General features: G+C 29.2%; 4 protein-coding genes and 2 long non-coding RNA genes across 7 annotated transcripts; 4 read left to right on the forward strand and 2 right to left on the reverse strand.

The window, feature by feature from the left end:
* Window positions 1-6847: 6847 nt before the first annotated feature.
* Window positions 6848-7551, forward strand: LOC114382065 (ethylene-responsive transcription factor ERF096-like). The gene has a single exon (XM_028341298.1). It carries the CDS (start codon window positions 6879-6881, stop codon window positions 7293-7295), a length of 417 nt encoding a protein of 138 aa, XP_028197099.1. The 5' UTR covers window positions 6848-6878; the 3' UTR covers window positions 7296-7551.
* An 8800-nt stretch (window positions 7552-16351) lies between these two features.
* On the forward strand, window positions 16352-17728 carry LOC114380803 (ethylene-responsive transcription factor 1B-like). Of its 2 annotated transcripts, XM_028339855.1 has the most exons (2): window positions 16352-16422; window positions 16971-17728. In XM_028339855.1, the coding sequence occupies exon 2, from the start codon at window positions 16986-16988 to the stop codon at window positions 17580-17582; it is 597 nt and encodes a 198-aa protein (XP_028195656.1). In that variant the 5' UTR covers window positions 16352-16422; window positions 16971-16985; the 3' UTR covers window positions 17583-17728. The 2 variants fall into 2 exon arrangements, with proteins under 2 accessions (XP_028195656.1, XP_028195655.1); XM_028339854.1 differs by lacking the exon at window positions 16352-16422 and having other exon boundaries at window positions 16905-17728.
* Window positions 17729-29597: 11869 nt separating this feature from the next.
* On the forward strand, window positions 29598-30268 carry LOC114381719 (ethylene-responsive transcription factor 1B-like). The gene has a single exon (XM_028340947.1). The coding sequence runs from the start codon at window positions 29598-29600 to the stop codon at window positions 30258-30260; it is 663 nt and encodes a 220-aa protein (XP_028196748.1). The 3' UTR covers window positions 30261-30268.
* Window positions 30269-40524: 10256 nt separating this feature from the next.
* Window positions 40525-41073, reverse strand: LOC114382028. The gene is made up of 2 exons (XR_003660145.1): window positions 40876-41073; window positions 40525-40775 (listed from the first exon to the last, which is right to left on the reverse strand). It is a non-coding gene; the product is annotated as an uncharacterized LOC114382028 (long non-coding RNA).
* Window positions 41074-42822: 1749 nt separating this feature from the next.
* Window positions 42823-52763, reverse strand: LOC114381802. Its single transcript, XR_003660076.1, has 6 exons — window positions 52627-52763; window positions 52418-52533; window positions 49502-49535; window positions 47307-47394; window positions 44907-45047; window positions 42823-43344 (listed from the first exon to the last, which is right to left on the reverse strand). It is a non-coding gene; the product is annotated as an uncharacterized LOC114381802 (long non-coding RNA).
* LOC114381801 (ethylene-responsive transcription factor 1B-like) lies at window positions 43642-44441 on the forward strand. Its single transcript, XM_028341020.1, has one exon. It carries the CDS (start codon window positions 43644-43646, stop codon window positions 44292-44294), a length of 651 nt encoding a protein of 216 aa, XP_028196821.1. The 5' UTR covers window positions 43642-43643; the 3' UTR covers window positions 44295-44441.
* Window positions 52764-72089: the final 19326 nt, after the last annotated feature.

Below are 72089 nucleotides of genomic sequence, written 5' to 3' on the forward strand. Positions count from 1 at the left end.
ATATATTGCTCTTCAACTTCAACATCAAGACCCCAATCCATTTTTGCCTTTAGTGTCACTAGTGAAGAAGCAGAGTCAAGCTACTAAAATCAGATGGATAAACTTCTTTCAAACGGGTTCGATGTCGGATCTCTCCCTGAAGACTACATATTCCCACCAGAAGACCTCAATGTCCCCTTCAGCACCAACATCCCAGTGATTGATCTCACTGAAGCACAAAATGTGGTGATAGAACTTACACAATTCAGAAAATTATCAAGGCTGCCGAGGAGTTTGGATTCTTTCAGGCTCACACTAAGTAGCTTTCGTGTATGGACTCACTGTTTGGAAAACTTTCGATACAAGTGATAACTGTAAAATTTTGGTTTAATTGATAGTTAATTTTGATTAAGAATGAATAGAATTTCATTATTTTATTATTGTTTTTAATGAAATAATGAGAAATTTAATATCATGTTAATTTTTACCAACAAGATTTAAAAGAAAAAAATTACAAGTGTTTTGGAGGAAAAATTAATGCAAAAACTTGAAAATAAAGTCTCAAAGAAAAATATGAACATTAAGAGAACTCGCTTAGCGCACAAGACAGACCAACCGCGTCGTCTCGCTCAGTTGTCAGAGCAAACTTAGTGCAAAGAAGGCACACGAAGAAGCCCCAAGGTGTACTTAACATGAATCTCGCACTAAGCGCATGATTACCATCATACCCGCTAAGCCCAAAAGGTCCGCTAAGTGCGAGGTTGTGTGAATTTTAAGCTACCTTAGGTTTATAAAAGAAGTAAGAAGCAAAAAAGAAATACACACCGACCTCTCTAATGATCATTCTTCTTCCTTATTCATCCATTTTCTTCTTCTATCCACATTAACCCCTAAAGTGTAAAGTTTCTCGTGGTAATGAGAGGCTAAATCCCATTGTTGAGAACCTGATAGACCAACTCTTGTAATTTAATTTTGTCCTATTATATATTTAATTCTGGATGTCCTCACGGAACAAATCCAAGAGATAGCGCCGAGATGCATGCTTTTTGCAGATGACATAGTCCTCCTTGGAGAGTCGAGGGAGGAGTTGAATGAGAGGTTGGAAACTTGGAGACGAGCTCTAGAAACACATGACTTTCGCCTAAGCAGAAGCAAATCGGAGTATATGGAATGTAAGTTCAACAAAAGAAGGAGGGTTTCTAACTCAGAGGTGAAAATAGGAGACCATATTATCCCTCAAGTCACACGGTTTAAATATATTGGGTCTGTAATACAGGATGATGGGGAAATTGAAGGGGATGTGAATCATCGCATTCAAGCAGGATGGATGAAATGGAGAAAAGCATCGGGGGTGTTATGTGATGCAAAGGTACCGATCAAGCTAAAGGGAAAGTTTTATCGGACTGCGGTAAGACCGGCGATTTTGTACGGAACAGAATGTTGGGCGGTCAAGAGCCAACATAAGAATAAAGTAGGTGTAGCGGAGATGAGGATGTTGCGGTGGATGTGTGGTAAGACTCGACAGGATAAAATCAGAAACGAAGCTATTAGAGAGAGGGTTGGAGTAGCGCCTATTGTAGAGAAGATGGTGGAAAATAGACTTAGGTGGTTTGGGCATGTAGAGAGAAGACCGATAGACTCTGTAGTGAGGAGAGTAGACCAGATGGAGAGAAAACAAACTATTCGAGGCAGAGGAAGACCCAAAAAGACTATAAGAGAGGTTATCAAAAAGGATCTCGAACTTAATGATTTGGATAGAAGTATGGTGCTTGATAGAACATTATGGCGGAAGTTGATCCATGTAGCCGACCCCACCTAGTGGGATAAGGCGTTGTTGTTGTTGTTGTTGTTGTTGTTGTATATATTTAATGCAATCCAATTTCTATTATTGCTTTTTTCTATGCTTATTTGTTTATTGAATATGGTTTGATCACCCATGCTCATATAGTGTTTAGGGGGAAAATGGTTATTTTCTAGAAACTGGAAAAGAGCATCTAAATGAAATCATTGTTAGAAATAGAGTGATATTTGTTTAGCCTATTTTATGCATACTTAATCTTAATGCAATTTCGTGCTCTTATCTTTGCAAAGAAATTTGAAAAAAAAATAGATAAATTAAGCTCTTCATGTGGGAAATCAAAGATAGAGTGTCATAGTAAATGTGGGTGGAAGCTAGAATAACATTGAATAGAAAAAAATATTAACATTGCATAACAAGTAGTTTTGGCATGTTAGACCCCAATATATTTTCATTATGAATTCATCTTTTGCATTCAAACTATTTTTCTTGTTTTCTTCTCTTCTACCTTTACCTTACCCTTAAATTTCACACTTACAATTCTTTATCTCTCTCACTCTTTCTAATTGCTTAAAAATTGAGTTTGCACTAATCTAAATACTAATAAAATTTTTGTGAATTCGACACTAAGACATTCGAATAACTTTACTACTTGTGACAATTTAATGTACTTGTCAATGAATTAACAACAAAAAATCCCATCGTCAGAGTCGATCACCAATTTAAACTATCGGTCCTGATACCAATTATTGTAAAATAAAAGGGGATAAATACTAAGGAGATTTTCATTGGACATTCAAGAGATTTTCCCAACAATGTCAAACATGTCTCCACTCCTTCGCAATGATCCCCAAGTTACCTTGACCCTCAATATTACAATTTTAAATTTCTTAAAATTAAACAACTTTTTCCCTTGGGTTGTGTTTGAACAATAAAATTTTAGATTTTAAAAAATTTGAAATGCTTAAAATTTAATTTTTTAATATAATTTTTCTTTCTTTTTCAATACTTCATTTAGATAAATCAATTCAAAATTCTTAAATTTCAAATTATTAATTTGGGTAGAGCAATTCATTTTCTATCATACGAAATTTTCATTTTTAAATATATTTAAAAATTGAATTTTTTTATTAAATTTAACTGAAAATAAGAATTAACAATTTTAAATGTTTAATAATAAAAAATAAAAATATTTATAAATTTATGTTAATATCAAATGAGATGGGAAGAGAGAGAAAGAGATAAGAGATAGCATAAACAACAAGAGAAATCCGTGGAGAAGAGGAGCCAAAGAAGAAAGAGAGAAATGTGAACACGGAGAATTTTAAATTCTTATTTTTTCTAATGGAATTTAAAATTGTATAATTTTAGGTAAGCAAATTGGAGACTTGATAGTTTTTTTTTATATATAAACTATTGATTAATTTTATTTTATAATTGAAAAATAAAAAAGAATAGAAAATGAATATACCGAGGTTAATATAGGTTTTGACAGGAAGTGCTTATTTTGTTTTAGTTGGCATAGCAAAAATAATATTGATGGATTGATAGATTTTTCAAAATTATCACTCTTCGAATTTAATATATCAAAATATTATTAATCATTGGGTTCTTGTTCCTACGCTAATTTTTTTTTAGTCTTTATATTTAAAATTTTACATTTTAGTCTCTATGAGCTTTTTTATGTTAAAGTCTCTGTTGTTAGTTTTCTAGCAAATGTAAAACCGTCATGGATATATGAGGACTAAAATGAAAAATTAAAACGAATATATAAAAACTAAATATTAGTTAAACCTATATATAAAAAATGTAAAAGAGGGAAAAGAGATAAGATCAAGTGAAGTTGCTTTAGATTTAAAAGTACTGTAGTTGTTATTTGTTAATATAACATTATCTGCACCAAGCAGAGTTTTCTAGGATATAGTTATTGCTTAACAACAACTACCTTGGCGTATGTGTTGTACTTAGACTAAAAATGAGTTGAACATTCCCAACTTCCAATTTTTTATTTCTTGTTTAGGTGCAGTGACAGAATTACTAGTAATTCTTGAGCAAGACAATCCCTTAATACATAAATTAAAACTTAAGTTTATATACAACTAAATTATAATATGGATTTTGTTGTTTTTTATTACTTTAACCCATATTGTGTTTTAGACTGATTAATTATACCTCTAAGTACTATGTCCATAAAAGGAATTGCTTTTGAATCTTACTTGGAAATATGGAAATATAAAGATAATCAACGAGGATTGATTCAATCAATAAGTATGATCATACTCATATTTCCCAAGAATTCAAATTCTACTTCAATGCGAAGACCTTAAACTTTAAGATATATTTTAACTTTGATAACACTCAAGACTCAATTCACTTAAGTTTTGTTGTACCCGAAAAAAACTCACATATAAAGATAAAACTTAGATATAATTTTATATATACTTTTAGTTTGTTATTCAATAAAAATTAAAGTTTTATATTAGTAATTTATTTATATTGAATATATTCTTTATTACACATATTATCAAAATGAAACTTTAGTTTTAATTAGAAAATAATACTAAAAGCACTCAACCAACTACATATAAGTTTTGTCCTACATATAATCATGTTTCCTCATAAGTTTCCTTGGGTTTGGATGATGAAATATTTAAAACTTCATTCAATAATTTTAATTTTTTAACAGAGTTTTCTATATTGTATGCCCATGGTATTATTTTAGGTCAAAAAATGTTTCTTTAAAAAAATATTATTGTATATAAGTATAAAATTATTTAATATATAAATTTCCAATTAATTTAAAATAGTTTTGCAGTAAAAAAAGTAATTTAAAAAATTTAATACAGGATATTTAATATTTTCATATTATATGCTTATGGATACACATTAAAGAAATTTCCTTTTTTTGACAAAATTAAAAAGTCCATATTTAAATTTTTTATATTATAAATATAATAACGATTTTTCATAGATTAAATGCTCTATATTTTCTAATAATTTTCCGTTTCTTTTTGAGCAATATCTGTGGCATACTTTGTCGGTCCAGTGGCTCTATAGTAGGCCTCTTTTGTTCCCGCTAGTGGGCCAGAAATGAGGGAAGAAGAAGCTTGAATTGTGTGGATAAAATTGCAAGGACCAAACCATGTACTTCTTCCGTAAATGGCCTAGCCTTTATCACACGAACCACCTTTATCTCATTCCTTAAATTTCTATTGTTTCAAGTTGCTTGGAGGGAACAAGAGAGTCTAACTTGATTAAGGTGTATGAATTATTATAAGATTTTTTATATTATCTTTAATTTTCATGAATAAATAAAAAATTACATACAGGCAGCTAGTTGACTTACAATGTTGACCCTCTATTCAATTAGGAAAATTTTGATTGAGATCAATCATGACTCATATTTCACTATCAAATTATTACTTTTTAACCACATTATAGATTAAGTAGTACGGTATGTTAATTAATTATATCGAGTTTGTGAGTTAAATATTCTTAGTTGTAAATTGTGCATGCGGCTTGTGGCGATCTTTGATTTTGCAGGAAAAATGTGATTAATGTGGCAGCAATTGCAGTACCGATGAATAAAAAAATATTTATATTGCGATCAGAATTGCCATTGCTATAAGATTATCTTTAATTACCAGCAGTTTTTGTATGGGTTCTTAAGTCAAGAAGTGATTCTTAACTTTTTTTTTTCTTCTGTTTGAGATTTTTGAAGTGGCATCCAGGTGTAGAGCTGGTTCATCTATAAGAACCAAGTCCTTGCCAAATTGCTCAGAAAATCAATAGAGAAGGAAGAAAATAAACAGATTTTAATTAAAAACAAAGTTAAAGAACTTTTACCATTGGAGTGAAAAATAACAAATATTTTAAAAATTGATGTGTCAAAACAGGGGCCCACTTAAGAGGAGTTAAGAACCCAAATGAAATTCTATGGTTGGAGATGCTCTAACCACAATTGTAAACCATTGTCACCTAGCTATAATTAAAGTCTTACACAGCTTGAATAGTTGATGATATCAGTAGTCTATAAAAAAAATAAAAAAATGATCCCTTTTCAAGACAAACCATATTTTGTTGCCCTTGCTGCGAATTGCTTAAAATTGAGTAGCAGTTTATTGTCATGGCATGTTCGAGTTAGAGACAGCAAAATATCTCAGGTGAAAGCTACCACCACGATCAGAACCGCTCCAGTTTCCACCCAAATCCAATGATGTAAGGCATGATGCTACAGCTACCGAAGTTCAATGCTTAACCTTAGAAATATTATCCACATGATAAGTGAAAGTTATTATTTTAATTTCATGGTCTCCGTCCAACCCCTCTACTTCACAATAATATAATCTGTTAATTTACCAAAAGCAAAACATATATATAATTAACAAGGTCAGCCAATCAGGACTACACAACAAAACTATCTCGGGACCGTTGGTTCGTCAATTCATTGCAACAAATTCTGGTGGAAAGAGGATGAATGAACCAAGAAATTCCTTAGCCTTCCGACCAAAGTCTAAGGTTCAATTCTTAGCTTAAACAGAAAATTGTAATTAAAGATATCACTTTATTTTACAAAATATATGGACCAGTAGAGAAGAATTAGTCGGATACCAACTAAAAATTTCAGACACCTTCTGATTACAAAAAATATCAATAAAAAAATGAATTAATATGGTTATTTTCTATTCCAATATGCATTTCTTTTAGTATTGCTAAGAGCGACTTGCGTGGCATAACCCCTTCTATCTAATATATCACTCTTATGACCTCACCTTCAATCTGGTTGAGAACCAGAATTCTAACATTCATTCATTATGAATAGTTCCAAACAAAATTGTTTGAGGTGACCCTCCGCAGGCCTTTTAGCCATCACCAAATTTTGTGATACATCCACATACGTTGAACTCTCTAAAACAATCTCAATCATGGGGTATTAGCATATTCATAAATTTCCCCGTCCATTGAACCTATGGTGAATTTGGCACTGCATCACTCACTAGCCAATTAAGATAATTAACTAACTAACTAGTTAGGTGCTCAATGTGTAGCAAGTATAAATAAATGGTAGAGAGGAGCAAAGGTTAATTAATTAAGGCACACAATGGAAGAGGAGTCAAAGGAGAAAAAGAAGGACACTAAGGAGGAACCACGTTATAGAGGAGTGCGGCGGCGGCCGTGGGGGAAGTTCGCGGCCGAGATTCGGGACCCGGCCCGGCACGGTGCCCGAGTGTGGCTGGGGACATTTCTCACGGCGGAGGAGGCTGCTAGGGCTTATGACCGAGCTGCCTATGAGATGAGGGGCGCTTTAGCCGTTCTCAATTTTCCAAATGAGTATCCTTCATGCTCTTCTATGAACTCATCTTCAACATTAGCACCTTCATCTTCTTCTTCAAATTCAATGCTTAAAAGTGATCATGGTAAACAAGTTATTGAGTTCGAGTGCTTGGATGACAAATTGTTAGAGGACCTTCTTGATTGTGATGACTATGCCTACGAGAAAGACTTGCCTAAGAACTGAACGGTTTGATCAAATTTGAATGTTAGATTGATTTCAAAGCATACCTATAGTAGGGTGAATGTCTTCATATATGATATGATTTCCTTTTAGGCAGCACTTTACTTTGGTGAGTATGGTTTATAACTTAAGAATGACTTTGTTGAACCATTTAGTTTGATCGATGTCTCCATATAAATAGGAATGAATGACTTGTTTATAAAAATATACAAGAAAAACTATCCATCCTTATGTTATATACTTCATCCTCCTTAATTTAGCATTAAATTTGTTTATACAGTACTTTTATCATAATTTATTTTAGGAAATTATGAGAGAGTGTACTATTACACTTTTTAATGACAATTTTTTTTATTTCTTAACTTGTACTTTTAGGGTATTTGATTAGCATTTTCCTTTATTTTATTACAATATATATAATAATGAAATGAAGAGTAAATTATATGGCACTGCCTAAAGTTTCATGTACAACCCCCTATTTTTTATATCCCTATACAAACATCTTTTAATTTTTTTTAAAAATTATATTATGTCCACTTACAAAAAAGGTTGACAAGAGGAAAGTTGGGTAAAAGTAACAAGAAGAATTGCTTAGATACCTATAAGCGAGAATTATTCGGGTTGTGATATAAATGTCATGACTAAATCAATATAAAATGTTAAAGGACATTCTTTCTAATATTCTTTGTTTAACATTCTAAGATTGATTAATAAATATTTATTAAAAATTATTAATTTTGATAGATTTCACATTAAAAAAAATTATTAAATAAAAAATAAGATCCATCAAAATTAATATTTTCTAATAAAATCAAGTTATTTATAAAAAGAATATTAAGAAAAAATGTTAAAGAAAATGTCACTCTCATGTTAAAAAGGAAAAAGAGCTTATACAATCTGACAAAACCTTAGTAGTCTTTGTCTAATTTATTCTGAAATGAAAGCTTAATCGGTGGATTTGAAATTAAATTATTATTAATCCCATCGGATTTGTAGTTCAATTAAAATGGATTCTTGCTTTTAATCCACTTGACAATTAAATATTCAATCATGTTGTTTATATATTACTATTTTAGACAATAAAACAAAAACTAAATATGAAAACTTTTTTTTTCCAATTAAAAAATATATAACTACTATAGTATTCAAATAACAAAGTCTACGACGTATAAAGGTATCTGTCAGTTTTCAATTGAGCCACCTGAGCAATCAGCATCATGCAGAAGTCAGCCAGATCAAACTATTCTATTAACTTTGTTCGACATGATATCAAATAATTCCGTTATTTCGTTTTCATTCTTTACTTTTCGGCCATTAGCTTTATATGGAAGGTAACAGTAAAAGTGCACGGACAGGCCAAGTCTTGTTCTTCCCTGCCCAAGAATGAAAAGGAATCAAAGTTTTGATATACATGAAAGATAAATAAAAATGTGATTATTTGATATACATGAAAGAGTTAAAAAAAGATAAAAGTTTTGAATTAAAATAATTAGATGGATAATAGTAAAAAATTAAAAAGTAAATAATAATTATGCATTTCAAATTTTACCCACTCAAAAAAATTGGAAAAGAAGAGGTGCCAGTAGTAAAAAGGGTGTGGTAATTGTAAAAGATAAAAAGGAAGATCCCTTTCTCTTCACCACCACCCAAATGACCAGAATCACAACAATGACACCTTAACTCGAGTTCAAAATATCAGCTTTAAACAATCATAACCACCGTGGGTTCAATGAGAAGCACGAGGGCAAGGGCAGAATGGGAACACTTCGATTTGCAACCAATTTACAGTAACTTTCACTCTCTTTCACCCTATTTTTTAGATGAAAGAGTATTCATGTGGGTCCCGAGAATTGTCACCGTGTTTCAGCTCATTTTCATCGCTTTTCGTCCGTTCCAAACGCAAGGGGTGAAATAGTTTCAGCGCATTTCATCGATGCAACACTTTGAGCGCATCACTTACGTTCAAAATTATTTTTTTTATTTATGTACAATTTGCTCCATTACATTAGTTTCAAAATATTTGTTTTATAATTTAAAATTTATAAATATCTATTACTTATATTAATTCTATTTTATAAAATAAAATATTTATTTTAGAATCTATTACGAAAAATTAAATTTTTTATCTTTTTAAGATTTTATTTTAATGTGTCAATGTATCTTGTTTATTTGTTTTGATATTGTTGTAAGTTATTTCTAATGGTGAGATTTTTGTTGTTTGTTGTATAAGGGAATTTATGCTTATATATTTTTTTCTCCTCTTCAAAAAATACATAGTCGAATAAATCATTTGTGTTTTCTTTCTCTTTGGATTTTATCTTTTCCTTATTTATAAAAATTTATTTTATTTTTTAGAGTAAGAGCATTAGTGTTAAGAAGATTAGGGGAATCTGTTCACTGCACACAATCGTCAGAATCAACGGGTGTACCTTGGAGAAGAGCGCAATCAGGTTTTTTTATGAGTGTAGTGAGCACGTTTTCTCTCTAAAGATAACGTTTGCGCGATTCAACTCATGCTAATTATTTCTTTTCCTAATTTATTTGTTCTTTGTACTTATTATATGATATAGTACTTGATTCATGTTCTGTCAATTAAAGTTATTTTGTTATTATTTTTGTTATTTAATGCAGACTTTGTATTTTCTTTTTATTTATTTATTTTATTTTAATTTTCTAACAGAAAATTATTATATAAAACATAATTTAAACAAAAAAAATCATCAACATGGTAAAAACGTGAGAAATGTGAATTCACAGAACATTAGAAGATTTCAAAAATCAAATATCAGATTTAGTTGGATTCTATATATTTTATGTAAGTAAGTATAATGACACAAGTTTAAGGAACAAGTTTGAGCGCATTTCATCGATGCAACACTTTGAGCGCATCACTTACGTTCAATTTTTTATTTATTTATTTATGTACAATTTGCTCCATTACATTCTTTTCGGAATATTTGTTTTATAATTTAAAATTTATAAATATATAATATTTATATTAATTCTATTTTATAAAATAAAATATTTCTTTTAGAATCCGTTAAGTAAAATTAAATTTTCTATTTTTTTAAAATTTTGTTTCAATGGGTCAATGTAACTTATTATGTTTCTTTTGATATTTGTAAGTTGTCTTCAAGGTGAAATTTTTGTTATTTGTTGTATAAAGGAATTTATGTTTATATATATCTCTTTTCTTTTTCCTAGAAAACACACCACAATTTGTGTTTCTTTCTATCTGGATTTTATCTTTTCCTTATTTAAAAAAAACTTATTTTTGAGAGCAAGATCATTAGTGTTCAGACGATTTGAGGATCCGTTCACTACACACAATCGGAACCAACCAACTGGTTGTCGTATCTTGAGAGATGAGCGCAATCAGATTTTTCTATGAGTGCAGTAGACAGATTTTCTCTCTAAGGATAACGTTTGCACGCTTCAATCCAGACTAATTATTTCTTCTCCTAATTTATTTTTTCTTTATGCTTATTATATAATATAATACATTGTTGATTCATGTTCTGTCAATTAAAGTTATTTTGTTATTTAATTCTGGCTTCACATTTTCTTCTTATTTATTTATTTTATTTTAATTTTCTAACAGAAAGTTATTATATAAACATAATTTAAACAAAAAACAATCATCAACATGGTAAAAACGTGTGAAATGTGAATTCATAGAACATTAGAAGATTTCAAAAATCAAATATCAGATTTAGTTGGATTCTATATATTTTATGTAAGTAAGTATAATGACACAAGTTTAAGGAACAAGTTTCAAGTGTTAAATTACTTTTAAAAAAAGTTTAAAATAGTATCCCAAAATAAAAAACTATCATTATTTTAAAAAATTATTTTGATTCAGTTTAAAAATAAAATAAAAAACTAAATTATACTTTTTAATAGATAATCTACTAAATTGAATATAATAAAAAAATAAAAAATAAAAATGTATTTTAATCCTTCTAAAAAAACTGTATTTTAGTCTAGGGGCATATCCATATATAAGTTAATAATAATAAATTATAAGTTTTGTGGATCAATTTAACATTTAGTTGTGCGTGAAAGCATACTTTTCATACTTTTTTACATATTTTGGGATTAAATTAGATTTTTTTTCCAGAAATTAAATTATTATCACCTTACACTTTTGGGGATAAAAATGATAATTTATCTTTTTATTTTATTTTTTATTGAGCTACATATCTTTGTTATTGCTTTTGTGATTATGTATGCTATGTTTGGGTAGTTTTGCATTTTTGGTTTTGAAATTTTTAAAAACTAAAACTAGTTTTAATTTTGAGTTTTTGATTTCAATTTTGTTGTTGTTAGTTTTAAAAATCTCTTGCAATTGAAGAAGGATAAAATAAAATGAATCATTTGTTCTACCTTATCATGTCCCACAATGAAATAATGCAATACAAAAATGACTCATAAAATAATTAAAAAAAAAAAAATAATTAAATCCATAACGATGACCGTGATAATAATGATAACAATTATATTGGTGAAGGTGTTGGTGGTGTGGTTGGGGCAAAATGGTGGTGGTGGGGGCTATAGTGGTGATGGAATGGTGACAGTGAAGATGAAGGTGATGATAGCAATGATTGTAACAACAGTGACAATGATGTTTGGTGGCGACGGTGATGATGGAATGGTTGTGATGGTGGAATGCTAGTTGTGGTAGCGATGATGTGCTTTTTAAAATTAAAAATTAAATTTACAAAATAAAAATTCATGGTTTAAAAAATGAATGCAAAAGTGTGTTGAAAATGAGTTAAAAATTCTTCAACTCCATTTTTACTAAAAATATTTTATTTTAAAAATTACATTTTAAAACCAAAAATAAAAAATACATTTTAGTTTTTGTGATTGCTTAAGTAGTTGGGTTGGACCAGGTAGGTTCATGAACAAAATCCAATGTGTGGGATTTTTCTTATGCAAATTGCTATTCCCAGCCCCAAGGTTGCTATTCAAATTCCCTGTGTGCTTTAATTTTGTTTTTTTAAATACTTTTTATGGAAAAATAATTTTGTTGATGATATACAGAATGTAATCTTGGTTCTGTTGTGTAAAATACATAATAAAATCATGATTCTTTTGCATACACTGATATGAAAATGTGATTTCTGTTGTGTATTTTGTTAAATGAAAATTGTTTCTATTGTGTTAATTTTTTTCAATTTTTTAATTATGTATAGATATAAGTTTTTTAAGTAATCAAATTAATGATGATATAAATTATTTCTTTAAAATTGAAAATAAATAAATAAAGATACAATTTAACTTTTTTCAATACTGATAAGAGTATCATGTAGATTAGGGACTAAAAGCATATAGTTTACCCATTATCTTTTTAATTAAAATTTAGGGAATAAAATAAAAAATATTAAAAAGTTTAGGGACTAAAATATAGTTTACCCATTATCTATTTAAGAACATCTCTAATGGGAGTACTTACATGAGGTACTTAACTTTAAGAATTGTTTAACTTTTTTTCCATTGAAGCATATGAAATGAAGTTGCTTATATAGTCACCATTGCTTATCAAACAATCGTTACTTAACAATTTTATACCATAATAACATATTTTCCAAGCATTCTAAAATTCACAAAATTAAATTAAACACTCATTTTAGCAACATGGACATTGAAATCAATTTTTATGTAGTGTTTAAATATACGTGAAATTATATGACCTATAAATCATCTAAACAATTATGTATTATAGATGCTCTAATTAAAATTAAAATATCTTGACAAAAGTTACCATTTATAAAAGTAATTGTATTAATTATTAAGTAAAATAGGCAATAGAAACGATATTGCCTATTTTATCAATGTAATTGTCTTTCCGTAACAAATGTATTTTTGAAAAAATACACGAGGATTGAAACAATGAAAAATCAGGTACTGCACAAAGCTTTTTCTTTCCTTTTCAATTTTTCAATTCTCGAACGGCGAAACAAGATGTCTTTAGAAAAGTATTTTCCAAAATATAAAATCTCTAAAAACAAATATTCCAAAAAGTAATTTCTGGAATATAACAAGTTCATTCCAGAAAGTAGTTTCTAGAGTTATTTTAGAGATTTCTACTCAGGAAATATAAAGTTCCAGAAACTACATTCTAGAATTTAAAAATAATCATGTTTTTGAAAAATCATTGTATTGGTTTATATTTTTAATCTACTTTCCTTCATAACTTTATTTGTTTTAATTTTTTTTTCTCCTGTTTATGTTAGTTAGATGTCTGACTTGGAGAAAAGGCACAATTGTGATGGGCAAGTCTAATAACCATAACATGTCATGTCATCAAAAGTGATAGTCATCTATCAATAGGCAAGTGGAAGGAGCTAGTCTCTCACTGCCACCACTCAGCAAATGCAGATAATAGATCTTTGTCCACCATTTGGTAGCTACAATCAAGAAGTGGTGCTAAGCCAGAGTTCTGTAACACTTTTGTATATGTTGATTCTTGATGTCAATTTTTTTTTTTTAGTTTTCGTCCATGATTGACAACCTTAAGTGCACCACGATCCTGTAACCAAATAAGTTTTGGGATTTGATATTGCAAGAATTATTTGAACATTAAATTTATAAATCAATCAATGACAATTAATTACTACCTCTTTGTTCCATAGGCGAGTAGCAACATGATTTGAAAAATGCCTAAGGACCGAAAAATCTTCAGGGCCTCCTGGAAAGCTCCCTAGTGCCTGAGAGTTTGCATAAGCATTTACTAGGACCTCTTGAGGTTCCTCGTGATCATTAACTACATGTGCTTGAGCATTTGCACGTTGTCTATGTCGTGCAACCTTTCCACCTCTTGTTTTTGCCATATCTGAATATTTAACAACCTACTTTTAAAGACTTGATATTTATTTCTAGCATGAAAAGTCTAACAACAAAAGCATTAATTTGTTGATAAAAAAATACCCTACTGTAAAAAAATTAAAAAACACCCTGCTATGTCAAAAATATTATATTTTTTTAAAAAAATACCTTGTTGTATAAAGACAAAGACATACATCTCAATACATATAGTTGTGCCTTCACAAACTACCAAACATAAAGATCTATGTACTTTTATATATATATATATATATATATATGTGTGTGTGTGTTTGCATATGCAGGTCAGCACCAAACCTATATGCATCAGACCCTAACCAAAATGAAAATCCCACGGGTGTACTAAGACACCAAACCTGCATCTCCCAAGCACATATCTATTGTCAAGAAACTTGTTACGTCAGATATACTTGCTAGTACATATATAAACAGCAAGGTACATATTAATTTAATAAACAAACTTGCTGATTCATAATTCAACTTCAATAATATTAAACTTGTTTACTTGAGTTATGTGGTGGTGTCTATATACTCAGTAAACAATTTTAAAACCAGAAATGAAAACCCAACATCTATTTCTAATAATTCAACAAAATTCAGTTCTCATAACAGTGACAGATACATGAGACAAACACCCAAAAAGCTCCATAAAACTCAAACAATAAATCGTATGAAATCCAAAGTCTAAGCACTAATACAAAGGGATAATCTTAAAAAAGAAGACTAACGCAAGTAGAATCCTCGCAATCGCAGGCGTAGCTGGTAGCAACACAGTCAACCATTTGGAACGATTGGAATGGTGACAGAGACACACACAAATAGAGTCACGAGAGACCAGAATCGCGAGAAAGGTGGAGGGCTCACGATGACGGAGAAGTACACAGGTAGAGTCGCTGGATGTTCATGGTGACGTCCCAGATAGGAATCCAAGGTGGAAGAAGCTATTCGTCTCGCTGAATTGACAAAAGCTTCGTTGGTTGGTTGTGGTTTCAAATTGAAACCCAACGTGCTAGGGTTTAAGAGGGCTTGCAGCATGCACATAACAGCATTACAAAGAAGGGGAATGTCTCTGCCATGAGAGAGCAAACAAATTTGGGGAAGAAGAATGGGATAAAAGAGAGAAAGGTCATTTACGTAATGTAACTTTTGACAAAAGGAAGGTGAGTGTACTCAGCAAGAAAGGGAATGAATATAGCAAATGCTTCTTTTTATTTGTAAGTGGATCAACATTAAATTTGTCTATGAGCTTGAAAAAAGATGGGCTTAGTGATTTAGTTGAGATCCTTTCTATTTGAACCCTTTTTTCTACACACTCTTTGCATTTTCGCATTTGTCGTTATTTAATATAACTATCATATTATTAATGTATTTTGTTCTCATATTAGTAAACATTGTGTTTCGTTGCAAATTTATTTCCTTCATTTTATATTTTTCATCAATACATAATATTTTTATTCATCAATTGGATTGTTTTTATTCATATAAATTTATGTTTATAATAAGAGTGATGTAATATCATCTTGTAAAATCCTTCTGTTTATACCTGTTGCAGTTTGGATAATTTATACATTCCCACAGAAACAGTTAACATCGTTTTGTTCATGGTTGTAAGTATAGTAGTACATCTCATACCATGGGATGAAGTTTTTTTTAGTTATATATATATACATATTTTTTTAAAAATAAAATTGAATAATTTATGCTTCGACATCTGAGAACACGCACAGGTGTAGGCACATGGTGCTTTGTTTGGATCTGAATTCTATTTTAGTCACATTTATGTAATTTTATGTAACACGCAAGCTTCAAGGCTGCACTATTATTTAATTTATTATTGCCAGAAACAGTACAATAAAAATAACTTTTCTGTTGCCCTATAAAATTTAATATAATTTTAGTCCATTTATTTATTATAAAGTAATAGGATTTTAGTTCTTTGTCAACAATTAAAAACAAATATTTGTTAATAAATATAAAAACTATATATATATAAATTTTTTACAGAGACTAAAATGAATATTTTGAAATATTTTTTGCTTTTATCCTAAAAATAATTTATGCAACGACATCTGGGAGCACGCACAGGTGTAGGCACATGATTATTTTGTCTTGATCTGAATTCTGTTTTAGTAGTCAACATTTATGTAACATGCAAGCTTCAAGGCCGTATATTATATATTGCTGAAAACAAGATTTAAAAACATTAGCCTATATGAATCATTGATTTCCGTTAAAAGTCGCTCTTGAGTACGATAATACTCATGACAGATATTTTTGGCAGGTATGCATCCTCCCTGAATTTATCTACAGATGTTTCTGGAATTTAATAAATAATTTTGCTTCTTTAATTTTATCTTTAGGGTACAGCTAGAGTACTTATGAAGTAAATTAATTTGTCTATAAACTCCAACGCTTAATTTTTTTATACTAAAATTATAATTCATTAAGTGAAGAACTTTTAAAGAATCTTTGTATGATGTGTTTTTAACGGGATAAACTTCATCTATCATTAAGCGCATAGATCAACTTAGAGGTTGTTTTAATTTAATTAGTAATATCAAATTTGAATCCCGACTGAAACACAATTGCTCCTAGATTTCATCTATCCAACATAAATTATTAATTATTTTAAACCCCAAGTGGTAAATCTTTCATAAATATCCCTGCAGATGCTCCTAAAAAATTAGCATTAAGATTCCTACATTAAATAACCCAAATTAATTAATACCGGAATTAGATACTGGGCTTTAAATTATAGCCGAGAGGGGGAAGAAGCAAGACAGAAAACAGCTGCCTAATATGCCTACTAATTCCCCTTTGTTTCATCAGAATCCAGATTGGAACATGTTGCAGGAGCCTTCAGAAATTTTGTTCGATTCATTCTCAAGCAATCCTGTTCGAGACACCGTCCACGATTTACTTTCCTTCGACATGGTTGACTTCTCCACGCCACCAACAGAAGGAAATCACAACAAGACAAAGCAATTGGTGGTGAAGTCTGAAGTGCAGAATAAGGAAAGGTCATACATAGGTGTGAGGAAAAGGCCTTGGGGAAAATTTGCAGCAGAGATCAGAGACACAACGAGGAATGGCACTAGGGTTTGGCTTGGAACCTTTGAGAGTGCAGAGGCTGCTGCATTGGCTTATGATCAAGCTGCATTTTCCATGAGAGGCCACGATGCTGTGCTCAATTTTCCGGTCAAAAGGGTCAAAGAGTCTTTGCTAGAGATTCAATATGGTTGCAGCAAAGGGTGTTCACCAGCTCTTGCTATCAAGGAGAGGCACTACATCAGACGAAAATTGTCATCAAAAGCTAGAAAGTGTAGAGAGAATAAACAGGAATCAGAGGCACCAACACCAAGTGTGGTTGTGTTAGAGGACTTGGGAGTTGAATATCTAGAGCAACTTCTAAGCATATCGGATCAAAGTGTAAGCTTATAATCTACCTTGAATAAGGGTTTATTTGGATGAGTAAATTTATGAAATATTTGTTCTAGCTATAAGCTTATTACATGAGAGCTATTATCAGAGGCTTGACTATTAAGCTTGCTGAAATAAGTTTTAAAAAAATATATTTTATTGATAAATTTTATTGTGAAATTTATTAAAGTAAATCAACAAGAGCTTAGAAGAAAGTGAATTTATTTTTCTTGTTTGCCTTTGGTTCTTTAATTTACACCACTAATATGTTCCTGAGAAAGCACTTGTATGCTGTTATTTCTTTGTAATAAGCCTTGTGCCATTTTCCTCTTAATTACAACATCGATGCCTGATGAATATTCAATAATAATTTTATATCTACATGTTGTATGAGAATAACATACTATAATTTTTTTATTGACAAATATTAATCGTTAGTATTATTAATTTTTGTTAGTAGAAAAAATTAAATTCATAATCCTTTTTCTCTTTTAACCACTCAACTCACATTATATTTCCTTAACACACCACAAAAATGATTAAGGAACCGCCTCAATAGGGAACAAATTATATTACCAAAGGTTTGGTACATTTCTTTGTTTTACATATCAAGTCTCGCTTCTCCTCTTCTTTCCCATCGGGCAGTCACTAGTAAATATATCACTTGTAAGCATTATTTTTTGTTGTCTCACATTGGACAAATAAAAACAAGTAAAAATGTATATATACATTGGATAGTTGAATTCAATTGATTTCAACTTTTTGAAGAATACACTTTTGATGCTTGATATAGATCCAGCCCAGTCCACACTCTTTCCTTATTGGGTTTGTGCAAAAATTATAACATGATATCAAAGCGCAATATTGCCCGCTAAAAAGAATGAAAAAAAGAGTTTTTTCGCTAAAAAGAATGAAAAAAATAGTTTTTTCGACTAACATGGTACACAATATCGATGCACAAATCATAATTGAGACAACAAAGCAACCAACCTAGTTAGACTTGAGGCTAGGGGAAGTTATCTAAACAAATACAATCCAATTCAATTCTCACAATCACATTGTCAATATCTTGCAATTATCAAATAAAGTATAACAAAAGTACCACATTTGGGTTGACTATATTATGCGCAAAACCATTAGGATGAGGAAAAATGGTCAACGAAATATCCATGTACATCTAGAAGCTTGTTAAACAAAAAACTACTCAGCACAACCCTTAAACACATACATATTGGATGATGAGTGTGAGTGTGAGTGATATGATGGTCACAATCTATTTTATTTGCTGAAAAACTCTATGTTAGAATCCAACCAATTAAGGGAGAAATGACACTCAAAAGTATAACAAATTAAAAAGAAAAATTTCCATCTTTGCCTTTGAACCAGGAATGCAACCAACAATCTCATAAATTAATTAAGAATCAATTGGATTTATACTAGGTCAGTCTTTGGGAGCACATCCTCTGCCCGAGACTTCTACCAGCCAAACACTATCCTAACATGTTCTGGTTAATGGGACGTCGGTGAGTAGCCTGATGAGCACAACTTTGTCGTAGACCACCTTGTCCCAAGGATTTCTATTTCTGTCCAAGTCATTTGAATGGCTTAGGGCACGATGTATGTAGCTTTTCAGAGAAACATGAATTTTCCCAACTCCTTTTCTGATGTCGTCCTTGTCAAAAAACCGAAGGATTCATTGTCATAACTGGAAGACAAAGGTCAAAATACTTGGGGTACATCAATGTGGCCTTGGCCACCTCTAACTCTAAGTCAGACCAACCACTCAACTTGCATCTCCACCCTCTGTGGCCATAAGCCCTACTTGAAAGCTCCTCATTTGTTTGTCAAATATCGAGATCTTAATCTTTGACCTGCTTGATTCACCTTAGTCTAGGGGATATGATGTCCTCCAACACAGTTCCTCTAAAGCAACTTTTCCCAAGGTTGCCAAAATCGCAACCTTATTAGTCACCTTGGCTCTACTTGAGGGGCATTTCCCTTAGGCTTTGTTTGATAGGGGAGAAGACATAGAGGATAAAGAAATAGAAATAGGATGGAAGTATAGATTGTTTGGTTAAATAAAAGTTGTTGAGTAAATAAAAAAAGAAAAAGAAAAAATTAATATGATTTTTTTAATCCTTTGGTCAGTATGTATTTAATTTCTTTTTATTTGTTTTTTGTTTTAAACTTGGTGATTTTTCAAAACCTAGAACATATGGAGAACTACACGATTTGGCCATTTTTACCCTTTGATTTGTATGAGGGAAAATAATGAACCAAGGGTAGGCAACAACCACAAGAAGCACCACACCAAATGGAGGAGATGCACAGTAGATAACTGAACGTACAAATGATGTATCACGTCGATATGAGGTTATTTTTGTATCCTTACATGAATAGTGTAAAATTCTTCTCATTTCACGCATTCTATCGAGGAAAGCTTCTTGACTGGGCTCAATTCCAAATTAAAAAAATTCTTGCTTATTTAAACTTTAACAAAACAGGGAAATTCATGATTTTTAGTGCCCTTTTCTTCTCTTCCCCTATCTTCTTTGTTGTTTCACCTCTATCAAACAGAGGGTTAATTCTGGTCGAGTGAGGGCGCACCTATTGCATTTGGAGCCCTATGTACGTTGGGTGAAAAAGATATTTAATCTATCAATTTAGTCGAATTTCTGCGCATATGCATCGGTTCAATGCCTTTTGCAATAACACTACGTTATCCTTAGCCATTGCGCCAGAAACCACATCTCATGGTCGTAGTTTTTCAGTAAACCACTAACAAAATCAAATAGCAGTAAAAATGGAGAAAGTAAATGGCATGAAAACATGACCGAGGAGACAAGGAGATCATCAAAAATTGCACAGACTCTCGGTCGAGGAAGGATGTATGAAGATGATATCATCTAACGTCACTAGATAGGATTTTAAATTCAAATTTATTGCAAATGTTTCAAGCCATGTTTAAACGTCAGAGGTAGGTAAAAAGCTCACCATTCATGACATGTCACATATCCCACAAGAACCAGATCAAAAGGCGATAAGATGTCAACTCATTCATCGATTGATGTAAACGTACACGGTGTTTATTTCCCTGAAACTTTCCAACATTTTCAAGCTTTAAACCAAGTGTCGTTTTGTTTATGAAATTATATTGACTTAGGGGTAACTATTTTAAATTGGCCTCCGAACTATAAGCTTGTCGTTCCATCGCTTTACAAACTGGCCTTGGAGGGTATACCCGACATCATTCGTTGTACATTGCGACATCTTTTCCTACTCATGATATATTCTACTTAGCTTAGGAAGACCGACCAACTTTGACGTATTACCGATATACATTATGAACACCTTCGTTGTGCGATCCTCTCTAAGCTAGTTGAATGACTTCGACCTCATCAAGCATTTTGTGTGACTGTAACTATCTTGCCACGTGGCTCAGAAATTACAGTAACCATTAACGACTTCTCCCACTAAAAGTTCCTCTATTTTTTTTAATGTTAATTTCTTAGTATAAGAATTCGAATCTATGATCTTTTCTTCTCTTCCTTTTTTTTAACCACCAAGCTAACCAATCTTAAGATGACTTGGTCTACCATGTATGTTCCTTATCTTCACTTTTCACTCACCTCTTGTTAATATGTTGAAATTGATTTGCATTGGAGTTCATGTAATTAATTAGTGACTACTTGTTTATGGTGAAAATTCATTTGAATAATAAAAAATAAATATGTTGATCTTCCATTCTTGATTTTAATCACCCACAAACAACTTATTTTATTTAGTGAGACAAAATCATAATTATGAGTTGTTTTTATTTAAACTAACAGTGTTTTAATTTTTAACTAGGAGAAGAATGAGATTAATTTAAAAAATTATTTGAACAAATAACAATGCATTCATAATGTTATGCAAAGTTAAAATATTTTCATAAGTAAAGATATAATTGTTTATGAAATCAAAATAGAAAATCATTCGATTATATTCACAATCAGAAAACTAGGTGAAACAAATATCTTAAGAAATAAAGATATATCGCTAATGAAATTGAAACATAAATTCTTTGATTATGTTCATAATAAAAAAACTATGTGAAACAAATATCTTCATAAATAAAGATATATCATTGATGAAATCGAAATAGAAATTGTTCGTTACGTTCACAATTAAAAAAATTATGTAAAATTAAAAGTATAATTGTTCTTGTAATCAAAATGCAATATGAAATGAAAATAAAAATAAAAGAGTAAGAGTTTGGAGAACAAATGTAAGAGAAGAGAATGCAATAAATTAAATTGATCAAAAGAAATTGAATGACAAAAAAGATAAATTGTATTAAAATCTGAGTTTGAACATACATGTTACTAGAACGGGTAGCTTTTTCCTGTGCGGCATGATGGTATAAATAGAACTTGTGTAAATGTTCTCCCCAGAGAAAAATGGCTAATGGCATGCCTATTTATAGTTTCTTGATTCAATGATCGAAATACAAGATTTATACATTTGTGCAACTTATTTAAATAGACTATCTAAAATATTGATAATTGTCTTCATTCCGTCCAGAAAAACCATTGATAACTATTTTTTTTTGTTTTTTAATAAAAAACTACTAATAATTGTCTTCATATGCATGATAAAAAACGATGTGTCTTCAATAAATTTTTGTTTGTGTCTTCGAATGATTTGTCTTCAGAAGCTCTTTTTACCAATTGAATTCACCAAATACTTGAAAAAAATTTCAATGTTTGATCAAGTAAATCTCTTTATCAACTTTTATATTTTGATTGTTCATCAAAATGAGTAGTACACTTCCTGTACGTTTCTTTTTCTTTATCAATGTTTACATTTTGATTGTCCATCAAAATGAATGTTACACCTCCATCAAACTTCTTTTCAATTGTTCAATTAAAATGAACATTACACTTCTAGTAACTTTCTTTTGAATTGGTAATTAAATCCTCATTCATTTATGTAATCGAATGACTTACAAATCTTACTGAATAATATATATGTACTTGATTCTAATGTCAATACTTAATTATAATATCAACTTACACAAAATTACTTTCGATTCAATCATAATATAGTCATCTTTGAATCATCAATCGAAAATAATATTTTTCATGACAAATCGAATTAGTCAATTTTTGAACATGACATAAAATATTTACCCTTAAAAAATTTTACTCAGTCCCAACACCACCACCAATTTCTTCTTTCTCTGTCGTGTTGTTGTTGTGTCCCGCCACACGTCTCCACCGCGTTACATATCCGTCTTGGTTGGTGCCACTGAGCATCTCTAAATCCTACACCTTTATTCCTATAGTAAATATCTTCCGATGAAACAAAACAAAAGTTAAATATTCTTGCTTGTTAAACGTAGTACTTACATTACATGTTTTTACTGCTGCCCGTTGCCCCGTTCCTCATGCCTGAAGTCCAGGTCCCGCAATTTGTCGTCTTCTTGATGAAACCTATCAATATGTGCTAGTACAGTGGAAGATATATGAGATGATAAAGAGCAATATATATAATGAGTATTTTCACATTGGCGAAAGCACTATAGTGAAATGTTTTTAGGCAAATATATCAAATGAGTGATCAAAGTATTTGAGAATAAGTATTTTAGAAAGTCCAACAATAATGACATTGAGTGTCTACAAAATTAGGGGATGCACTGATGCACATGAGTTTCCCATTATTTTAGGTATCATTGACTATATGCATTGAGAATGAATAATAAAGCATCCTTAACATAGAGGAGTCAATTTTATAGAAGTCAATTTTATAGAGATAATCATGACAAACCAAATATTGTTCTAGAAGCAATGGCTTCATAAATTGACTTATGGATTTAATATGTATTCTTTAATGTTTTTAGTTCAGACAATGACATAAATGTCCTTAACCAATTTAATATTTTGTTTTTAAGGATTAACTTTTGAGATACAATATACGAAATGAAATCACATATGACAGGAGATATTATTTAGCACATGCCACTTTTTAAGAATAGGCTACATTTGTAAAAATTATCTCAATACCACGAAGAGAGAGAAAATAAAATTATTTATCCACATCAAGAAGAAAAGATGTTGAGGGAGCCTTCAAATAACACAACTCAAATAACTATTTATATATATATGCATTTTTCTTAATTAAGTACCAACAAGATCTAGGTCCTAGTTAGTTTTTACGGGTTCGAGTTATATTTTGAGCCATTCCAATCCTGTTTCAATGTTATATATTATTTTAAAATTATGTATAACTTTTAAAATAAGTATATATTCATAATACAATTTCTTAATTTATAATAAATAATTTTTTATAACATGATATTATATTTATGTTAATATTATTTTTAAAAATATATTACAAAATATACATTAATTTTTATTGTATATTTCTTTTATTTTATGATTTAATTATATAACATTAAGATTCATATATCATGTTCATAGATTATGTCGATCGACTTGATCTAATCTCATATGTTGTTAAGTGTTAATTGCGAGGATTTATATGCTCAAATAAATGATTCTATTAAAATTTTAAATCACTTAAAAACACAACCCTTCCAAACCCATCACCCATAATAAAAATATTCTCTGAATTTATAAAAAAAAGTCAAGAATTTATATTTACACTTCCTTCAATACACATGTAAAAATTTAAATTTAAGTTTTGCTGATGAATGCCCTTAGGAAAATAGTTAAAGAATCAATAGATAAAATGTTTTTATTATTAGAGTTGTATACAAAAGAGTATATTATTGTTATTCTATTACTTGATCCGTTCCTTTTTATTGTCTTTTAAGGTTTCTAAGTAGAAACAAAAAAACAATATTTTTTTTATTCTAATAAAATAGGTAATTATTAAGTTTTCAAATCCTCCACTTTTTATTTCTATTTCACCTTAAATGCATATAAGTAAATTGATTAAAATTAGGTAGAAAGTAAAGGTATACTTAATAAAAGAATAATTAAAATATTATCTTAAACTTTGAAAATAATAAATAAGTATAAACAAAAATCTTGTACATATTCAACAAATAAAAAAAAAGAGGGAGTATACTTTCTAATGAAAACTTTTTCCTTTTGATTTTTTAACTAGCTAGTGTCTTGTAAAGACATTTGTTACCATTTTTCTTTTAGTTTAATTACTCATTTAGTTTCCAAACTTATCAAATTTAATCCCTATAATTAATAAGTGGTTTTTTTTAGTCTTCTTTACTATATTTTTTAATTCCCAATAGGTTCCTACCGTTAAAATTGTTTAACACTGTTAACCGATATTGGCAAAACTCTCTCTGCACCGCACCACAAAACTCCCTCTGCATTTTGAATTCATCTCCTTCTCGGCCATTGTCGTTCATTGTTGGGAATTAAAACTCATTGCGATTTGCTGCAACAAGTGTTGACTCATGTCGTCCATTGTTGCAATGAACTGAAAACTCATTGCGATTTGCTGCAACTTCGCACGGCACCTCGCATGACACCTCGCACCTTAATTAACTTTCCTGCCTTTATCCCCTGTTGAAGAAGAACACATCTGGTTTTCAGTTCGTTGCAACAATGGATGACATGGGCCAACGTTTGGTTGCAACAAATCGCAATGAGTTTTAATTCCCAACAATGGACGACAGTGGCCGAGAGGGGGATAAATTCAAGATGCAGAGGAAGTTTTGTGGTGCAGAGAGAATTTTAACGGTAGGGACTAAATTAAATAAATTTGGAAATTATAGGGCTTAATGAGTAATTAATTTTTTTCTTTTTTTACAAACTAAATTATGACCTGTCAAATATGATATTTTATTCTAATTGATTACTAACTTTTAAAATTAAGTATCCGCATTTTTCGTAATCACAAATCTCGTTATCTGCAATCGTCAAACAATAGTATAATGACGCATTCAAAATGCTCAAGCAGCTGCGCTTAATAAAATAAAATGCTTTATACGAAATTAAGGAAGCCCTAACGCTGGTCAAGCGAGGCCGCTATTTATGGAGTAAACCACATATGGGGTTGTTGAGTTGTAAAATTTATGAAAACATTGGCTTTAATTGAAAAAAATTTTATTATCTATATTTCTTTTCCAGATCTATATTTTTTTTCCAGTCTCGCTAGTATTTTTAGATAGCTGATTAAATAATTAATAAATACAAAAATATATTAAAAATTAAGTTAAATATACATGAACAATACTATTAATAAAAATATTTTAAATTTTTTAATAAGCGCTGTTAAATTAGCATTGATTAGCTTTTTTATTTGTAGCTTAAGTTTATAATATATAGTTAAAAAAATATAATTAACATTTTTCAGTATCATTGTTTTTGTTAGTGTTTTAAGATACCATTTCTTATTATTAAAGAAACCCTTAATTTAAAAGGTTTGTATAACTCTTTTAACAACAGATATAGTCTGAAAACACTATAAAATTGACACCGAAAACATCATTTATAATATTTTTTTTATTATCTATAGGAATCACATACGTGATCATAAATTTATTATATTTCACTATTTTATTTAATCAATTGAATTAGACATAGTCTGTTAATATTTATCATTTATAGTCTTACTCGATGACACTAAGCACACACAAGATATATATCTTTTTTCAACGCGATTTATTTCATACCCAAGTAATCATTTAAGATTAAAACACTAGATCATTTAGTTATAGAATACAAGTTATTATCACTTTAGTGGAGAGACACAAAATTACTATCACTTGTGTCCATCATTATTAGTAGTATGCAATATTTATTAAAAATAATTAAAAATGATTAATTTGATATATGAAATATTTTTATACTAATGAAAAACTTAATGAACAATTAATCCCTTTATATCCGAGGGAAACTATTCCAACAAAAACAAGATATATAATATAGTTCACAGTTGTACGTATTAATTGTTCATCCCATACAAATGGACAGAGATTTTTGTCTTCTAGTGATTAACATAATTGAACACGTACGCCATCTAAGAACACACATACACAGGTTTCTGCACATGGTACGTCGTTTGAATCTAAATTCCTTTTTCGGTCAAAACATACTGCCGTATATTCAAGCTTTAATGCGTATATAGTATTGCCAGAAATAGATTTTAAAAGTATTTTCGACAGCGTACATAAATCATTGGTTTTGGTTAAGTCTCTGTTGAATGTGGTGGTAATGGTGACAGATGTTTTTGGCATGGGTGCGTCTTTTTTTTTTTTTTTAATTCATCTATAAAAATTTCTGGGATTTAATTGGCTTCTGTATCAGGTTTTATAACATGTCTAGTTGGCTCTGATAATAAGGGGAAATTATTAGCTAGGGTTAAGGGTTAATTAATTATAAAAAAAATCGAAAAAGAAGATTAGGGTTTAAGTTCTCTTAAGAATATTTGTTTCTGCTATTGTGATTATTGGTATCATCTATTGAAATTTTAGACCTTTATTATTACTTTAAAATTTTAAAAGATAAAGTAATAATTTTCAATCTTTTTTTTGGAATTAATTTTGAATCAAATTTAAAAATTCATAGTAGACATTTAAAATTTTATTTTATTAATTTTTTAAGATCCTAAAGTCAATAATCAAATATTTAAAATTAATCGTTGCTTGCTTTATTAAAAAAAATATTGGTGATGTTAAAAGATATAAAAAAAGTGTTCTCTCGAAAGGTTCGTTCATAAATATTGTCCACTACTACTAAGAGGTTTAATTGCATGAATTAAATAAAGTGTAATATATTATACGGTCATCAAACTCGAGAATTTAAATAGATTCGTAAGAGTTTCATAAACTCGACTAGTAGATTCAACTTATAAACTCATAAGAGTTTACTTCATATAAAAATAATAACAAAATATCTATAAATAATATACTAATTAAATATTTCAACAATATAATAAAACAAACCAGTAAATCATAAAGTTCAGAATATTTAAATAACTAAATCTAGTAATAATACATTATCATTAGACAATAACTTGTAGAAGTTATAACAATGGTAGATCATTCTCATCGAGAGTTTGATGTTATTAGAGAACAAGGGTTTGATATTATTAAAAGTGAAAATTTTGTATTTGATAATAACATGCTAAATGAAGGTACGTTGAATGTTAAATAAACAGAAAACAATAAAAAATGACTTATATTTTGGTCTAATTTTTTTAACTAGTTAACTCGTTGACTTGATGGTAAACTTGAGAGTCTACCGAGTTTATCTACTAAAAAAAGAGTTTACTCATCAAGAATCAATTCGCAGAGGATAAATGAATTCATAAACTCATAAGAGTTAGCGAATTAACTTGAAAGTTTGATAACCATGATCACCACTGGACTAGTGTAATCTAATTTTTTTTTTTTTTGCATTTAGTAAATTCAGGGGAAAAGGATCGTGCCTCAATCCAAAACACAGAAACCTTCTGAACTTAAAATTTAAGCACTTACAGAGAAAAATTTACAAAGTGTAATTCAAATACTTAATTTTTGTTACGTCCAAGTCCTCCAAACAATCTAGTATGCCTTCATTTTGGCCGCTTAAAAATAAAACACATCATGTACACAAAATTATTGATAATGTGACACAAAAGAAAAAAATCAAGTGGATAATTTCTTCTATTCAACAGAATTTATTATTGGTTAAATTCATATAATAAGATCCGTCAATCTATCATATATTTCACCTTAGACGTTTTCAATAATTTATTAATAAGACCTAAAGATCAAATGACCAAAATTAACAGTATTTGAATAATATATAATGTCTTGTGGGGCCTTGAGGCAAATAAATTAAAAGAATTGCAGATATTTAAGAGTTTGTACCCCAATAGTTGAATGAGTTTAGTCATATCCACTATCAAGAAACAACCGTGGGTCTAATTGATTAAATAAAACACCTAAATTGTTGTAAACTGTTTTGATATGTATTTTTTATTATTAATATGAAGAAAAGAAAACTTTTTAAAAAGAGAAAGAGAAAAAATGTAAAATATTTTTTTTATTACTAATATGTAAGGGGAGTGTCTCTCCAAAATTTTCAAATAATAAATAAAAAAGTGACAGAATAAAAAAATTAACAAAATAGAAATAGCAGAAAATTATTGTAGGGCAGAAAAAAAAAGAAAATTTAAGGAGTTATTTAAAAGTAAAAATGTGAATACTAAATAAAAGTATTCTCGTTATCATCAGTATATATATTATAGGTGTGAAAATTGTTGTAAATGTTTAATATGCATTTTTGATTATTACATGTGAAGAAAAGAAAACTTTCGAGAAAGAAAAGGAGAAAAATATAAATTTTTTATTATTATTAATAGACAAGATGAGTGTCTTTCTAATTTTTTTTAAATAATAAATAAAAAAGTGACATTAAAAAAATTAACAAAATAGAAATAATAGAAAGTTACTAGAAGAAAAATTTAAAAGTTTAAAGAGTGATTTAAAAGGAAAAATTGTCCAATAAAATGTGAATATGAAATAGAAATATTCTCTTTATCATTAATATAATTATTATAGGTGTGAAATATATTTATTAACTCTAGTTATAATTAATTTTTGTAGAAAATCTAATTTTCCACTTCTAGTATATATACTCTTTCTCTAACCATTTTTTTCTTTCTAGAACTTAATATCTTAACACTTTGTGTCTAATTTCATTTGACTAACTTAATACTTAGTGAAAGAAGGAATGCATGAGAAATTTTCTAAATATCATAATCAAAACCCTTCAATTATGTTTCCAAAGCATACCAGTATCTAAATTAAAACCAAGATGATCGAGAAGATGATGATGAAGAAGCGAGTCAAGCGACACAAATAGTTGCCTAATATGACTGACTTCCTCTTTCTGTCAGAACCCATAAATTATTACAATGATCTCTACATTACACTATTAATTAAACAAAGCAAATAAATTAATAGTTGATCAAGAATCTGTGGTGGCAGGCTAATAAATGTATTTATATCAGTCAGTAGGGGTAAGATGAAGCAAGTGAACAGATCAACACAGCATAGTTGCCTACAACCCTGGTCACATGACTCCCCCTTTCTTCCAGAACCCAGCTGCAGATTGGAACATGTTGCAGCAGGAGCCTTCAGAAATTTTGTTCGATTCAATGTCAAGCAATAATGCTGTTCTTGACCCTATCCAAGATTCTCTTTCCTTTGATATGGTTGACTTCTCCACAACACCAACAGAAGGAAACCATAACGAGGCAAAGAAATTGGTGGTGAAATCTGAACTGCAGAATAATAAGGAAAGGTCTTACATTGGTGTGAGGAAAAGGCCTTGGGGAAAATTCGCAGCAGAGATCAGAGACACAACGAGGAACGGTGCGAGGGTTTGGCTTGGAACCTTTGACAGTGCTGAGGCTGCTGCATTAGCTTATGACCAAGCTGCATTTACCATGAGAGGTGATAATGCTGTGCTCAATTTTCCGGTGAAGACGGTGAAAGAGTCTTTGCAAGAGATTCAATATAGCTGCTGCAATGGTTCTTCTCCTGCACTTGCACTCAAGGAGAGGCACTGTATCCAAAGAAAGTTGTCATTAAAGGGTAGAAAGTGTAAAGCGAAAGAGACATCATCATCAGAGGATCCAACACCAAGTGTGTTGGTGTTCGAGGACTTGGGAGCTGACTATCTTGAGCAACTTCTAAGCATATCTGATCAAAGTGCAAGACCTAGCTACTTCAGCTAAAGCTGTATTCTCACTATTAATATTTTTTTTTGTTTCTTTTTTCATTAATTGTTGTTTATGACTTTTTTACAACATCAATTTCCAGCCAGCTAGATAGGGTGTAGGTATTGTGGTCTCTATTTAATCAGTCTTGCACAATTTTCTTCTGTGATATCTCCACTAATTTAGAAATTCTCTTAATAATATTTGATCCACTAAGAAAGAAAACGTTGTCAATGAATTCAATTCGTTGTTTTCTTACCGTAGTGAGAGTCATGTGGCTGTCAAACCAGAACTGGAGAGTAGAGAGTATGAACTTTGCTACCTTTAAAAGTGTATCAAATTGTTGACACTCCTCTCTATAGACGAATCTGAATTCTTTCTTCTAGTTTGCGCGTTGATGTGTTTCCAATAAATGCAATTTAGGGGCTGCATCAAGTATTTTCTTTTATCCTGTAGAGAGATTCATTCTAGGTGTTGCTTCACGTTCCATTTTCACACTCTTTATTTTAACCAGTATCTTCCAAAAAATTCACTGATATGCTAAAAAGGGAAAGTTTATTTCATTATTTATTACAACATATTATGGGGAAATATCTAAATTAATTCCCTCTTTGAGTTGGAGGGAATAGAGGAAGAGGAAGAAAAAAGAAAAATAGAAAGAAAAAATAATAGGTCTAATAAATGATGTAATGGACAAGAAAGAAAGAGACGAGAAAAATGAGAAGGAAGAGAATTTATAATAGTGTCAAATTAAAGAGTTTTAATTTATCAGAAAAGATAAATAGCACAAAACACTCAAAGACAAATTGCATGAATCTCAGTTGAAAAAAGTTTATTGGACAATATGAATCTATATCATCAGTTTCACTATATATATATGGTTTGTCCCCTTTCTTTACACCCCATTTATGATCAATCAAAGCACATATATGAGGATCTTACAACCACAGCAACCAGAAAAGATTTGAATATATGAGCAAGATCATAAGTATATAATAAAAAGAAATGTGCTTAAATTTATTTGAATGAATTAAGTATAACCTAGGAAGACTTCACTGCTTGAAGAAACAATCTTTTTCCAAAATGATACACAGTGATTTACAATCTCAGATAAAACTTTTAACTTTGCCTACCCTAGATGCCCTACAAAGTAAGAAATTATCTACCACTAACAATATTTCCGTCATTACATTCCCATGAACATAAAATAACAAAAGTCCAAACTTCATATGAAAACATATGAAGTGTGCACAATTAACAAAGTGAAGCTTGAGTGTCCATAATTAACAAAATCTTGATTTCATTATCTCCTGTATAAATCTTTACTAACAAAAAACAAGAGTAAAAAAAACATAACATTTTTATCATTTTTCTGAAATAAAAATGAAAAAAAATGTGTTTTCACAAACTAAATAAGCGTTCTAACTTTTTTTGTTTTTGTTTTTGTAAGCAAAAGAATATATTGTTTGAAACTAAGTTTTCAAAATAAGGTTCTGAAATAAAACTATGGGCGACAGCTGCCAAAGAACATCACATTATATATATTATTCAAGTATATATTAACAAATGTATTTAACAATAATGCAGATCAAATCATTATTGAGTATAGGGCATCTCTACTTTGAGAACCAATTAAAAGTAGTCGACCGATCTGTGTAAATATTTTACCAGAAGCAGCATTATATGAAATTATTTGTATCAAGAAAAACGAATAGATCACAAGCTTCACTTATGCATTGTACTTGTCAACAGCAATGAGTTATAAACTTGTCACCTGATATGGAAGATGTTCAAGCTAAAAGTATCTCTCTGCTTTTAGAATTTTTAGAAGAGAAGTAAAATTTTAATTTGAAGTTAAAACGATACTGATGTTAGCACACAAAACCATTCTACAATCTGCAGTCCTTGCAAGATGAAATGTATTCATTTTATTATCGTGCGCCTATAGGGAAAATAAGGATGAGGTGATAGCATTGAATACTCATATATATAGATCAAGATAATCGCATCCTATCATGATTTCCAAAATATCGATCGTCAGAAACGTACATTCTAAAAATCTTGATCACTAAAGGTAGTTAATCACAGTAGCTTGCTCATGAAAACACAGGCATATATCAAGACTTTGGAAATTATTTAAAAAATGAATATGAAAGCTTAAGACATGCATGGAGAGTGTAATAAGCTAGTTTATCCAAACGAAGTTGGTTTTTAATGTTATGGAGAAATGTATACATTAGAAAAGTTGTTGATCAGAAATCAAAATGTTCGTTCAAAGATGAAAAAAGAATTAAGTACATCTAGATTAAGCATCATATTTCTCAAATTAACAAGTAGTATTACAATACATTTTAAGGTAAGTTTTCAGCATTAATTCTAATATTTAATATAATTTATAAGTTTCTATTTCTGAATGCTGCATTTATATATAGCATTTACGTCTAATAACAATGAAGAAAATCTAACAAAGAAAGAAAAACACAAAAGATAAAATTGATTCTCATCATTATCAATTGAACACCTGATCAGCAACCAAAAACAATGCAAACTCCTCTTTCTGACAATCAAAGTACCAAAATAACAAAGGAGAGAAAAAAATCACACGTACCTGTTATCCCACACCGGTCGTATCCCTGAAATATATTCCTCTTACCAAAAAGACAGCTGAAAATTGGAGACCAACATATATTAACCTAGAAACAGTATAAATTCACAATGTTAATTTGAGTTCGATTTTGAGGGAAAAGTAAAGTACATTGTGGGGATAAGATAGGGTTTAACGGAGGCGGAGGAGGAAAGAGGCTGCTACTTTTTGTTATCATTTATTCTTTATATTATTTTATCTAATGTCACTTTTTTTTATTGTTCTATGGCCAACAGTTGTTGGGTTGCGCAGAAAAGAAGTTGAAGAATAATATGTGCAAAGAAAGGAAAGGAAATGGCACTACAATAAAAGAAGAAAAAAAAATATTACTCATTACTTTTTGTTGGACGACGATATATAAAATATGTAGTTACATAATTTCAACATCAAATAAGTAGTACTATATATAACTTAATGATAAAAAGAAAATACTATATATAACTTACCTATTTTTATCTTTTTTATTTGTAACTTTTTTCCAAAATAAAAGAGACATAAGAAATTATCTTATTTTCATTATTAATTTTTTCCCCTATATATAAAAAAGATAAGAGATACACACTTTCTATTACCAGATTGGTGCATTAGTACAGTGGGATGTATATTACCTTGATGAGAATAAAAAAAATTATGTGGTAACAAAAAACTATTTGAATACAATTTAGGCAGAACAGTTCATATAAATAAAAAATCATTTTATGGTAAAAAAAATAGAACAAATTTATACTAATATCTCTTGAAATTTTGTCAAATAATTATACAAAATATTCTTATTTTTTTTTTTTACCCTTACAATGACTCCCTTAATGGAATATACCGTGTAATGTTTTTTAAACCTTTAGGGTATGCGTAACGTGAAAAGGGGTGTAGTATACTGTTTTTTAAATAATTAGAGGAGGTTTGTGTAAAGATAAAGAAAAGTGTTTTACTTAATTTGACAAAATAAGGAAGTGTATGTATAATTTATTCAAAAAAGTATGAGTACTCATAGTTTTGTACTTCTTTCTATTTTACTCTCTGAAGAATTATTGTTTAAAATGTTTTTGCTCCTAAATATTTCCTTCTTTTAATTTATTCTTCTATTTTATTATAAAAAAACTTTATATTCACTTTTATAGTTTTTTAATCAACAACAGATAATATAAATTTAAAACAAGTTACAACGGATACCTAAACCCATATACATCCATTATAGATACCACATTACTTTCATACGCATCATAGATATTCCCCTTTATGTTCATTTCATCTGAACCGTTCCTTCAAAATTTTCCATTCTAAACAAACCAAAAACTATCCACTTTGCACTGTTAACTAATGTTTCCATCTAAGTGGACTGCACATGACATGGGTGAGAAGAAAAAGGTTCAGAAATTTTATTTGTAAACAAAATCATAATAATTTGATTAGCTGTTCGTGAGCAAAACTACATCACTAAAGTTAATATTATACGAACTTCCATTTCAAAAGTTTTTATGTATACAATTTATTGTTTGTGAGCAATTATATGGTAAGAATATGTCGTATTTCTTTTATATATTTTTCCCAATTATTTATATTCCTTTTTTCATGTTTAATATATTTTCATAAAGTTTTTGTACTAAACATAAAATTGTACGAAAAAGTTTAAAATTCCTATATTGAAACAATCATATCTGCAAGCAGAAGAAGAGACAAATAGATAGGCCATTTTAAAACAGAGCTTTTGTAATATTTATTGTTTTGTTTTTGAAAATCAGATCTGTCTTTCAAGAGTTATAAGACAATCTTTCCCGTAGGCCAAACAAATAAAGTACACTTATTTTTATTCATCATCGGTGCAATACATATGGGTCATTTAATTTGGACAAATTAACAGGTAAGACCAGTGTAAAGATAAATACTTGAAATCATACTTATTATAATTGAAAAGAAAATATCAACCAAAAATCAAGTTAAGATAATATATATATATATATATATATATATATATATATATATATATATATATATATATATATATAGTTGAAATATAAAATAATTTCCTTAAAAAACATTATAAATAAAATAAAATGTTCTTCAATTGAACTGAAACACATGTTTCTTTTAGCTAGTTTCATTTTCATAATTTAAAAAAAAACTAAAAAAATTATTTCATTGAAAATAAATATACTCATTCAAACATAGTGACATACGCTAAACTTTGAGAAATGTTTTTTTAAAAAAAAGGGAAGCAAAGAATGTGTATCATATGTTCGTCGTCAACAAATTTTAATTAACAGAAAATAAACTAATTATACAGATAATTTAGAATCTAAAATTCAATTTTAGAAATATAAAGAGTGTAGTAAAAATCATATTTTATATATTACTTATTTTCTAAAATCTAATGTTGATCTGGGTACAACTAACACCATTTTTTGTGTTGTTAAGTCAACTTATAAATTAAATCAAAAGGTTAAAAGCCCTTGGATTACTAATTAGGGAAAGGTTTATTCCAATAGCGTACGTGTTACTAAAGAATTAGAATCTATTTGATTCTTCAGAGAACTGTTCATCATCAAAAGGAAACGAAAAACGAATAATAAACCAAAGACATTCATCATTTTCATGTCACCTTGGAATACGCATTACAAAAGCTACAAATTGCTATTATATAATATATGATTAGTAATAGTATATTAGGGAGGCCTCGCTTACCTTGTGTCCGAAGAAGTTCAGCCAACAGTTTCCCTTCACAATTGGTCATTCTGCATTAAAGAGGGGAAAAAGAATCAGAAGCTTCTCAATGTTTTTAATCTGTTAATCTCTTCTGACTGGCGTATCAAACAAGTGATCGATATCAAACAGACAATAATTTTTATAATTGTGATTACAATTACTAAGTACAATTTCTTCTTTATGTTTTTTTTGTTCCCTCCAGTATCCTTTGAAAACAATACTATTTGAAGCAATGTCAAATATCAAATATGTTCTCCACCTTTCTTAATGAGATCAATTTGACCTTAATTCACCAATACAAGTTTCTTTATTTGTTTGTCTAATTAAATAAATTTATTTACAATGAAGATGTAGTTCGTACTCATTATCGATAGTAAGATTACATATATCAAAAAGCATAATAATTAAGCTCATCCATAGATTAAATTTATAGATAGAACTAAATGTATATATAAGGACATCGGTTAATTTCAATGGTTTTAAATATATTGCCTAAAGAAGAACAAAACAACATCACTACAAGGCAATGAAACTGGTTGAATAACTAATTTACAAGAGAGGATATTCTATAGGCTATCAGCTAATATAGAAGGCCCCTTTGTTTTATTTTTTAAATAAATTAAAGATGAAAATAACAAAATGATGAATCAGTTGAAGCTAGAAATTTATCTTTATCACCATATATTTCTTCCTTTGCATATTTTTTATACATGCTAGCTGACAATGAAATTTGGAGTTATAACTTCATAAAAACTTCTCCTTATAGTTGGCGATAGCCATTTGCCATTCACACATATCGTCCCTGCTTGTCTTATCTTCTAAAAAACATACAGGGTCTAATGTTTTTATTATGAATTACAAGGTTTGCTGTGAGTAAGCATTTACAATATAAAATATATAGCTAAACAGTGGCAGGCCAAACAAAGGATAATATCACCAATAACTAAACTATGCAAGCATATTACTATCTAATCAGAAGTTCCAAACTCAAGAAATAAAGTGGGAACTAGGACATGCCAGCAACCAGATATAGAAGGATTCACGAATTGCGTGTGTATGTTTGTATTAGTATATTCATTCGAATAATGTTAATAATGTAATAAATTTGTATACATTTTTTTTTATCTCTATCACATCTCCTATCTTATCATGCTTCTCTCTATTCTCCTCTTATCTCTTATTTCTTTCTCTTGTAAATTTGTTTCATAAGTTTTTCTATCTCTTGCTAAACTATTAAATAAAAAAACCACTTTAGAATTAGAAGGAGTAAATCAGACAATAAATCTATTATATATTTTTAGGCGTTATTGGATAGGGAAATGTTCAATGTTCCTTAAAAAAAAACACAAAAACTAATATCAGCTTTTCAAAAATAAATTGTAAAACTAGAAACTGAAATAGACTTCGAGTATTTTAATATACATTTTTTCTTTCTAGCTATGAGATAAAGTATATAAGAGTAATCCTTTGTTTGATAGCATTGAAATAGAAGAAAAATAGGGAGAAGGGAGAGGAAATTAGAGAGGAGATTAGAAGTCAAGGATATTTAATATAATAGAAATTAAAAAGGTATCGATCTCAAACCTTTTTATTTCCACTCTCAAATGAATGATAATTAGCTTTAAAAACTATAATCAATCTGTAGTCCTTAATTATTGATTTTTTATATCGTTTTTCATATTTTCTATCTATTACTCTTAAATCAAATACTCTTACTTTTATGTATTTCTCATATGTTTCCATTCATTTTATTTTTCTGTTCTTTATTTCCATCTATTCTATTTTTTTTCCTTCCTAACAAAATAACATAAAGGTGGAAATCAGCAAAAATGGGGAAAAAACCTTCTCAAAATAAACAAATAAAATCATGTGAATGCCATTGTAAATCAAGTTAACATAATAATTTTTAGTTAATACTGATGTCGAAGAATTTTTAATATAAACTCATTGTCCGATATTCCAATAATATGAAAGTAATAATAGATTTATTATATATATATATATATATATATATATATATATATATATATATATATATATATATATATATATATATATATATGATTTACATACTATTGTGTCTATAACATTTTTCACTACGCTCCTTTAAGTAATACGAAAAATAAATCAAATATCATATATACTATTATAAATAGTTAAATACACATCGGATACAAATGCCATCAACACTCAACAGTAATAAACAACTAGCTCTCACTCCACAATACCTAGCTATGAATTAAATGAAATTTTCATTAAAAATGAGTTAGAATGAAAATATCAGAAATACCTCTCTCCATCGATCCAATGTTTGGTCCTTCACCGTCTTTCCACGAAATCGTTTTCCCTTCAAAAACCCACAGGTATGAGAGGGGTCATCAGTAACTTTGCAACAGTGTGAAATTTGTAGCCATTGGATTAGCATAAGAATTAGACAGAAAAGAGGGGCTTCGTGTGGGTGAAACTGAAAGATAGGGTAAACACTAAACAGTCACGAGGGCCGGCTTGTGTTGTTCTACTAAAAAATTGGACTGCTTAAATGCATCAAATTTTACTAACTATGCCTACAAGCCTACAACAGAATAGTCAATGCTATTATCGGAATAATTTGTCCATATATATGCCTATATAAAATGATTTTGTTAAACAAATAAAAAGCTATAGAAAGTAATATATATATATATATATATATATATATATATATATATATATATATATATATATAAACGGATAAATATAAGTCTTTTTCAAGGTTAATTAAGTAATTAAATTCACAAATAAAATTTTAGTATGTGTGTCGTGTATCCTTTCACCTAATTTGTCTAAGATTTTTGAAAATATGGAATTGTATGATCTCCTTTCCTTCCTTCAAAATAAATAGTTACGCCAAACAAATTATGTTTTAGAATTTTTTTTTTCTCATTCTTTTCCAACCAAATACTAATATAAACTACTTGTATTGCACGTATAAAATAAGTACAGTGTTCCACCTCTTCAATTCATGAGATTTATTGAACACAATTGAGATCATAATTTTTTTTTATTAATATTCCTCTTTTTAAGTAAATTTGCCTTTGTTGGTAGTTTGCATAACAGCACCTTCCACGAACGCGACCATTATAATGGCGCCATATCGAATTAATTGCCACACATAGTAAGACACACATGTATAAAACAAGTGTTGCACCTCTTCATGAGATTTATTGAACACAATGAGATCATAATGTTTTTATTAATATTCCTCTTTTAAAGTAAATTTGCCTTTGCTGGTAGCTAGTTTGCATAACAGCACCTTCCACGAATGCCACCGCTCTTAGGAGAGGCATAACAGCAACTTCCACGAAAGCACTATATAAGGTTTCAAATCTTTCTAAATTTAGCTAAGAAAGCACCATCGAATGTTTCAATTTTTAAAATGCTTATTAACAAAGCCCATTAAAAGATCTTTATGAAACTTTTTACCACATTTAGTCTGAAAACACAGTCAAATTGATACCAAAGACATCATTTACAGTATATTTTTATCCTGTAAAAATTAAAGATAGGACCAACAATTTACAATCATTTACCTATCTTACTTAACCAATTAAACTAAACTTCACCCCTTAGTACATCATTTATTGTATATAATGTTTATTCAACATTTATTTATTAAAAAATAATTTAAAGTATTTAAGTTGATATATGAGATATTTTATACCATAAACTTACAAATACACAATAAACAATTAATTCCTTTATATCCAAGGGTAACTATTCCAATAAAAACAAGTTCACGGTTGTATGTGACTTTTTTATCAATAGGTTTTTTTTTAAAGGATGCTACAACTTTGGAGGCAGAAGTGGAATGCATTTACATGACTTCTGATTTTTTATTTTTTTTTCTGTTTTCTCAATAGAAGTTCATTATTATAAAAATGCTTTTCTAAAATGGTCAAAAACAGGATACAAAAAAGTATATGCAGAAGCCAATGCTTACGTAACTACATCTTTAAAAGTTTGTTTTTTAAGATGGTGTTAATCTAAATACCGTCTTTGAAAGTTAGTCTTTTAAGACGATGCTATATAAATATCGTCTTAGAAAGTAAAGTTTTAAAGATAATGATTACTTATGTCTGTTCTTAAATTAAATATTATTTTTAATTATGGATTTTTTTTAATGATATTTCATTAAAAAATATAAATAATTAAAAATAATTTATATTAGTATAATTGTAATTAATATTAATAATAAAATTTATTTTTCCCATTAGATTTTTGCTACGATTAGATTTTTTTTCCTGCAGAGTATCCTTCAAACTCTAAAGACCAAAGTCGTAACTTGCCACACACACGTAATCAAGTTAAGAAGTATAGATTAAAGAAAGAGATTTTAATAGAGGTAAGGAAAGGGAGGAAAAAGATTTTAATTGAGTCAATGACAGGTCAGAGATACTTTTTGCTTTGTGGAGGGATAGGAGAAAAAATAAAATAATTTATTATAATAGTCTTAAATTAGACAAATTCAAGTATTTATATTAAAGATAATCTAGCCATCATAATTTAAAATATAAATATTTTTCTCTTTTGATTTTTTCTAATATTAAAGGAAAGACAAAAACAGGGATGAATTTTATTCTCCTTTCCTTCCTTCAAAATAAATAGTTAATTACACATTGATCAGTACTGAATTATATATGTCTGTGTGCGGTAACTTTTCTATAAGAAATCAGTAACATGAGGTGTTATGCTATGCCCTCTGGACTATAGTTGAGTGATTTCTTAAATTTTAACAGCAACAACAATAAGCCAACAACAAAATCTGATTGCAAATATAGTATGAAACAAACTCAACTCGATCTCATCCCTCTTAATTCTGCCTTTTTATTTTGCTCAGCCCTCTTAATTCCTACAGAAATGTCTAACCGATTTTGAGGAAACTTAAGGTACTGAAACAAAAATAATTAGAAGTAAAACTCTTTTAATTAAGAGTTATATTATTCATAAACAATTTATACAATAATACTTTCTGTCTAGAGTCATTTATTACATTTCATATATTTTTCTCTTTTTTTCTCTTTCTCCCTTCCAATTGTAAAATTTGTTGAATAAATAATATTTCTCTATACTCACTTGTATGTACTGTTTGTTGAGGCCTGTCATCATGTGTTTGCTGGTCCCAGTAATTCGTTGTCTTCATAACACAGCCACTACATGAAATTAGCTGAAAAATATGAGGAACATATATACAATTAAAGAATAAGACACAGAAAATGAAGAGCCTGCAAGTCTAAGAAGATTAGTACTTACGTACATTTTGGCTGTCTTGTTAAATAAGCAAGAATGATATTGTCAAAAGTAGAGCCAATTTCAGACAAATTAAATGCTATTGCAAATTTATGTAACATGTATATATGGATTTGAAGATAAGTGTAAGACAAATAGTGCATGCGTACATTATTGAAGAAATGAAAAGAAATATGACGGTCATTAATTATGATGACAGGCTGCGCCTGTGTGTGTCCTGATACATTTGCCTCATGTTCATATATGTATATATATTAATTTAGGTGCTAATCCTTCAAATTAAAACCAATTGCTTCTACATACGTGAAGGTCTGGGATGAAAAAACCTTGAGCATTCACACCCGGCACCATGCATTTAATCCATACCCAGCACCCAACTCCAACAATATTCTATTGAAACATGTGCCTGAGTGACCATATTCTAGTCTTTCGTTCAATTCTCTTTTAATACTAAAAAGAAGATTCAAGTTGTGTCGACGTTATTTCTAGAAGCACACTAGTATTAACTTTAGACAGCTTATTCATTCATTAAATAAATTAATTAATATAAGACAAAAAAACTTTTTTTTTAATATGTTTCAAATTATAAGTCAAGTCACTTTTTTAATATGTTTTTGAGAAGAAGAAAAAACTTTTAAAATATGTTTGAAATGTATTACCTTAACTTAATATGTTAAATATATTTTCTATTTAGTCTCTTAGATAAATAAAATGAAAAGTTTATGATATTTAAAGATATTAAATGGAAAGTTAATAAAAAAAATACTTAGCTGAAGAGCTATGTAGTAACAAAAAATACTTTATAGAAAACTCATTAAAAAAATAAAAGTAATAAATTAAATAAAATAAAAAATTCACAACTTTTTATTGCTACCATTGATCTTTAATTATTTTAGAGTTTAAATAAATATTATATTATTTAAATTAAACATACTCATATATATACGCTATGTGTGCTAACTGTTTTGAAGGGAAGAGATGAATATTAAACTTCTGAATCCTAACTCAACTTTAAATTTATAGTAAAAAAAAATCTCAAATGAGAATGTTTAAGTGTTTAATTAATCATGTGATTGTGATTAGGCAAAGGTGCGGTCAACAATCAACATGGGTTTGCCTCTTAATTTATCTATAATGCTTCTGTTTTAGGCAGGGCGGCATTATTCTAACACTTGATTCTGATTTGGGAAAGGTGCGGTTAACATGGGGTTTGTTAATTAATTCATCTATAATTCTTTTCTATGTTAGGCAGCATTTTTTCTAATTCTTGCTGCTGTGCCTTATCGTAGGTCTGCTTATTAATCCTTTTCGAACACGCAATTTCTATTGTCCTAGGTATTTTTTTTATTTTTTATTTTTGGATTTTTCATTGTGTATAACCAAGATCAGGACTGGTCTTATAGTTTTTAAAAAAGGTTTGTTAAAATATTTACAAATTACTCATCAATGAGAATTCTATTATCACTATAAAATTCAAACTCATCCTTATAATCCTTACCAATTTGATATAAATTAAAGTTATAAGATTGATCATTGAACCAAGAAATCATGAGTTTAAATTTCTTCCACTAACCTTTAACCTTTTAACAAGATTAATAATTAACATTTATTGATTAAAAAATTATTTTCAAACAAGCATTGATAATTTGGATGCAGATACTTTAAACCACGAATTTATTAAATATTTTTTTTTCATTGTAATAAAAAAATATTAAAAACTCAAACTTTGATCTTGAATATAATTAAGTATAAATAACAAATTCATATTTTTCATTTTATTTGTAGTTATTACTGACACTTTATTTCTTAAAAAATACCATTCGTAATTATACTTTATTTTTTTGTATTTTAATTTGTTACATATTTATAAAATTATTACATAATTTATTCTTATTTATAAAAAAATTAAAAATAAATAGTATTTGAGTAAGGATTGCATACACCCCCTATCATTTCTTTCACCTACTCTTTGATCTACAATAGGAAATTTCCTTTCCTTATTTTTCTTTCCCTTTAGTCCGTTTTTTGTTTTTTGTCAGCAAATACTTTTATATATACATATATATAACAAGTACAGGGATACCAAACCAAATACAAGTAATGATTACATCAATACCCAACCAAATTGCTGTTTCAATGGTTACCATATACTTGCATGACATATGAAACCATCATAGCATAAAACTTCCCACCTTACCCAAGAAAAACTACATATCTAAGTGCAATCATCTACATGGACAGTTAACAGCATTGATCACACCCTTTGATATAGAATTACCCGAATGACCCACTCCAAAAAATACTCACACAGCATGCACTTTGACTCTTGCGGTTGCAATCAACTTCTGATGGGCCATATTTAAACATCGTGAACACTCCGTTAGAGAAATAACGTACTCACATCTTGCATAACTTTATGTATATCAAAAGTCTGGTTTCCGTTTTCCCGGTTCGTTATAATTCCTCCTCTTTCTGTCAAGAGAACGAAGCATGATTAACCTTATATTTTAAACACAAATTCACCAAAAATTTATTGATAATGTACAACAAACAAGAGAAGGAATTATTGAGTAATTTATCAGCATAATTTTTTATTGTTTAAATTAGTGTAATGAGATCTGTGAATCTCTCATAACTTTCACCATATATTCCTAAGACCTCCACATTAAATAACCCAAGTTGGTATTAGAATAATAATCTAGAACCGGATTTGAGGCAAATAAATTAAGTCAAGATGGGAAGATGACAAAGCGACAGAAAATAGTTGCCCAATGCCTAGTATGTCTTCCCCTTTCTTCCAGAACCCGGATTGGAACATGTCGCAGGACCCTTACGAAATTTTGTTCGATTCGTTGCCAAGAAATGATGTTCTTGACCCTCTTCACGATTCTCTTTCCTTCGATATGGTTGATAATTTCTCCATGGCACCAAAAGGAAACCATAGCAAGGCAAATCAAGTGGTGGTGAAATCTGAAGTGCAGAATAAGGAAAGGTCGTACACAGGTGTAAGGAAAAGGCCTTGGGGAAAATATGCAGCAGAGATCAGAGACACGACGAGGAATGGCACTAGGGTTTGGCTTGGAACCTTTGACACTGCAGAGGCTGCTGCTTTGGCTTATGACCAAGCTGCATTTTCCATGAGAGGCCATAATGCTGTGCTCAATTTTCCGATCAAAAGGGTCAAAGATTCTTTGCAAGAGATCCAATATAGCTGTTGCAATGGTTCTTCTCCTGCACTTGCACTCAAGGAGAGGCACTGCATCCAAAGAAAGTTCTCATCAAAAGCTAAAAAGTGTAAAGGGAAAGGGACATCAGAGGATCCAACACAAAGTGTGGTGGTGTTAGAGGACTTGGGAGTTGACTATCTTGAGCAACTTCTAAGCGTTTCTGATCAAAGTGAAAGCCCTAGCTATTGGCCCTAGACTAAACCTGGTTCATTTTTTTTTTAAATTTACTCCTTTTTCCTTGTTGTGTATGGCTTTTTCAAGACATCAATTTTATTGTTGTGTATTGTGCTTCTCTCTTTAATAAGTCCCGCACCACATTCTCTGGGATATCCACTTTAAAAATGTCTGATAATATTAATTTGATCCATTGAAAAAAAGAGATGTTCTATTGCAATCTTCTAAAGTCAAGAGTTTTGGTACTATTTATTGAGAAATTTTCTCTTTTCCTCTCTTTTATAGGTTATGTTAGACTTTTCCTCTCTATTATAGGTACCAAATTCAGTTTAAAGAGTAAACCCAATCTTATGACATATTTGATTACCATTAAAAATATGTTTGTATATTAAAATTTTGTCTAAAATTCAGTTTTGTGGAAATAACACTTGAGTTGTTTTTGTAGTGGTAAACTTAAGTTTAACCCAACTAAAAAATTTAGAAATTTTAATCTAAACACGTACTTAATGTGTTTAAACTTATTCAACTATTGGTCCAAAAAACATTTGTACCAAAATTCTTAGTTTTCTCTTGGTACCATAGTAACTCTCCTAAGAAAATCTTGTCAATGATTTCAATTGATTCTTTACTCACCACAGAAACTGAGTCATCTGGCAGTCAACCATTGGAGGCTAGAGAGTATAAATTTTGCTGCCTTCAGAAATATCTCTAGGTTTGACGTTGATGTCTTCTGAATCCACTCTTGCACCAAACATTGCCCTTCATCGGTTCATCCTGCACAGTTTCATTTTCTTCTCATTCCACCATCACAATCCTTAAACAATATCTTCAAATAAAAATTCTCAAGGACATGCTAAAATGGGTAAAAGTTTATTACATCAGTTGTTACCTACCTGCATATTATATATATAGCAATACTTGTCTTGGCATTGTGTTTGTTTTTTATAGGCAAAAGATTTATTCAAAAGAGTACAAGAGTTTTCTCACCTATGTGGCTATGTACAAGAGTAGTGTTCAAAGCAAAATCAAAGATGTTGCCTAATACAAGCTATGGTACTAATACACCAATCTGAAAACATAGACCGATTACCCTTCAGGCCTTCACCTTTGTCATAAACCATGTCCAAGATCTATGTTTTACAATCCATAATCCAAAGTCCCAACAAAATCAAAATTACCCCCTTTGGACATATATAATTTTAATTTGCATCAAATTAAGTAGTTATCTTGGCATATATATGTATTGTGTTTAACATGCATGAAACCTTTTCTAAAATCAATCTCCTAAATAACGGTTGAATATAAATATCTAACATATTGTCAGATATAAAACAATAGAACATCACAGATACGGTTAATTAAGGATTTAGATTAAGATAGTATGGATTAATTTACCAACAATTAGGAACCTTTCTTTGTTTTATATCTCACACTGGCTTGTCCCTTTTCTATACATCTCATTCTCATCTGTGATCAATCTAAGCAAGGGAGGATTTTACAACCACAGCAATCAGAAACGCTTCTAATAAAAAAAAATGCTTAAATTCATTAAATACATCAAGTGCAACTTAAGAAGTCTTGAAGTCTACTTGAAGAAATTAAATATCTTTTCACACAATAATACAGATAGTGATTTACCATTCTCAATAAAAATTTCAACTATACATATCAGAAATACCCACTAAAGTATGAAATTATATAACACCAAACAACAATTAATATTCCTTTCATTACGATTCAAAAACATAAAATAACAAAAGTCGAAACTTCACACAAAACATTTGAAGTGTCAATTAATCCATAATTCACAAAGTGCAGCATTAGTGTCCATATAATGGTCAAAGTCTTGTTTTAATGTTGTATAAATCTTTAAATGCAGAAAATCAAATAAAAATAAAATGATATTTTTACAATTATTTGTGAAAATAGAAGATGGAAGCAAACTGTTTTATCAGATCAAACATGTTGTAAAATAAAGTGTCTGAAACTAAAACTATGTGGCATCTTTCAAAGACGCCAGATTCAAGTATATATATGCTATTAATTTAAAGATGAAAATCAAATAATAATTGAGTAAAAAGAGTTCATCAGTATAAATTTACCATAAGCAGCAATATTTGTAATTCAATACTTGTATCAAGAAAGTCAAATAGATGACAAGCTTTTACTTGTCAACGGCATCAACTTGTCACCTAATTTGGAAGATGTTCAAGCTGAAATTATTTATAGTTTTAGAATTTTAGAAGAAATAAAAAAAAAACTTCTAAAGGAAAAACGATATATTGATAATTTGATATTAGTACTCAGCTGCCATTCCACTGTTCTAGCTAATCCTTGCAAGATGCAATGTGCTCATTTTATCCTCCACTTATCATGTTCAGATAGGGAAAATAAAAGAGGTGATTGATGGAGTTGAGCACTCATACAAGTTTATCACATATCTATCATTTGCCCCGCTTAAATATTTCAAAAACATCGATCTAATGATTTTGATCTCAAGAGATATATTAACACTAGCTTCGTGAATTAAACATGGGCATTTTAACATTTTACTCAGAAATCAAAATGTTTTAGAGATTTGAAGGCATTTATCAAAATTTCCTAGTCTACAGAAGAAAATTGAAGTTAATAATTAACGTCCAGTTAGACACCATATATCTCAAATTATATATAGTGTGTTGCAAAACATGTTAAGGTAAATCTTTGGCATTAATTCTATTATTAGATAATTTATAAGTGCTGTATATATAGCATTAATTACGCACCCGCCCTAAGATGAAAAAAAAAACATAAATTAAAAAACAACACAAAGGATCAATCGAAGTATCAAACCAAACAAAATGCATTGACCCATCAGCTGATACGGATTCTCATCATTTGAATCAACAGGACATTACAATTCCCCCATATATACAACCAAAAATAATGGCAGCTACTATCTTTATGATGATCAAAGTAATTCCATTAGTAGAAATGCCTGAAGATAAAGTTTTCACCCATATAAATGGAATGAAAGAAATCACACATACATACCTCTTATGTCTTATCCTGCCAACTTTCCGTTCTTCATCATGTTTCCTTTACCAAAAGGGCAGCTGAAAATGAGAGATCGACTAACAACCTAGAAACAGTGTAATTAAATTCAATTCACAGCATTAATTTATTTGACATTGTTTAGAGGGAAAACTAAGTCATGATAGTCTGTGACATGTGAAAGATAGGGTTTAACGGAGGCGGGGAAGAGGAACAAGAGAGAGGGGAGTAGGTTTCGTGTCCGAATCCGACAGTGAACCAAAAAGGGAACGGAAAATGATTGTCTCAGAATGCAAAATCACTTAAAACAGTTATATTATTACTATCTTAGTATCTATATGTATTATTTTTATATTTTTTTAGTTTATATATATTATTTTAATTTCTTTTATTCCATACCATATATCCTCAATCTCTATTCTTTTTAATTATCAGTATTTATTAATTAATTTTTCCTCTATCAGTTTCTCCACAATTCTCTGTCCAACACGTTGGTTCCACTGTCACGAAATTAAAGAGTGTTTTTTTTTTTGTAAGGAATCAAAATAAGTAATTAAATCTTAAAAAATATGTACAACTTCAGCTGTATACCATCCTCAAATTAATTTTATTCTTTTTATCGTTATTCATTATTTATTTATTAATTATTTGTTCATTATCACTTTCTCGACAATTTTCTGCCAAACACGTGGGTTCCACTGTCAAGAAATTGAAGAGAATACGACAATGAAAGAAAATAAAATGATAATAAAAGAAGATAAAATTGATACTATCATACTGTTTACTTTTTGTTTGGACTTACTATATAGAAGGATGGGGAATAAAAAGGTCAATATATTTTTCTATTATTTAAAAATTTTGGTAATGAAAAGTTTTTCATCTTCATTGACATCGATCGTGATCAGCATAATAAAAAGAAAGATATTTAATATATTAAATATTTAAAATTTATTTCATATTCTTATATTTTAAAAACTAAGACATGCATTGCAATGATAATAATATTATAGTTATTATTATTATCATTATTATATTAAACTTATATTATAATATATTAAAATTATACAAGAAGAATTAAATTATATCAGTGTAACTTTGATAACTATTACATCATTCTATAATTTTTAATTGAATAATATTTTCTTAAAACTCACAATTGGATTAAAAGTTCATTTTACATAAATATATATATAAAATTTCATATTAATTCAAAATCATTTACTATCTTGTTCATATAGATTAAAATCATTTGATTACCTTGTTATTGTTTAATTTTGATAAAATTTGACATAAACGATTTTAATAATATATAAATATAATTCAATAATCAGATAAATTAAAATCACATTTATATCAAGTTATAAAATGATATAATAATTGTTAAAGTTATATCAGTATAATTTGATTCATTCTCAAATTTTATATATATACTTGATAGTCTATTTAAAAACTTAAACTGGATCATTAGCTTGCACATAAGTGAAGGTTTTTAAAGGTATGTTTGTAAACTAACTTAATGTATGTCTCACTATAAACATGTTTTTAACTATTAGGATCTTGAAGAGGTCAAGTAGTTAAGACTTAAAAAAGACTTATATATAAGATAAACACAGCAAACTCAAACCTTTAATATGAAACATGACAGTCAATCAGTCATAAAATCTAATATAACTCAATCCATTTATGAGTATTTTAGTTTAGCTTTTAAGAAATAGTTATTTTTCAAAAAAAAGTCTGCATGTCAAGAAGCTAGCTAAAAAGAGATATTCATCAAAATAAACAAACCAATCCAAATATACACTAAACTTTGAGAAACATTATAATAAAGCAAGTCAATAATCTGTATCCAATGTCAATCTTCAACAAGAAAAACAAATTTGAATTAACAGGAAAAAACTAATTATACAAATAATTGATGAAAATATATAAGTTATATTTGGTAAAACCACTGAAAACTTATAAGGCAGATGATTTAATTAAAAGTGTTTAATAAGATTAGCTAACTGATAAACTAATAATAGATGTCAAATAACTTAAAAGGACAAACTCAATCGTTTCTTCAATGAATAATTCAAACATATACATAAAACCAATATAAACCTAAAGATATTCATCATTTTCATGTCACTTTGCAATAGATATAACAAAAGGCTCTTACATTGTCAATAGTTAAATATTGGGGAGGTATTACATACCTTGTTTCCGAAGAAGTTGGTCCAACAATTTTCCCTTCACAAAGTCCACTCCATCAAAGAGAAATTAAATCAGAAAATTTTTCAGAAGCAGCTCAATGCTTTTAATATGTTAACAACTTCTAACTGGCCCGCTCAGACATGTGATATGCAGTAATTAAGTACATGTTTCTTCTCTGTTTGTCTACAAATTAATTTACAATGCGCAGATGTACCACTCGGCATTGATATTTGGATTACATAAATACAAAAATCCATCCATAACTCAAATTTAAAGATAGCGCCAAATGTACAAGGTAAGGCAACCCGAGTTTCAATTGTTTTAAATAATACTATTATACAACCAAAAGAAAAGGCACAAATACATCATTGCAAGACAATTAAGATCAATGAAGCAACAATGTTGTTATTGTGTTTCCATGCATTAAACCTAGGATTAGCGGGATCGGGTTGTGGAATGGTACCATCCACAAATCTGATTTTGTTCATGGCTTGAAGAGTCATTTTCATGACATATGCTTCCATGAGTTATGTTATCTGCCTCACGTGGCTGAAACAAGGCTTAAAACCAAGATTATAAGAGGGCTGAATGAGGAATGGTTTGGATCCATGAATGGATTTCAATAAAGGGGCGCAAGAATTAAAAGTATGCGATCAAAGAGAAGATGCACAAGCTAATTAAAATAAAACTTTTAATACCATATAAAGGATTGTAATTAATGAAGAGAGATATTAGAGACATAGGATATTAGTGGCTATATATGTCAAGAGATGTGGATTTTGTAACTGATTTGCTTATTTGAATATTATCCCAATATTGATCACTTTTTCATTTTCTCTATTTTTCTCTCTTCCACTACTTTTTTCTTTTCTTCGTTTTCTTTCTTCCACTATTTGCTTCCCATGAATTATAATATAGTATCAAAACTATGAATACATTCCAATTTTTCTTTCCTCTGATGCACTTCACCACCATTTTCTTTTCTTTAATCTCTCTTTTCCATTTACCTTTCTTCTTTCTTTTTTCGAGAAAATTTACACATCTTCCTCAATTACTTTTTCTTTCTTCGTTCAATCTAGTTCATTTTTCCGGCCAACTCCTGTCGTGAACCAAGAAACCACCACCACCAATCGTCTCCTCTTCATGTCCACAATAAAACCCCTCTGATTTTAGTCTCTGTTGTCGTGAGACGATTTTTAGCCACCGCGTGCATGTCATCATTATTCACCACGGAAACCGATTTCCATTCACCATTGACTGAAACGGAAAGTTAACCAACATAAAAATTCTACTTGCCTTCCACATCATAACCCACCGATCAAGCTCTCCATTCACTATCATTGCCATCTTTCGTCGTGTGCCACCACCCTTCATTGTGAGTGGCGATTTCCAGCCACTTTTACCAAGCTTCAATCTCCATGTTATTCTTTTGCTTGGTGAGATAAGGTTTTCTTGCACACAACTTGTTTGTACAAACTTCTCTTTGAAGGCAGATTCAGTTTTATACTATACAACTTAATATTTCATTGATATTTGGTCTGTTTTGGCTTATTGTTTTCGGTCTTTTAGGCTTGTTTTTTATGATTGTAGCTTATATCATGCGTGGTGATTAAGCATTGTTTATTTGTTTGCTTCTGTCCATGGTGGTTAAGTATTGTTTCAGCTTCTGTCATGGATGGTTAAGCCTTGGTTGCTTTTGTCTTGAGTGGTTAAGCATTATTTAGCGTATGCTCTTGATGGTTAAGCTTTGATGATTTGAGTTTCTGCCAAGTGGCCTTGTTGTTGCCTTTGCTTGGTGGTTAAGCTTTGATTTGCTTATTTTGACCTTTGATGCTTACTTTGGAGCCTTGATTTGTTGAGGCGAATGTTGTGGAGACGTTGGAAGAAGATCGAGGAGGCCGAAGTTGGTCGAAGACTCCTAGGAGCTATGCACCATGACCGAACCTATATTTTGATTTGTTTCTATATTTTTGTTTTGATCGATGTATTTTTGACATGTTTAGCTAAATTTTTATTTTTAGACTTTATTTTCTTTTCTTTTGATGTAGATGTATTATCTTCTCCAAGTTAAAAGTGTTTTCAACACCTTTCAGCTAAAAAAGAAATGCACATTCTTGGTGGGTGGCCCTAAGCTATATTGGCAAAAGAAGAAATTTTATGCACATTCTTGGTGGGTGGCCATTCTTTTTTCTCTTTTAGGACATTTGTTTGTTCAAATTTATCTTCCAATTTTTAGCGGTTTTTTGCAATTTGTGGGAGGTTTTTAAACCCTAGAAATCATAAGAAAAGAATAGCCAATAATTGGTCCAATAAGAGAGTGACAAGTAGATATGGGATCAACTGAATCTAACTCTGAGTTAAAAGATAATACATTTTAATTTTGTGAAGACGTAAAATAGACAAATTTTTTTACAGAAGAAACAAAATCCATACTTAGATAATTTTATAGGGACAACAAATATATTTTAAAAACTTTTTTTAAAAGGCTAAAACTACAATCATTTTAGGACGAAAGGAGTATATAGGTAATGTGTAAAACATTTCCCATGCTTTAAATTAAAAGTCATTAACAACATGACGTTATATATTGACTACCTACGAATATAAGCAGGAAAATTTCTGTAATGGGTCAAATATGTCAAAATTGTTAAGTTATATTATAAGCATGAAGTTTTCTGCATACGAGTTATGACATACATATATATATATATATATATATATATATATATATAGGGATGATTTCTTAAATTTTAGCAGCAGCAATAGCAACAATAATAGCAAGCCAACAACACAATTAGATTGCAAACATTATGAAATACACTCTTCTTTTAATCCTGTCTAACTGGGTTTATGGGAACTATATACTGATTCTGAAACAAATAAAATTAGAAGAAACTAGTTTGTTAATTAGTACGTACTTGCATGTATATATATACGGTTGCTGAGGCTTGCCATCAATCCTATGCTTGAAGTGCAGGTCCCAGTAATTGACTGTCTTCAATCTTCATGACACAACGCCACTGCCATTAGCTAGCTGAAATTCATGACGAACATTCACTAGCTCGCAAAGAAGACATGGATATTGATAAAGATACTAAAGAGGCTGCAATATGAGATTAGTGCTTACCTTTTGGACTCTCTCTCGTCCAAGTTGTTTTGCTCTCTGGTCAAATTATATATGCATTAATAACAAATGAAATTCAAAATCCTCACATCACTCAATTGCTCATCTTCGCAGCCAAATTGAGAAAAATTCAATGTCATTGCAACCAGTTTATGTAACGGATGGTCTGACATATATACACTTGTATTGAATTTGAAAACAAGTGGCAATTAGAGAGGTGCATGCATACATGCATCCTCGAACATTGAAAAAGATGCAATTTGCATGATAGTGATGACGAGAGGCTGCGCGCCATAGTGTGTCTAGATACATACATTTGTGTACAGATTCATTTGCCTCGTGCATGGTTTAGATACTTAGGTCTAATTCCTACAAAGCAATTTGCATTTCTTATTTCTTGTTAAAAAGACAAAAGGAAAAAGAGCCTAACCCCATTTCTAATTTAAAACGATAAATTAAATATAAAATCACAAATTTTTAAAAGACGACAAACTCAATTTTACTTTTATTTATCTATCAATTTTGCTAGCATATGCATCAACCTTTATATAGTTTTAAAATTTTATTTAAACTAAACATACTCATAGTATACGAGATGTTAGCTATTTATTTTAAAATGGAGAGATGAATAATTTTTTGCTGTTGAATCCTGAGTGGACTTCCAATTTATTTATGAGTCAAAGGGAAACAAAAAAGTTGAATTAATCATGTGATCCTAATTTGGGAAAGTTGCGGCAAACACGGGCTTGCTAATTAATTAATCCACGTTATTTTCTGTTTTAGGCAGCATTATTCGAACACTTTGCTGCTTTCGGCCTATCCTAGGTTTAGTAATTAATCTTTTCAGAACACGCAATCTTGATTGTCCTTGGTTTCTTTTAAAATTCTTAGAGAAAATGTTCCTAACTTTTTTCTTCTTTTTTTTTTTTGGATTTAAAATGTTCCTAACTTTAGTATGGATTATTTTCAAACAGACATGTGTTTGTTTACCGGTACGGTTGATAACTTGGATACCATATACTTTAAACCATAAATTTATGGTAAGTATTCATTTTGATTCCTTAAAAGTGTGAGATAATAATAAATTGATTCTTAAAAAATAAAAAATTTAATTTAATTCTTGAATATAAAAAAGTAAGATAGATTAATTTTATAAATAATTTAATGATAAATTACTTGTTAAATTGTACAATTTAATATCAAATTAATTTTCAAAAAATATAATTTATTATCAATTTTTTAACATTATAACTTTATAAAAACATAACAAATTTAATGAAAAGATTAATTTGTGTTATTTTTTGCATTTTCAAAAAGTAAATTTAAATTTTTAATATTTTAGAGATTAATTTAACATTGTATCATATTTTATTGACCAAAATATGTGTTTATCCATAAATTTATAATAATTTTTACTAGTACCAAAGCCACTTGGCCTTCAACATTGCAGGATGCAACGTTCCACTGTCCTAATTGCTTATCTTTAAACAAAATCTTCTAGCAACAAACAAAATAGACATCAGAAAAGGCAAAAATTAAGCACGTCAATAGATAGAAAGAAAAAAAAAATCTGAAGTATCAATTCATGTATTTGGTTTCCTTTCTTTGATATATATTCATCATTCATGAATCTTGTACCTAATTAAGCATCTGCATGCGTCCCATAAACAATACGGTGCACATTCAAATGCACAAGTTGGGTGCTAATTAAGTGTGGGATTAATAAAATGCCTTAGATCATAGTAGGGCCTAATGCCGGTTAGCTTAAGAGCAAGTGGCTCATTATTTAACTGCAAAAGCTAGTTTATTTGATTCAAGGCATTATATAAATTGAACGCTTTCGTGCAGTTTTTTTTTTTATTTCCCTTTTTAATGATGGAGATAGATAATGATGACGATATTAATTTGGTGATTGACGAACAAATAAAAGATAATAAAAAAATAATAAGAGGACCAACAAGCTATGAACAGTTTCACTAGATCCTCTCTGGCTGCTCCGCTGGCAATATAAAAAACACAAATATCAAAACCCAAAAAGTTCGGGGCACCTGGCACGGGCAATGCTGCATGCGCATCTGCTTCGAGTGATCTTCAATTAAAATGTTTCGAACTTTCGACATGTTCATTGTACCTGTTGCTGTGTTGAGGATTTTCAATTCATTTATGCCCCAGCCAACTGCTTCCCAGATATATATGCTAACTAATTCTACTCTTTGACCCAGAAAATGAGCGAGGGAGCATGCATGTTTGAAATTAAAAACAAAATTATACTAATAGATATACTTTTGTTCAAATCAATATTTTTAAAATTCAACCCGTTACGAAATTGGTGAAAACGTTGATTCAAGATTTAATAATTCAACTGTGATCAAATTGTACTCAAACCAGCATTAATATAATAATAATAATAATAAATAAATAAAAATTGAAAAACTATAATACAAACCAGCATTAATATTTTATAAAAACTCATTATAATAAAAATTTAAAGATTAAAAACTTAATTATATTTTGCCTAGCTATAACTTCAAGTTTTAATTATTTTATAGTTTAAAATTATTTATTTAAATTAAAAATACTCGTATACTCCTCTAGAGACCAAAAAAAAAATGTTCAAATTTGGTACATAGAAATATAAGCAAATTTTAACTAATTCAATCTTTTTTAATGTCATTGTTAAAAAAATATCCTTGTGTTAATTCAAATGTGAACACCATCTTTAATAAATACGATTAAGGGTAGTTTAGGAGATGTATTTTGTAATGAACTTGAATGTCATTACATAAAACACTAAGACTTTAATGTGAAAAGATTTGTTTTTACTACTTATAAAATTATTGAATTAGTTTAAGTAATGAAAATATGAATAATTTTTTTTGCAAATATAGGCATATCATATAAACATCACCTATAAAAGGTCATCAAGTCATAAAATATAAAGGTACATGTGTTCCAAGACACTACATCATCAAAACATCATAAACAAATCTCTAAATAAATCTTAAGGATCTCACTAAAGAAATAAATACAATACAGATCCCTAGTCATATCTAAACTCTAAGTTGGTTCCCACTAAGACAAAGCATAAATAAATGGCTGAGGGTCGAATCTCACCTCTAAGCCCACCACCAAGTTCGCATCAATCATGAGTGACATGCTCCGCAGAAGCTACATCATAATCTGCTCTTGTGTCAAATGACACGATCATCACAGTTCAACAAAAAATGAAAAGGTAAGCTCATATTAAAAGAAACATCATATAATTGAAAACAACATAAGATCACCATTTCAAAAGGTATATAGAAAATTCTTCATATTTTTTATGACAATATAATTATACAACACATCAAGTAGCACATCATTCTTAAGTCACAATTATTGGTGCACATATCTAATTATTATGTTATGTCATGTTGACTCTTTACTCCAAGGAGATTTTCACCTTTTGAGAAGTTAGCTCAAGTTCATCCCTTAACATAGTCACACCTTAACCATTTGGGAAAAGTTGAATATAATTAACCTTACGAAGGAAGTGTGATTTTATCAAAAAAGGATGAATGTAGGCAGTAACTTACCTTGATAAGGCTTGCAAAGACCATAACCTATCTAGAGATTTGCCCATCCCATTCATCTATAGGCTCATTCCCAATAGGCACCACTGACAACCTTCAGCACTAGGTTAAAGGCTCACCAAGCACCCTTAGCTTGCGTGCCTACTCACATGCAATGTCATTCATCAATGCATGCATGTTTTGATTAAACATTATATTACATCATCATTATATTCATTCATCATCATCAATATAATTCCTTACATCAACAAATCAATTAATTTTATATCAATTCAATCCATCATGCACATCTCATTCAACGTATCCTCAATTCATAATCCATATCTTGTCAAATTCCACATCAAGTCATCATTCATATCATTCTCACTATCCATAAACTCTCACATAGTTCATCTACACCTCATGAGACTTTTCACACCTCATGATCAATCTCCAAATCTCAATATATGAATGTGAATTGCATGAAAAATAACAAGAAACCACCTCAATCCATTTTATTTTAAAATTCAACAACACGTCAAAGCATTTAAGATTGAAGTTCAATTGAAATGCATGAAAGAAAATTTGACAAACACTCATGCTTAAGCGCGACAAATTTTGTGCTTAACTGTGGCCCATTTTTTTCCTTCTGACAACTCGCGCTTAAGCACAACCAAGGGTGTGCTAAAGCACCAATTCCAGTGGCCAACTCCCCATCACCCTTAAGTACCACTCTAGGTGTGCTTAAGCGCGATTGACCTACATGTTTGCATTTTTACTGTCAAATCTCCTCGAATGGACCCCAACTTGAATTTCAACTCAAACCTTTCAATGTTCCACATAAACAACAAAGTAAGACACATTTTTAACAACTCAAAACAATAATTAAACACAAAATATAGGATTTTAAAGATGGGTTAAGCTTCCCTTACCTATTCAAGCTCAAAATGTGATCTTGTGGAGAATGGAAGAAAGAAGTGAACTTTAAGTCCAAAGGAAGAGTTTTTCTTCACTTTCACAACAGCTACACATTATGGGTGTATCAACAAACCCGAAAGCCATCCAAAAAAAATTAGAAACCCTAAAACCTAAGCTTTTTCCATGAAAGTTCATGGGTGCTCTGAGAAAATGAAAATGAACTCAGAGAGGAAGAGGGGGAGATTACCTCACATAAAGATAGTCAACAAAACAATAAAGGAAAGAGAAAGGAGCTCCCTTTTTGCACAACACCAAAGCTCAAGGTTTCTCCAATGGTGGGTTTCTTGGAGAAGGGGAAGTGAGTGGAAAGGAAAGGTTTCTTTTGAGAGAAGTTTTTGAAATGTGGGGGATTTTGAGAGGTTTTGACCCTCTTGATGATTCTCTCTTTTTGGACTTTGGCTTCTACTAAACACACCTACCCTTTTCTCATAGTTCAAAAGCCCATCCCTATACTCATATCACTAACTCATAAATTAATTAATTCATTCAAGCACTTATATTTAATTTCTCTATTTAATTAAATCACTTGAATAATCAATTAATAAAACACAACGTTACATATTTTTATTTAAAATATTTATTCTTTCAAATTACCAATCCTTCAAACTTGATATCAAAGAATAAAAAAGAATTATTAAAAATGAAACTTCAATTAAATGAATGGTAATTTGAGAATAATGGTCTCACTATAAGTAAAATTAGTTGAGATTTACTTATATTAGATATAGTAATGGCAACGAGAGGGGCATATACATGTAGTAGCCACCTATTACCCACCCATGAAACAAAAATCCTTCCCATGCATGCCCCATTACCCATGCAAGTACCTATTAGGTGGATACCCGCAAATTTCAAATACTCACGGATATTTGTGGGTATTCGTATATTTAAAAATAAATAAGATATTAAAAAAATAATTTTATTATAATTTTTATTTATTCTAATATTTCTTATAAAAATTAATTTTAGTAGTTTTAACAAAAAAATATTCAAATATTCTACACAATTAAAAATATCTAATTATCTATGGATAATTGTTAAAAAAAGAATAAATAACAAAAAAATGTGTGATCTCCAAATAAAGTTATCTAAAAATTACTCTCTAAAATATAAAATCAAATAAAACTACATTGAAATATAAATCTAAATAAAATTATATTCCCCAACCACTACTACACACATGTGATCTTTAGCAATATTTTTTCTAACACTTAGTTAAAAAGTGACTAAAAACTTTTGGCAACATTTAAATATGAATAAAATTTTATCAAATATTGTGTATAGTCCATCTCGCGAAAGGTTTTAACAACATGAGTTATACATAATATTTAATAAAATATCACAAAAACATATTAATAACATTTATTCATATTTAACGACATTTTTAAAATATTGCCAAATGTTTTTAGCAACATTTTAACTAAGTATTAGGTAAAAAAAATGTTACTAAATTTGATATATGAAATAGTGAACATAAGTACAAATAAAAAAATATATATATATAATATTTAAATATTTAATATTAACGGGTAATAGATATCCATGGATATGAGTATCATGATACCCGTCCCAACCCCATTAATAAATGGGTAGTAAAAATACTCGTACATGGTACTCATAAAAAATACTCATTTATTATCCTTGTGGATTTTATGTGGATATATTCACGGGTACAGATTTATTTTACTTCCTATTTGAGACTACTAACACACAATAATTTTTTTTTAATATTTGAGAATAGTACTTTTTTATTTATACTTCTATTATTATTTTTTAGAAGATTGTTGTGTTGCATTGTGTTCAACAAAAAACTTAAATATAAGACTAGTTTTATAGAAATATTACACTCTTTCATTTATTTATTAACTTTTTTTAATCTATGTTAAAAAATACTTATTATAAAATAGAGGAAATATTTATCTTAAAATGGAGAGATGAATACATTTATACTCTTGAATCCTGACTAGGCTTAAAATTTTAGTCAAAGACAAACAGAAAAGTTTAATTAATCACGTTATTCCGATCGATTTGGTAAAGTTGCGGCCAACACGGGCTTTCTAATTAATTAATCCACATTATTTTTCGTTTTAGACTGCATTTTCTAACACTTTTTTTCTGCTTCGGCTTATCCTAGGTTTACTTGCTAATCTTTTTCGAACACGCTATTTCGATTGTCCAAGGTTTTTTTAATTAATTTTTTAAGAGAAAATGTTCCCAACTTTTATATGGACTGTTTCCAAACAAGCATGTGTTTGTTTACCGTTAATAATTTGGATATCCAGATACTTTAGACCATAAATATACTAATACCAAAGTCACTTGGCCTTCAACACTGCAGGATGCAACGTACCAAGGTGCTAATTGCTTTTCTTTAAGCAAAAACTTAAAGCAACAAACAAAATAGACATAAGAAAAGGTGAAGTAAATTAAGATTAAAAGCACGGCAATAAATACAAGCTTAAATTACTAATTCATGTATCTGCATCATTTTCTTTCACATTCATGTATCTAAGTATCTGTTACATCATAAACAATAAGGTTCGCATTGAAATGCGCAAGTGGGGATTAATAAAATGCCATAGACAATAGTAGGCCATAATGCAGGTTTAACTGTTTAAGCAATATTTAAGTGGCTCATTATTTATCTTCAAGTTGGTTCCTTTCACAGCAATAAATAATTTGAACGCTCTCGTGCGCAGGTTTTTTTTTTTTTCATTTCCCTTTTTAATGATGTAGATATATTGTACAATGAGTAGCTACACGGATGCTATTGCATCAGCATATGATAATGATGACGATGTTAATTAATTTGGTGGTTGTCATAGTAAAATATAAGGAGAAAAATAACAAGAAAAAAAAAACCAACAAATTAAAAGCACACTATATATCCCATGAGTAAATCAATTGACACAAAAAACATGTCAAATTTATCACTAATTTTATATTTGAGTCTTGGATAGATAGTTATTAAATATTCTAAGATAGTTTTATCATTTATAATAATCTTATACTATTTAATTTTGATAAAATTGTTTCCAATAAAAAAATAGTTTTTTAATTTTTTTTTATAAAAAAAAGCAATTTCAATAGATCCTCTGACTTCTCCGCTGGCAGTGGAAAGTGGAAACAACAGAAGTATAAAACCCAAAAAGTTCGTGACACGTTCATTGAACCCGCATTGTTGTGTTAAGAATTTGCAATTCAATTAAGCCAAAGCCACTTGCTTCACAAATATGCCAACTAATTCTACTGTTTGACCCACGTGTGCCTGAATTAACGTCTTTTGAAATAAGAGACGTATCATGTTTGGACAAAAATTATACTAAAAGATAATTTTTTATTCTTTATTGATTTTAAAAGAAGTAAATTAATTAACAGAACACATTGTTAGCAGCCACTCCGCCACATAAAAGTTAATGGTCTGTTTGGAATAGAAAAAAAATAAAAGAAAATACGGATCGTGATATCATTTTCTCTTCGATTTAAATTTTAAATTTTTCTTTCCTTTCTCTTTTTTTTTTCTTTTTTACCAAACCTAGGATAAAACTTAAAAGCGTTGCAGCTTTACCAAAATAATAATAAAAATATGAATTTTGAAATCAAAAAATTCTAAATCCATGACTAATTAATTTGGTCAGAAACATCACATTATCTATACTATTGACTTCTACTTTTTTTCAGACATAGTGACTACCTGATTTTCTTGCACACACACATATATAGAAAATCATTTTCCTTCATCAAAAATAATTTAAGAATTATAGCATTGTGGATTTCCTCTTGAAATTAATCAATAAGTACCTTAAAAATATAAATAAAAGCCTCATTTTTATAGTCCACTATTAAAAATAACTTTTATAATAATTGCAATATAAATAAAAGCCTCATTATTAATTTTTATAAAAATTATGTATATATTAAAAATATTATTTAAGAAAATTAGTAAGTACCACAATAAAAAAATATATAAAATTATATACAATAATTTATATTTTCTACCGCCATGAAAATAATAGGAAGAAAAGAGATAAAATTAAAATATGTTAGAGTAACTTATAACAATAGATGATGTAAAGGAGATGGAGATAAAGAAAAAAAATATTACAACAGTTATTGTATAAATAATATAAAAGCATTTGTATTTAACTAATTCCAACTACTTTTTATTCCGTCATTCTACCATAATATATTCTAAGTCGCATAAACAGAGATGTATTGAAAAAAATAGCATTATAACAATTATTGTATAAATAATTTTCAAAATTCTCTCTTAATAGGGAATTAATATGTTAACAAAGATGTATTGAAATTCAAGGAGAACAACTGATTAAATTAATACCACATTAGCATCCAAGGGGGATGGATAGTTTTCATTTAAAGTGTCTATCCAATTAAAGATCATGTTATGGTAACCATATGGTTTTCCTGCCAGGTGTTAGTCGTCATTTACGACTAAACTTTTATATTGAAAAGCTTTATAAAATTATGTCTTTTCCTCAATTTATGGTTCTTTTTGTAGGTTTGTACATATTTTTATGTTTATTTTAGTTTTTATTCAGTAGATATTCCCTTCATTGTGAATTAATATGGTTCAACTTCAGTTTCAGGTAAAAAGATAAAGAAGAAGAAGGTTGCAACAGCTAGTGTCTCGCTAAGCGAGGCATATGCGCTTAGCGAACAACATCCGCTAAGCGAGGCACTCAGCTCGCTTAGTGAGCTAGAAGAATCTGGAAGAGAATCTACCAAGCATGCACGCGCCATCAGCTCGTCCAGTGAGTCATTTGTTTCTTCTGACGCTAAGCGCGCCTAGCTCGCTATGTCAAAATTCACTAACTCTCGCTTAACGCAAAAATGACACTAAGCGAGCCTTCGAGGACAGAAAGCCCTTAAAAGCTGAAGTTGGCAAAAAAAAAGGGAGAGCTTTTAGGAAGAAAGCAATAGAGATTTATGTGAGAGACGCAGCAGAGGAAAACAGGGCAAGGGAGCACAAAAAACCTCAGCTTTTAAGAGGATTCTAGGTTTTAGAGTGATTTCTAAGTTCCTAGAGGTGGAGGAGACATCCCCACCACCGTGTAATCTGAATTTTACTTCCAAAACCCCCTATTGTAATTGAAAAGTGATAACTTGCCATGGAAGGCTAAAACTCTTGTTGGGAATTTCTACTGAGCCTTGATGTAAAACTCTTTACTATCTATTTAAAGTTATTTTTATGTGTTCATTGCTTCTATCTGCATTTAATTCTTATATGCTTATGGACTGATCACCCATATGTGTGTAAAGTTGGGATTTTTAGCATTGGAAAGTGTTTTAAATCCTTAGTACTTGATAGGGCAGGCTAGAGAATTGTATGTCTGGACACGGAGTACAGGAATTTAGTTTCCAATATGTTGTAATCTTAATGCAATTCGTTTAGGCTAAGTTCGACGAGGGATCTGAGAACGAGGTTTAAATAGAATTAGCCCATTCGTGCGAGGAATCGTGGTTTGGGGTAGTTGCCCTCAGCATAGAACACAAAACCAACCTTAAATAGAGAAAAATACCTAATTACATCAAGTTACTCAGTAGAAGGACCCAACGTTTTAATCATCTGTTTATCTCTCACATTTAGGTAGTTAATTTTAGGATTACAGAAAATATCTTTGCTTATTTCTATTTCCTGGTTTTATACAAATGTCCACTTATTGAATGAACGCTTTTCTAAATGAAACAAACTCCCTGTGATTCAATACTCGGTTCTTACCGTTTTATATTACTTGTGACTCAGTACACTTACTGATAAATTTCGCAGTAGTGCAGACTATTTCGAGTCAAACACCATGCTCAGTGCATACTCCCATGTAGTAGTCTCATTAAACATGGCACACAAAGTAGGGTGCAATGGAAGCAAAGCAATATGGGGATTGGAATCATCTTTATCCAGTTCAAAGTCCCACCACTTTTCCCATGGTATCACAACTATTATATCTTCTCACTGCAAACAAAAGGTGAGGAAGAAAATAAAATGCTAGCAACTTGATCCCAAATGTTGCTGCAGAGCTGACAAACCACTATACATTTACCATGATTTCTCAAACAATCAAACTACCATGATGAATTAACATGATAAATACCATGATAAATCTATGTATGTTAACATGATAAATACCATGCACGTACTAATTTTTTGTCACAATTTCAAATTGAAACTGAGAGCATAATCTTGCTATTTTGATGATAAAATGGTAAACTTAAGGAACTTAAAACAATTCTTCATAAGCTATATCAAAACCTTAGCATCGCATAGGATTCTAGAAATGGTAATTTTTTACAATTTAAGGAGCGAAATCATACATGATCTTAAGGTAAAACAAAAATTCAGCTATGAGAAAATCCCCACTATGCTTCTGCAGTTACAATTCTGGCTAATGGCCTAAATTATATATAAAAAAAAAGGCTTAGCTAAATATGTGAATTCCAATTTAATGGGTACAAACAATTGCATCACATTTCAATTCATACACCATTGAATTATCCCTTGATTTTTCATATTATATACTTACACAATTGACTCAAGAAATATTGTCACTTTGCTCCTGCTTCTTGGTCCTAGAACTCTCATCCTCTAAGGATTTCAATTTGTATTTTATAGCGACAATTTTTGCACTGTGACTTGTTAGGAATGAGAAATAACATACAAACTTAGGGTCCAATTAAGTCATAAGGATCATCATGCATATTTAATTCTCCCCAACACGTAGTTAATCCAGGTAATAGATTTTGTATTTCCTTGTTGTTGGATCCTACCACAAAATCATACAGATTTTGCTTCTGCGTCATCTCCTCGACCCTTCTAGATAAATTAGGTTTTATGGAGAAAATTGACATGTGGCTTAATATTTTGCTTTTGTGTCATCTCCTCGACCCTTTTGGAACCCCTTCTCTGCACACTTCGTCATTTCTCTACCTATCCCGCCCCAAATGGCACCGCTTTGCCTCTTGCTTGTTGCACCACCAGAGCCACCACCTCTCTTCTTCGCCAGTCAGGTTCAGTTGGGCTCATGGTTCGAACAAGCCCGTCCCACTCCTTCGTCTTTCTCTTTCTCTTCCTCAATCTTCTCCTCTCTTTTTCTTTTTTCTCTTTCTTCCTTCATTTCACTTTTTAGTTGGGCATTTTGTTGAACAATTTTTCGTCCAAGCTTTAGATTGTGATTTTTTTTTATTTTTTTCAGTGGAAATAGGCAAACACAGGAAATACAAAATCTATTACCTGAATCGAATCTAAAGCATCCTTAAGAACCAGTACATAAGGATTGTTGGAAAATAGAGGAGAACATTGAGGAAGAGAAAGAAAAAGACGGAGGAGTGGGATGGGCTTGTTGGAACCATGAGCCGAACTGAACCTAACTAGCGAAGAAGAGAGGCGGTGGCTTTGGCGATGCAAAGAGCAAGAGGTGAAATAATATCATTTGGGGCGGGATAAGTAGAGAAATAAGGAAGTGTGCAGAGAAGGGGTTCTAGAAGGGTTGAGGAGATGATGCAAAAGCAAAATATTAAGACACGTGTCAATTTTTGAACACTAAACAGGGGATGTGGAAATATCATAAATGCCCTTGTTTATATCATGTGTCAGCACTTGAGATAGTGGCAAATTTGACTTTTCGACAAACTACTCTTTATATATATATATAAAGCTCTTATATACATATTTTTTTATCTATAAATGTCTTCACTATAATGGAACCTCCTTGAACTCAACATGACCAATGGGCACATGAACTTGATGCCAATGTTCAAAATAAAATCTCTAAAAGAAGAAAAGGTGAAAGAAGGAGGGTAATTCAGGAAATAAAGATGAAAAAAAGAAAAAAAGGAAAAAAATTGAACCATGTAAGAGATATTGTTTGGTCTCCCACCCTAGCTTTAATCATGTCAAGTAAAACAAGTTTAGATCAATTTTAAATGAGAAATTAAGAACTTAATGCATCCAAATATGTGTAGATAAATTAGGTTTTAGATCTAAAAGTACTAATGTTCAAATTTGGTCCCTCTAAAAAAATTTGTATTACTTTGGTTCTCCCTCTAATTTTAAAATATCTTTTTTCCATTTTAAGTATTTTCTAAATTATTTTTATACTTCTATAAAGTGTTATCTAAGGACATAAAGTGATAACATTTCAAATTTAGAGGGACAAAAAAATAGATTTCAAAATTAGAGGAATCAAAATAATATAAAAAGTTAGAGAGACCAAATTTGAACCTTACTAATTTTAGAGCGACCAAAACATATTTTAACCTAATATATATTTCAGAACACATTCATCACTAAAAATCAAAATATTTTTAAATTAATTTGTCGTTAATATAAAATCAATGATAATTTTTAACCCTTAAATCTTCTTAATCCTTGAAAAAAATAAAGCACATAGGTTAAATTTAAAAATAAAAAACGAGATAAAAAACTTGCTTATTTCTAAACTAAAAATACTTAATTTCAAAATCTTCTAAAATGAATAAGATTATTAGTTTAACATTTATCTCAATTAAAATTACATATATAAAGCAACCGCGTACACACGCACGTACACACTCAGTCTTGTAGAGCCCAATAAGGGCTTAGGGCCACGCCAGTCATTTTAATTTGCATTTTCGATCACCATTTATCTCTTTTTGCTGTTTTTCACTTCTTAGAGGACACGCTCCATTTAAACTAAACGATGTTTTTAGTCTGTATTCTACTGTGAAACTAGTGTGGTGACCCTGAAACGCACAGACAATGTATTTGTAATTAACTGTCAAGTTGATTTTTTATATTTTAGGCTTAGTTACAAAATTCAACGTCCTATATAGTCTATTTCATCAAATTGATTTCCATATTTTTTAATTCACTATCTTTTTATATTTCAAAATCCATTATCTTAGTTTTCAGAAATTTTAATTGTTGATTGTTAAATTTTAAATATTGATTAGATTAAAAAGTTGATCAATATTTTCTTAAAAGATAAGAAATTAAAAAATGTTTGAGGAAAGACTAAGAAGTGTATCATTTTAAAATTTGGTACAAAATATAGTATTAATATAATATTAATAGTTCAAAATTTAAACTTTATTTTTTTAATTTATTATATTTTTATAATCTTATATATTATCATTTAAAATATAATATATAAGATTAAATTATATTTTTGCATAAATTAAAATATATATACTTATATAAAATTTATTTTTATTTAATATATTATAATAAATAAAATAATGTTTGTGATTTATTAACAATATTTTTTTATCTATATTAAGATATTCATGCTATTTCTTATAATATAGATAAAAATAATGTCAATAAATCACAATAAATAACATGAATATTTTAATATAGATAAAAAAATATTATCACTAAATCACAAGCATTATATTCATGCTATTTCTTATAATATAGATAAAAAATATTGTCACTAAATCACAAACATTATTTTATTTATTATGATATATAAAATAAAAATAAAATGTATATAAATGTAAATATTCTAATTTATTTGAAAATAGAATTTAATCTTACATATTATATTTTAAAAGATAACATATAATATTATAAAAATCTAACAAATAAAAAAATGAATTTTAAACTATTTTCGCATAAAACTTATATTAATACTATATTTTGCACCAAATATTCAAATGAATACTGATGTGTAGTGGAAAAAGAATATTTTTCTTCCTGTCTAGTCTTTCCTCAAGCATTTTTTAAATTCTTATTTTTTAAGAAAATACCAAAATTTTCAATTAAGCCTATATTTTAATACTACAACTAATTAAAATAATTTGTAAAGACTCATATATTTAATCAAATGTATTTAATTATTATTTATTGAAATAATAATAATAATAATAACTTTTTATCATCGTTATAATTGTAACTAATTGTCAAGTTTAATATTTTTTTTGTGAAAGCATAAGGTTTGAAAAAGATTATGTATTTTGTCGAAATTTTATACTTTTACTAATGCAATTAATTAAAAAATAGTTGAAAAAGATTTGGAGAGTCTTATAACATTTGGAGAGTTAGTTTTCATGATGACTTCTTTTAAAATTTCACTACTCTAATAACACAAATTTATTAAACAATATTCATGTAGTTTCATCACTATTGAAAATATTTAAATTGGGTCAAGACAAAAAAATTTCTTCTATCGAAAATGTGCATATTTCTTTTGTTGAAATAAGTATAAATGGTTTCGTTAGATATTTCTTAAGAATTGACTTAGTAAAAAATTTCATATTTCATATATAAGAAAAAGGAATAATCCATCCAGTTCAAAATTTATCTGAGGGATAAAACACAATGAGATGTCTATTAATGAGTCATGAGCAAATCGCACAAATGAACTTCACACTACATCCACCTCAAAACTTTAAAACTTTAGGTTTATTTGTAGGTCTTTTACACATTTTTATTGTTTAACTGACCTATTTTTATCCATTGTGGGACTTTATTCATACTTGAACTCCTTAAATCTCCATCTCAAGTGAGTTTCTTTCGCATGGTATGTTCTCCCTCAAGTAGAAATTTTACGGCTATAATTATGACTCTTAAAGCTCAGCTATTGTAGTCAACATGTTATAAATACTTGTACTATCAATTAGCTCATATTATTGAGACACATTGTTTGACCTCTACATCGCTAGGAAGACTTGATACAAGGGATTTCTGTACTTGGATCTATCACCAATTCTATATTCATTTGAGTTAGTCACCTTGTTGACTTGTCATACCATCAACTTGTTTGAATTCATTATGATTTATGTGTGTAATGCTTGAATCTTAATAGAGCTAAAAAAAATAAACATTAGGGTCAATTCAAATCGGTTTTATGACAAAGAAATAGTTTTAACCCATATTTAGTGAAATCCAAACTTCAATTCTTGTGGGTAAATTTGTGTTGGATAACCATGGATCGAAGTAATTCTAACCTTAACCACTTTTAATTTCTATTCTTCACACTAAAAACCAAAAACCCATAAAAAAAGTCAATTAGCATTTTTTATCTAAATCTTATCTTTCTCATTTGTGTACTTGCTTGATCTTTAATTTTTATTTGTCCAAACACTCCTCTTTTTTTTCTTTCAGCCAAGTACCTTATTGCCACAATTTACATTTTCTTGTCTACTCCCTTCTACCTTTTTCACAACTTTTGATGTAAGAGTTGGTAGTTTTCTATATTTGCCTCAGCGTTGAAGGACAAAGACTTTGAATCTACTCAAATAAGTTTCTAAGAATGTTAGACAAGTTACTCTCTTTTGTAGACTTATACTCCTATTGTTGGAATTTTAAGGGATCCTTATAAAATATCAATAACTACCAGAAACACATTATATTAGATTATCAAGAAGATTTTTAGGAATACTTGAATCCACAATGATTGATCAAACAAACGCAGTAAAATCTGAATCCTTATGTGATTTCTGATCTATGTGCTCTTTTTAGAATCTGTTACACAATGGTACGGATAATCGACTAACAGCGTAACTAGTGGCTTCATGATTCTTCCTCAATCAGAACATTTTTATTCCTCAATATGACATTCGTAACTCTTCAGATGAGGGGAAAAGAAACTTTATGTGATGACTCGGTATATTGAGGACCATAGTCTTCTTATAGTGTGTGTTAACTTATTAGAATTTACATTATCCCCTGATGGACTAACACTAACATCTAGTCATTTAAGTTCATATTATCTGCTCACTTAATTTGATCACATAAAATAAAACTCACTAATGATAGATAACTATTATAATTATCTTATAATATTAGTCCACATTAATTATTGAAATAAAAAATTCCAACACCTATAAGATGAAGCAAATAAAATATTTCAAACGACACGGTCAATCTAAGGATGTGATGTTTAAAGCAAATTTAAGAAGATCTTTTATGACAATATAGGAGGTCTTTTTGTTTTAAAAAACAAAAAAAAAATATTTTATTAATGAACCTAAAATTTAGGTTTTACTTGTTTTATCTTTAATCGAAAGATAAATTCAGAATTCTTGACAAATGACCCTCATGTCACGTACCGGCTAAGGATGAATATTACATCATGATTAATCTTTCTCGCTAAAACATTCTTATATTATGTTTATGTTCATTAAAATATAAAGTCTCTAGAATGTCTTAACTTAACAAAGTTGACCTATAATTCAAATTATAGCTGGTTGTCAAATAGTAAGACAAAGGACCAAACGAGAAAACAAAGATATTAGATCATACCACCTCTTTATCATGCAAAAAGTGTCACTTTAACTTAGCTAACAAGTGAAGATTAAAGATGTCCAAATTTTTTATGCATATGCCACATCGATTCTTAGGCTAAAAAACCTTATCCCAACTCACCAAAGAGATCAAATTTTTTAGTCGTCACTCTTGTTCCACAAAAAGACCTTTGCAACCAAGCAAGCATTCCCAAACTTTCTTGGGTACTTTATATATATATATATATATATCCTTCCAAGAACCTTACCTTTTCTTCACAGATTAATCAATAATAGGTTGTCAGACAATTAAATCCGAACCCATAGGTTCCTCATATAGAATCAATACTAAGTTGTCAAGTCTCCGTTTTCCTAGGATTAACCAAAAATAAATAAAAGGAAGACTAGATTTGTGACTCAATAAAAAACAAGCGTAGGTGCTTCCACTATATATAAATGGCTCCCTAATATTGATCTCGATTAAATTATTTTTATAAAAATTCACCTTTAAATTTGACCATATTAGTTTGAAATCACAAAAATGATTGTATATATTCTGTTACTGATATAATATAAATGCATGTTATTAGTGAACTGTTTTTCTTTTATATTAGTAAACAAGGTTTTGTTGCGTGTAACAAAAGAAAACATGGTTTAACTGCAAATATATATATATATATATATATATATATATATATATATATATATATATATATTTCCTTATTTTTTTATTTCATAAAAAAATCATTGTAAATTATTTTTTCATATAAATATACATTTAGAATTAACATTTTATGAACCCAGTCGCGCGGGTAACTGCACGTCACAGTTTGTATAATTCATTTAAAGGGATTCCTACAAAAATTATAAGGTTCACGGTTATACATATAGTTCATTCATTTCATACAAATGGGCGGAGCCTTTATTAAAAAAATAATAAATTAAGAGTAAAATATGTTTAAAGTTATGGTAAAATTTGAAAGATATTAATTTGGTATTTATAAAATTTCACATATTATATTCTTATAAAACTAAAACATTTTTTTTGCTCTCCATGATAACTCCATTAGATGAGTTTTCTTAAGTGACTAACAAACTTAATTATTTTTGTTCTTTACCTTTTCAAACACATTTATAAGATACGAGAACCCATTGTTCTTCATATTACCCTTACTCTCTCCAAAAAATGTGAGAAAATCACTCAACAAGTGACAAAAAATTATAATTTTGAGGAATTTTTAACGGTAAAAAATTATTTAATTCATTTAAGTGTTTTAACCATCATAAATTATTTAATTCATTTATAATCAAATCACATGTATAAATTTATTAATTATATCATATTATCGTTTAACAAAATTACTACTGGAGATCATAAAAAATATATTTTATTTTTACAGAACCAAATTAATATAAAAAAATTTATAAGAATCAAATTAATATTTTTTAAATTTTAGAAGGATTTAAAACATATTTTGTCCTTAGTAATAATTTATGGTAAGAATATGAGAACACACAAAGGTGTCCGCACATGGTGCTTTGTTTGGATCTAAATTGTTTTTTTTGTCAACATTGTTGCTGAGTACGTCAAGCTTCATAGTGGTATTGTTACTGAAAAAAGAATTTCAAAATCATATTTATACAAATCTTCTTATTACTTTTTAAAGAGTATTAAATAAATATAAATATATTTAATATTTTGAAAATATAATATACCTTTATATTTATCATATATAGTAATAGGAGCATATATAACAGTAAAAAAAGTAATAGGAGGATTAATAGGAAAATGTAATAGGAGTTTATAATTATTCTTTTCAACAACTACATAAATCATTGATGAATAATGGTGTATGAATATTTTATAATTCCAAATATCTTATAAATCATTATATTCATCATTTATTTTTTATTTTTTTGAGATGCTAGTGATGACATTCTCTTTTATATACTCTTGTGATTTTTTTTTTATGCAAAGATAATTATATGTATAGCCGACAGTACAAGAAGTGATTGATTGAAAATTGTTGGAAATAATCAATTTTTGTAGATTTCATGTATCATTCAATAATTATCTCTTGTAATTTAAATGTAAAACCAATCAAAATTAATAATTTTTAATAAATTTTAAACAATTACATAAAAAGTATATCTAAAAAATGTCAAAAAGATATTATCATATAAAATATCACTAATATTTCTTTTTTTTATCATACTATTTACTTATCATATTTATATTTATCTCTCTTCTCACTCTTTTCTCTTTTTTTTTATTTCTTTAGATCAGATGTATACTAGAGTAATTATTTGCATGCCTATTATATTCATCATTGATTTCAGTTAAGTCGCTGTCGTGTTTGGTATGATGACAGATATTTTTGGAACATATATATGCGTCTTTTCTTGTTGCATCTATAAATATTTCTGAGTTTTAATAAATAATTTTGCGTCCTTCGTCTTTATATCTTTTTTTTAGAATTTTGTCTTTATATCTTTTTTTTTGGTGAAATTGTCTTTATATCCTTAATCGCCAAAAAGAAGGGTTTATTTAGTTGATGATATAAAATTGTCTATAAACTTAATTTAACGAGTACACTTTTAATATACAAGATAATTTTAACATTATATATAGTTATTTTTAAACTTTTGCTTATATGATTAATTTTATAGATAAATTTATTTTGAGTAGAGAGATGCTTATTGTTTATTTTCAAT

This window comes from Glycine soja, chromosome 13 (assembly GCF_004193775.1).
Source record: "Glycine soja cultivar W05 chromosome 13, ASM419377v2, whole genome shotgun sequence".
Classification (NCBI taxonomy): Eukaryota; Viridiplantae; Streptophyta; class Magnoliopsida; order Fabales; family Fabaceae; genus Glycine; species Glycine soja.

Bases quoted from the DNA above. Each gene is read 5' to 3' on its own strand.
- LOC114382065 (XM_028341298.1), top strand. From the start codon at position 6,879: ATGGAAGAGGAGTCAAAGGAGAAAAAGAAGGACACTAAGGAGGAACCA.
- LOC114381719 (XM_028340947.1), top strand. From the start codon at position 29,598: ATGACTCCCCCTTTCTTCCAGAACCCAGCTGCAGATTGGAACATGTTG.
- LOC114380803 (XM_028339854.1), top strand. From the start codon at position 16,941: ATGCCTACTAATTCCCCTTTGTTTCATCAGAATCCAGATTGGAACATG.
- LOC114381801 (XM_028341020.1), top strand. From the start codon at position 43,644: ATGCCTAGTATGTCTTCCCCTTTCTTCCAGAACCCGGATTGGAACATG.